The 70,562-nt window shown below is 46.4% G+C and overlaps 3 protein-coding genes across 6 annotated transcripts in view; all 3 read left to right on the forward strand.

The window, feature by feature from the left end:
* Window positions 1–6,399, forward strand: part of ZNF703 (zinc finger protein 703) — a 9,581-nt gene extending 3,182 nt beyond the window's left edge. Inside the window, exons 2-4 of one of the 2 annotated variants that reach the window (XM_030552144.1) lie at window positions 1–884; window positions 4,630–4,867; window positions 6,133–6,399. The exon at window positions 1–884 is cut by the window's left edge and continues 1,730 nt beyond it. The gene's annotated coding sequence lies outside the window, so the exon portion shown is untranslated. The remainder of the gene's footprint in view (window positions 885–4,629; window positions 4,868–6,132) is intronic. The other variant, XM_030552143.1, reaches the window with a different exon arrangement.
* A 26,681-nt stretch (window positions 6,400–33,080) lies between these two features.
* On the forward strand, window positions 33,081–54,045 carry ERLIN2 (ER lipid raft associated 2). Of its 3 annotated transcripts, none has more exons than XM_030552147.1 (12): window positions 33,081–33,127; window positions 34,745–34,866; window positions 36,310–36,391; window positions 38,135–38,181; window positions 39,735–39,796; window positions 41,059–41,184; window positions 43,880–43,953; window positions 44,239–44,297; window positions 45,854–45,945; window positions 46,940–47,029; window positions 49,613–49,692; window positions 50,933–54,045. In XM_030552147.1, exons 2-12 carry the CDS (start codon window positions 34,760–34,762, stop codon window positions 51,113–51,115), a joined length of 1,002 nt encoding a protein of 333 aa, XP_030408007.1. In that variant the 5' UTR covers window positions 33,081–33,127; window positions 34,745–34,759; the 3' UTR covers window positions 51,116–54,045. The 3 variants fall into 3 exon arrangements, with proteins under 3 accessions (XP_030408007.1, XP_030408006.1, XP_030408005.1); XM_030552146.1 differs by lacking the exon at window positions 33,081–33,127 and adding an exon at window positions 33,497–33,664 and having other exon boundaries at window positions 52,719–54,045; XM_030552145.1 differs by lacking the exon at window positions 33,081–33,127 and adding an exon at window positions 33,506–33,664.
* Window positions 54,046–61,133: 7,088 nt separating this feature from the next.
* PLPBP (pyridoxal phosphate binding protein) overlaps window positions 61,134–70,562 on the forward strand; it is a 12,936-nt gene continuing 3,507 nt past the window's right edge. Inside the window, exons 1-6 of the mRNA XM_030552148.1 lie at window positions 61,134–61,283; window positions 63,134–63,241; window positions 64,284–64,319; window positions 65,086–65,161; window positions 67,654–67,788; window positions 68,945–69,087. Coding sequence (XP_030408008.1) covers window positions 61,185–61,283; window positions 63,134–63,241; window positions 64,284–64,319; window positions 65,086–65,161; window positions 67,654–67,788; window positions 68,945–69,087 — 597 coding nt within the window. The 5' untranslated portion in view covers window positions 61,134–61,184. The remainder of the gene's footprint in view (window positions 61,284–63,133; window positions 63,242–64,283; window positions 64,320–65,085; window positions 65,162–67,653; window positions 67,789–68,944; window positions 69,088–70,562) is intronic.

Consider the following 70,562-nt stretch of genomic DNA (forward strand, 5'->3'; position numbering starts at 1 on the left):
CCCTCCCTCGTTTTATCATTTTGAAATTCCGTTTCTCTTTGTTTGTACAGTTAACAGAGATGTAATTTTTTTTTTGTAATGTATTTTGGGGAAGGGGCAATGGTGGTGGGGCGAGAGGGAGGAAGGGCAGCTGGGAGAACGTCTATGGCAGTGCTGCCCCAGAGCTCTCTTCATCCCAAAATGTGGCGCTGTCTGCAAAAGCCAAGGAGACCTACTGATCAGGACAGTGGGTGGACGATACCTGCTTCTTTCTATAGTTTGGAAAAGGACATAGGAAGTGCCATACTGCTTCAGACCAGTGGTCCTCCATCTAGTCCGGTATCCTGTCTCCTGCTCTCCCGTGCTCTCCCGTGCTTGGAAAATCTGCCTTGCCTTCCAGCACCAGTGGGCTCCTGTACAGACCTAGAACTAGTCTACCAGTCAGCGTGGTCTCTGGACTCCTCTGAAAATACTGAAGGAGTCCAATGATGTCCTGGGATGAGCTGTAATGGCTGTGCCACTGCAGATGACTTGCTTTCGCTCACTGATCCACCACAGGGCACCTGATCAAAATTAAAAGATGTGGATTATGAATTTGCTGTCTGTGACTCGCTGATGGGGGCAGGGGAGAAGAGACCCTTCACAGCCACAGAAATAGCTAGGAGAGAGCCGCCCAGCCTGGTACAAACTGGGTCATTTAATCCAGCGCCCAGGGCCAAATCCATCTTGATCTGATTTCTACAGGCCCAGTCTACATACCAAAAACCCCCATCCCCAAGCCCCAGCTTTTCTTGACCTACAGGAATGAACCATGAATGGGGTGCAGAGCCTGCCCTCCTCCCATCCCCAATCTAACGCAGCAGGGAAGGCTGCGGATCATTTTGGGTGAATAGAGCTCCATCTTGGTAAGTCTTATTTTGTTAATAAATGAATACTTGGTTATATTCACCCTGTGGTGTGTTCTCTCTTGCATTTTCTCGCCCATTTCCCCCACCCTTTTGTCTTTATACAAATCGCCTCCATTAGCCAGGCACTATCTTTGCAGCAGCCGGAAGGTTTTCCATGAAAAGTGAGCCCACTAACTGTGGCCACAAATGGTTTGGGGAAAGAAGGGAAAAGCCTATAATGTTGTGAATGTCACTCCTGAGTGCTGCGGCTTTTGTTCCCTGTAACAAATGGAATGGTGCTGGGTGCAGTTTTTATACAGGCAATACGAAAAATGAAGGGCAAGAGGTTGTAACTGAAGAGGAATAAGAGAGCTGCAGAAGCAGCTGGTGGAGGGTTTTTTGAGAATGGGGTGGGGAAGAGTTGGTGGAGGTGGAGGCTTGAAGGGTTACAGCACCACCTAGTGGCAGAGAGAAGCCCAGTAGCAAATTTATTTCTCTACCCCTTGTCCGACTTACATCTATTCTACCTGCACCGCAGTGATGCACCTGGAAAAGAGCAAGTGCAGCAGATGAATCCCTGCTGGCACTGCCTGTGTGCTCGTCTGAGTAATGCCAATTATAACGGAGCCTAGCAGCTCCCGAATACAATTTATAGGACCCTATACAGCATTTTACAAATTTTTTTTTTTGATCATCTCAGCAGCATGCCGAGTTAGAAAATTATCCCCACTTTGCAGATGTTGGGCTGGGGAAGGTCAGGGGTGAGAGTGCTTAGTCCTAAATTGAGTAGACCAGTCCCTCCTGGGACTAGATAACTGAGTCAAATTAGAGTCATGGAGTATCAGGCCAGAAGGGATCATTGTGATCTAACCAGGCCATTGAACTATTCCAGAACAATTCCTAGAGCATTAGGGTGTTAAGGATACCATTATCACCATTCCTGGCCCGATTATAATGGCCATCACTGGACAGTATGGAGCTAACCGTGCAGAAAGGGATGTCTGGTACCTTGGTTCATTATTAATATATATGCTCGATTGGAGGTTTTGCTCATGGCATACCAGGCATGGTTATAGAGAAAAGGGTGGGAATGCTTTTAAGAACCAGGAGCAACTGTACGAAGATCCAAAGCCCCTCAGAGTTTCTCTAGCTATTCAATTCCAGATCATCTCTGTAACTGCAGCCATGCGAAGGAATTTATATATGGCTGGAAAAGCAACATAAATGGGTTCCCATATCTGTTCCTATACCTAGCTCAGTGTCTCCCCTAAGGTAAATGTAGGTGCTGCAGAGAGCGATTTTTCAGTGTGCAGGCAGAGCGAATGAGAACAGGTTTGATAAATGAGTCTGAAATCCGTATCCTTCCCATCCCCATCCCGCTTGGCAGAAAAGATTACAAGCCACCCAACAGCATCTGTCTCCACAGTGCACTGAGCTTGCCGCCGCACGGAGCAGTTTGCAAAATGGAAACCTGGGTTGTTTTGGAAGGTAAGGGACAACGTGAACCACCTCGCCCTGGCTGGTTGGCTGGGACGGGAAGGCAGCACCTGCTGCTGCCTCCTCTTCCCGTGATGGGGAGATGTTCTGCCCTTCCAGGGAGAGAGGCCTGTTTCTTAGCCGATCTCTTCAGGTTTTAGCAGTAGTGGGATCTCCATAGAAATATCTATCTTGCTGCACCTAATGTGTGTCTCTCACCTGCAATGCACTCCTTCTGAGGGCTTTTATCCTGTTGCATAGGGGTGAATCATGGAATTAATTTTAGTTAATTACTCCCTGTAATATGTGTCTTGTGCCCTGTATTTAAATTTCTGGGTGTTCCTCCAGCTGAAGAAAACATGCTTAAACAGGCTGCTCGCTAAACACAATCTTTTAATTCCACTATTCATCCAAATTGTGCTGCGGGCAGGTAGCATGTGAGCAAGAGAGCACACAGAAGCACTTGAGATACGCTGGGGTGTGGCCAACCTGTCATTCCCCGTGCTCCCCAATTGCTGGCCATAAGAGACTCCAGGCAGTTTCCCATGTCCTCATTCTAGGGAACAGCACCACCCTTAGGCCTTTCAGAGACATCATGGTAACTTTGGGGCTTGGAAGACCCCAGACACACCCTGCCCTTCCTTACTGCAGGAAGTTTTAAATGTGCTTACGAGATTTCAGGGGCAAGAGATAGCTGAATAACTACAATCCCAGGGGCTTCCCATCTGTAAAACTGGCCCAGTTCCCCCACGTCCCCTTTGAGCTACATTGTCTTGCTAAGGCTTTGCCTAAGGAGCTGGGGAACTGCCCAGGTGAGAAGAGGTTGTAACTTGCCAACCACCAGGGCTGCAGGTAGAACTGATCAAGGAACAATGACCCCAAGTCGGCACTTGGTTCTGCAGTCCCGTGCAATGTGTATGCTGTTACTATCAATGGAGATTAGGTGCAGGACAGAGTGGCTCTTTCCAGCCTGCCCCATTCACCACAGTCCTTCCCCCAAAGGATTTCCTGCTGCAGCTGCTTTTCACAGAGCCAGGATGGTAACAATTTAATGGGAGGGTGGCTTCTCTTCCCTTTCCTTCTGCTCACATTTTCCCTTATACCCACCTTCCCTTAACTTGAGCTTTGACTACAGGTGAATAAACTGCCTGCTGGTTCTGTTTCCTTGCCTTCCCCAGCTGATGGCACAGAGGAGGCCACAAGTCACTGGAAATAAAGGGGACCCTTAAAGAGGAGACTGTCATTTCCCGGAGGGCTGGGCAGAGAGAAGGTGCATCATGAGGATGGGTGGTATTCCAGCCTGGGTCAGTTTTCAGTGATGTGGCCCAGGTGCTGAGAATTACAGCATGGCCACTTTTCCTGATTGTTTTTTGTCATCTCTTGCTGCAGTCGGGGAAGTGGATGGGAGCTATGGGGAAGGGTGAGTGGTTTATCCGAGTTTTGATTTCAGATTAGTAAATTCCATGGTGTGCCTCTAAGGCACTGGAGAGAGACTACACTGATGGCTAGAAGGAGATCAGTGCTTTGCGCTAGGCATGGCCTGCAGCTAGACGTGCCTTCTTGAGAGTGGTGCAGCAGTGTGTGTGTGTGTGTGTGTGTGTGTGTGTGTGTGTGTGTGTGTGTGTGTGTAAGAGCCTACAGTCCCAGTCTTGCATATGCTGACCTTTACACACCAGAGCTGCTCCTTTGGGGGTAAGGCCTTTTCAGGATCAAGGCCTCTGTTTGCAGACCATGATGCCGGGCTCATCTTTTCAGCAGAGCGGTCGCCTGAGCTTGGTCTGACTGTGGAGGTTTTGCCTGGATCCGGTGGGAGGTGAGAGGTGCTGCTGAGGCTGTGCAGGATAAGCCATGTTGCTAATGATTTGTCAATGCCGTCTAATCATCATGCCCTGATGCCACAGCAATGGGTATGTGATATATGTTAAATAATAAATAAGGAAGCTGTAATATCTGCAAGAGGTGGGAGGAGTGGGGCTGAGTGGGAAAGGGTGTAAAGGAGGAACAAACTGCTTTATCTGAGCGTTTGCACTATCATCTCGGGCACAGCACATGGTGGTGGTGTCTGACGACGGGCCTCTCCCTCCTGCCCCAGATTCTCCTCTGCCAGGAGCCTGCAAAAGCTGAAGAGCCCATGATCTTGCTACACCCTTTCTGTATCGAGTTGCTGGGGTACCCCACGAATGGGGGCTTGCACAAAACCCCAAGAGAGAAGGGGCTTCATAATTCAGGGCTTCTGCCATCACAGGCTGTTCCTACAGGCATTTTATTCAATTGACTCTCCCCACAGTAACAAGGTGCTTTAATTATCGCCAGAGCCTGCAAGTGAAGGCCCCATCCCATTTGCAGCAGCATCTCATCATGGCAGGAGGAAGTGGAGCAATGAGAGGACCTAGAAGGAGCAAAATCCAAATGATCTCCATGATTAGCACAACTGGCAGGAGAGTTCCCAGTAGGACAAGGAAAGGCTGACCTGACCGGGGCCCTGATTCAGAAAGGGATGCCAGCACCTAACTAACACTAAACAGGTGAGTTGTCTTACTGAGATCAATGGGGGTACATCAGGGCTGGCAGCTGGGAGGTCTCAAAGATCCATCCTGTAGGAAGAACAAGCAGAGCAGCTTTAGCTCCCTGCCAGAGCAGTACATTCCTTTAGGAATAATTTCCCAGGTTAATGGGACGGAGAGAGTGGGGCCAGATGGATTAGCCCTCTACAATGAAGTTGCCATTTTTCCTGGTTGCCTTGCAGATCTGCCCTTTGGGGGACATTAAGCCCCCATTTGAAAATGTAGCCGACTTAAAGAGATCCTTCCTGAGTTTGGACTCTCCATGCAATTCAACCACTGGGACACAGTTCTGATACGTCCATACACCAGGGTTGCAACTCTCTAAATTCATTGGTCTTCATGCAGGAAAATTCCCCATGGCAGTTGTTTCCTAAAGACTGCATTACTGGCCCAGACTATGTAAACACTGCAAAGTCTCCTCTGATGCCAGTCAACACTCTGTGACTTTCTCTGCTAGGAAATGATTGCGTTGCCAACTCCCCATCTAATGTATGCCCTGGTTACTGCAGAATTCATCTTCTAATAAGAGCTCTGGGATGCACTTTATTAATTATTCTAACAATCTGCACTCCACAGTTTCAGTTTGATTTGATTTCATCCTGTCTTTCTGCAAAATATATGGCTCAGTGCATTGGATAACGTATGGCTTAATTTAGAGTTATATGGGTTTGAATTACCATTTTCATAATGTGCTGTGCATTAATGTGTGACATCATTTACACAGAAAAATGTGCCTGGTTTCAAACTTACTCTGAAAGCAAAAACCACCTAAAGGCAACACAGTGAACCAAAAATGAGCCTTTCAACCCCAGATGGCAGTGGATTTTGTTGGAGGGGAAAGGGGGGAGAATGTTGCTCAGATAAGACAGGTGGGTGTTAGGACATTGGTAAATGTATGTTTGGATCTGTATTGGCAGCAAGCAGCTCGCCTCATTATTGCATAACAACAACTTTTCCAGCTCGCCCTGAATTGCAGGAGACCTCCAGTGGTTGACTCTCAGTTGACCCTGCTCCCAGCTCTCTCCCATGAATGGCTATAATAACACCAGCTGTCCGTTACTCAAACTCTGACTGAGGAGGAAAAAGCACTGATTATCCAAATACAGTCATTAAAGGGGAAATGTGTTTTTAGGACTGTCAGAGTGATTAATGAGGGTTAGCAATCCTTGCAAATGCACTTGTTTAGTCTAACTGGCAGCCTCTATTTTCCCATTGATTTATTGCAGCAGTTGCTGAGGGCACAGCATGTGTGTGGAAAGAGCCAGGACACTTCACAACTGTGTGCTATTTAAACAGAAAACATGCAAGATTTTGTTGCCGGGGCTGGGGGGAGGAGGATCAAATGAAAGGCATGGTGCGCTTTTGCTTTGACTCTGCCTCCGACCCAAAGCGAACAAAGGCAACATTATACCTTGTGCTGGAAAAGGAGCGACTTGGATGCACATGCAGAGCAGTTCCTGCATGCTGTGCTCCTTATAAATATCCCCATTGGTAAAGGCTGAAGTCAAGCTGACCGCAGAATGATCTGCCCACCTAATAAATATGTGAATGAAAGCGGAAGGCGTATTTTTTTTCCTCTCACTTCTGTACACGGATCTCTGGTGATTTTCAGGTGAGGCAGCAATGTCTGCCCACAAATGCACACAGCATTTCAAAGGACAGAGCAAGGCACAAAGTTATGTGCCCCTCAAGAGCGTCTGACACACACATGCCAAGTGAAGGTCACACGGTCATGCTGGGCAGAGGCGAACAGGGGAAGTCTAGGCATTCTCTTAGCCACAGAAAGAAGCTTTTCTTTTCTTTTTTTCCCCCCATATTAGTCCTGGTGGAAGCAGCAGCCCTGGAGACTAAAGTCCTGCATTTATCCCCAGAAGTGGGACAGGGTGGACAATGCCAGTCCCATGCCAGGGTACCCCTAGTGCTGACCTAAAAGGGCTATTTCTAGGGGGCAAAGGGGAGATCAGTCTCCAGGGCCCATTCAGCTCTCTACTGATGCTGCCAGCAGAGAGGACACTAGTGCTAGGCATTGTGGTGTCTTTATAGGCCAGAAAACATCTGCCCATTGTGCTGACTTTTTGGTTGCTAAACTCACGGGCCCATATTCAACTTGGTGGCCTGGAGCTGATCCGAAGAAGCTCCATATGTAACAAAACAAAGCATCCTGCAGATAACGCGGACAGGAGGGACGTACTGTAGGTGGCCCAAGAGGGGAAATAAGACCCCTTGGCTGCAGTGGTGCAAAACAGCAGTGTTCTGTGCAAGTACCCGGAAGGTCAGCACAGCACAATGCCACAGCTGCTGCAGTGAGTGTGTGTCCTTTGCCGAGCTGCACTGGAGCAGTTGATGAAAAGCCGGGAGGTACCAGAAGGAGTGAGTTGGGCTCCCAGGACCCCTGGTTACAGGGAGCGAAGCAGGTAAAGTGGCAACACTCAAGGGAATCCTGGCTGCAACAGGCAAGTAGGGAGAGGGGGGTGTAACAGCCAATGTGTAAATTGGGACTTACTTAAAGGACAGAGAATTCCGTTCCTCCGTCAAGCAGGTGTGTAACTCTCGTTACCCTTAATGGGAGCTGTGCGTGCCATGGGGAGATGGGACTAGACCCTGTGGTTTGATGAGTACAGGAGCATATTCCTGACAGAGCCACACCCAGAGTGGATGTTATAAAGAGTTAGCACATGTATTATTGGCCACAGAATGATCTAAGATCAAGACAATCGCATTTCATGCTTCAGGGCTGCAGGAGACTAGAGGAAATCCCACAGCATTGCTGATATGGCTAGTTGGGCTCATCTTCAACCAAAGCACCACCCACTGTCAGAGACAGGATTCTGGACTAAACAGACCATTCACCTGGTCTGGTGAAGGCTTTGCTATGTTCCTAAGTGTTTAGGAGTTCAAAGATCTGGGGGTGAGGGTGGGATACATGCCTGTGTCCTACTTGGGTCTGTAATTTGGAGTAAAATAGGGTTCAAATATGCACAAACCCCTGCAGGACTGGATCTGAGCATAGCAAATCTGGGGAGACTGTAGGCAGGGCTGGGGCTGAGTGGAGCTGCGTGCACCGAGTGCGGGCACAGAGGAGGACTGGAAAGCAGTCAGTGACTTATTCAATGCCCAAGGGTTTGGGCGCAGCCCATTCCAGCTGCAAACACAGCATGTGGATGGAGAAGGAGCTGCAAAGAGTAAGCCATGGAAGAGCAACAAAAAGAATCAGAAGGGACAAAGTCCAGAAGGCGGCAGTGAAGGAGCCATGAAGACAAGGAAAACACGGAGCATGTTAGAAAGATTTCACCACGGCTTACTGGGGAATAGCTACTGTCATTTCCTTGATTAAAATAGATTTATTAAATGGATTCTTGGCATGTGTAAATCAGCATAGCTGCACTGAAGTCAATTGAATTGTGCCAGTTTACACCAGCTGGGGATTAGGCCCATTGACTTGATAAAGATATTAATAACACTTAGCATCAGGTGATTTCACAGTGCTTTTCAAAGGAAGTCAGCATCATTATCCACAGTGCGCAGAAAGGGAAACTGAGGCCAGTGATATGGCCAGTGTCACCGATTGGGCCAGTAGCAGAGAGGAGAACATAACTCAGTCCAGTGCTGTACCACTAGGCCACACTGCCTTGTAGATTTACACCAACTGTGGATCTAGCCCACTGACTTCAGTGGAGCGATCCTATTTACACCAATGGGGACTCTAGCCCATTGTTCCTTCAGAGGTTGCAGATAGAGTCACATTACATGTGGAAAAAACAGCATTGTTATAAACATGCGTCTGTTAGGATATAAATCAATCTCAGGGTTACTGAGACACAGCCCACGCATTAATCCATAATTGTCCTCTCTGCGGTTACTTGCACTTTCCTTTAAAACATCAGGGACTGGCCCCACCTGGAGACAGGAGACTGCACTAGACAGGCCACTGGTCTGACCTGGTATGGCTGTCCCTACAACAGATATCTGTCCTTTGATGCAGTCATTCAGCTGGTGGCAGTCTGGAAAATGCCATTGTCTGAAGGGTTAAGCCAGTGGTTCTCAAACTTTTGTAGTGGTGACCCCTTTCACACAGCAAACCTTTGAGTGACTGTGAGATACCCCCCGCCCCCTCATAAATTAAAAAAAAAACTTTTTAAATTTAACACCATTATAAATGCTGGAGGTGAAGCAGGGTTTGGGGTGGAGACTGACAGCTCACAATCCCCCCAAGTATTAACCTCATGACTCCCTGAGAGGTCACAACCCCCATTTTGAGAACCCTGGGGTTAAGCTAAGAGGACATGGAGATAGCATTACTACCCTGTTTCTCTGCAGAATGTAGCCTTGTTAGTTTTCATTCAGCTTTACACGGCAACGTTTGTAAGTGATATTGTTCATTATTGTGATGCATGGTTAATAGTTATTCCTCTGTTTACTATCATGACAAATAACTGAAGAGACGTAATTCCATATATACAAATGTCTCAGCTAAATGCTCACTGGAGATCTCTGGGGGAGACATTCAGCTGACAGCTTGGTTTACAAAGTACTGTATAGTTCTTTAGCTTAATTCACAATAACAAACAGATTTCCACAGACCATAATATTTTCTAACATGGCAATTATGAAAACTACCTAGAGAAGCTTCGCCATGACTTCATACCACCTTAGAGCATGGGATCTGAGAAGCTAAACCAGGGCTTGCACGCTACATAAACCTGGCAGATCTGGCCTCTGCAAAGATGCACTAACCTCAAAGACACCATTGTATCACAGGCTGTTAGAGGCTCTGGTGGTGGGGCCCAAGACAGAACTCTACTGACGTTGCACCCACTGACAGCCAGATTGAGCATTGTCAGCCAATCAAAGCAAGGTCCTACACTCAATTTGATGGCATGTCTCTGTTTGGATATTGGGATGTAATGTAATAACATTTGAATGCTGCAGCCAATTGAATCCAAAACTGTAGAGAATGTTGTAGGCATCAGTGGTTTTGATTTTGGTGAACATCGGAGAACTGGAAGGAGGAAATGGTGGACACACAGAGCCCCCCCGGCATCTGGTTAGCAGTCAGCAGCTTCAAGCAGGTCTATAATTGTGTATAGGTCAAAGGCCCAGCTGCTGGTGCCATTAACACCCAACGAGTAAACAACAGCCCCATCTCAGTAATGCCCATTCTCCCAATAGAGTTTAACATGCTGACACCCTGAATGACTTACCGCCAAGAAAGAATAATGGAAGTGGGGGAGGAAAATGGGGAACCCCAGAATAGGAGGAGGGGGAAATGGGGGCATGCAGACCCCTTGGTGGGGGTAGGGAGAATGGGGGACCCTGGTATGGAGGGAAGGGGGATATGGGGGACACACAGAGCCCCGGCATATGCTGGAGGAGTGGATGGGGGTTGCAGAGCCCCTGCCATGTGGCATAGATGGAAATGGGAGGGGGCACAGAGAGCCCCTGATTGAGGAATGAGGTTCACATGTGGGCACAGAGAGCTGGGGGGGTAGCAGGACAGGTGGTGCACAGGCATCCTGGGGGATGGAGAGTTGCCAGGAGCCCCTGGTGGGCACAAAGAGCCTGGCTGACAAAGCTACAAAGCACACACCATCTAATCATTATTATTTATCTTACCACGGCACCCTGCAGCCCCAACAGAGACTGGAGCCACGGGACGTCAGACCACAGCGAGTAAGCCCCTGCCCAAAAGGAGCCTGGTGTCTCAGTGGAGGTAATGAACAACGGCAGGGAGGGGAAATGGGCCTAAAGAGGGGAAGGGACTTTCCCGAGGACACAGAGCCAGGCAGCAGGAGAGTCAGGAATGGAAGCTAGGTGTCCTGGTTCTTAGGCCAGAGGCTCACCCGCTGCACAAGCTGCCTGCAAGGGTCAGGCTAGATGGTCCCTGCTGGCCTTATCAGCTATGAATCACTAAGGAGATTTCACCCCTGCTCCTTCAAAAGCCAGGGATTCCCAGTGAGAATGCAAGGCTATAGCTTTAAAGAAGCAAAGCCTGATGGGAGCCCGGTGGTAGATATAAGGCCTGCTTTCTGCCAGCATCTCTCTACTGCTGAGGGACTAGGGGAGGGAACCTGGGAAGACAGTGCTGAGTGTGGACTGGAGGGACTGGAGCCTTCATAGCTTTTATTTGCTTTTCTTTGTTTTTTGTTTTTGTTTTCTAAGAGCAAAACTCTTGGCTTCTTTTGTGTGCTACAGCTGCTGACTCTGCTCTTCCTGTTTACTCTATCTCTTTCCCTAAAGCACCGTCAGCCTATGGTTTTAATCTGGGGGTGGGAGAAGGGAACAAACTTTCTTATAGTAACTGGTAGTTTGCTGAGAGAGAGTCCAGCTACACCTCCACTCCAATATAACACTGTCCTCGGGAGCAAAAAAATCTTACCGCATTATAGGCAAAACCGCGTTATATCAAACTTGCTTTGATCCACCAGAGTGCGCAGCCCTCCCCTCCCCCTCCCCCCCGGAGCGCTGCTTTACCGCGTTATATCCAAATTTGTGTTATATCGGGTAGCATTATATCGGGGTAGCGGTGCATTTATTTACTGCCAGAGCCTTCCTGCTATCTGACTGCACCTGTTTTATGAGTAGTGGCTGTAATGCATGCATGGAAAGGCCAGCATGGGTAATAATTAATGGGTCAGTGGTAGGTAAAGGGCTAATAGACTGTCCACCATTCCTACAAATGTCAGATTGCTAGGTGCAGAGCCAGCCATGCTGATGGGAGCAATGTCTTTACTAGTGCTCAGATAAGTGACTAATTGTTGCTGAGGTGATTGTTACCTTTGTAGCTTCTCGTTCCAATTATCTGCACAGTTTCAGTGACATCTGTTGGTCTGGAAAATAAGAGTCCAGGTTTCCTCCCGCCCCCAGGTGGAAAAAGTCATGAGTAAACTGCTGATTTGTCCCAGACACAAGCTGATCTAATGCTGCAAGAGTGTTCTGGCCCACCCCAGAGAGTGAAGCCCTGGCCTTTCAGGGGTGGGAATGGAAAGTTTTTATCACAGCAGCCCTTTGGGAAAGTGACTTGAAAAGAACTTCAACCCCCTTTGGACTGCAGATCCTTTTTTTAGGTGATGACTGAATTGTATATTGGAAATGTTTTCTTGATGTCTGTCTCACTAACTCTTCCAGCTGTACTAACGTATTGTGTGCTCACACCATAGCATCAGATTGCTACTAGTCTTCATCTGCGTTGATGATGCCTGAAGGTTAGTGGCACAGAGAGACAAAAGGGTCCTCCTGTCCTTTCGAATTCATTCTGGGGGCAATCAGTTGTGGCTCAGTAATTCAGGCTGCATCCACATTTCTGTTTATAAGCCCTATTTTCACCTCCCTCTCTAACCCTCTATTGGAGTAATATGAAAGAGAAGATAGGTGAGGTAATATCTTGTACTGGACCATCTTCTGTTGGTAGAAGGGAAAAGCAGTAATACATATATATGTTTTTAGTTTTGCAGAAGGTAATACTTAAAATAGGAGATGTACCATGTTGCCAATTTGTGTGATGTTTGGTGTTTTTCTTAAAGCTCTGGCTTGGAGAGCTATGTTATTTCCCAAGAATCTTAGCTCCTTTTTTGGTAAAGGACAGCTCTAGCCCTTGTGGTTGCAGAGACAAGCTTGAAAACCTGCATTATTCTTTTAAATCTCTTGATTGAGGGGTGGGGGGGAAGGGGCAGACTCATGATTTTTGAATGCTTGGGATGGGCAATACTTCAACAAGAAAAATTGTTTTCATGAAGATTTGATAAGTGCTCATCCACTCCCTCTTCAAGCAGCTCATCCCTCGTGTTCTCTCCCCTTCCGTATCCCTCCTTGCCCTGCTCACCCCTGCATTGGCCAGGTTTTATTTACCATTGTACATGTCAGATGAATGGCGCAGGGCATGGACCCGGGTGAAGATGTGAATGGTGGCAGCAGGGAGAGGCGGGGATGAGCTAATGAAATGCAGTCAGATTGCTGGAGGGTCATGCCACCCTGTAACCAGCAAATGGAAAGATTCTGTGGGGTGGGTAGGGGCTGGATATGGAGAAGCAACTCAAGGGGAGCTTGGACAGCAGGAGTAGAAACACCTGGCCCCCTTGCATGTTGTTTGTTCCCAAGTCAGCCTCTTATGGAAGGCTTTAGCCCGGTTACCAAACACTGGTCTGGTCTGAGCAATGAATTGGAGCCGAAGCCTTACTTTCTGCTGACACCAGTTTAAATTATGCACGCTGAAGTCAGTGGAGCGAGTCTGCAAGTCTCTAAGCCCAGGGGCCATCTCTTTGTTATACACGTGAACAGTGCCTCGCACACTGTGGCTGGGGCCTCCAATGGCCCCCAGTATGAACAAGCCCTAAGAGACTTATTACTGGTGCAAAACCAGCATGAGGAGAATCAGGCCCCATGATGGGGTCAGTTGTATCACCACCAGGTTCCCCAGATTTCCTGTGCAGCTCAGGCTAGCACGGCCGTGTTGTAATGGTGACCCAGCCAGTGCCTGTTCACGCACATCCGTGCAAGATGATGTGCCAGCCGCTATCTCCCTGGCCCCTTGATTTTTGTCATTAGTATCTAAAATAGGAGTCACTCCTGCTGTTGAAAACGGAGGAGGAACCCATCTCGCTCCATTATCCCTTTACAAAGACCATTCCTCATGTCCTGCATTGGTCAGCTCAGCTGGACTCCCTGTCAATCACTCTCCACCCAAGCCCCTCTCCCTGCACTGCCCCTGAGCTCGAGAGGTGTATCCTGTTCCCCCCACCTTCCCCGACTCTCCCTTTGTTTCAATGAACAGCCCTTTTATCTATTTTGTAGGTACAAATGAAGCTGTCAAATGTGATCAGGCCCTTGATATGACAGGTTGTGGGAGTCAGGGCCCCTTGAACAGAGCGGGCTTGTCTGTCAGAGCTGCCTGACATGCCGCATAATGGCCAGATTGATGAGACTCTGAAAGTAAGGCCCGGTGCGTTTTCAACTCTATTTTGGGTGAAAACACTTCTTGAAAGATCTTGAAAGGAGCTGGCAGTTTAGTAGTTCGAATGATTAATGAGCACTGGCTCTGCTGGGTGGATTTCTCTCTCTGTGCCAGCAGCAGGCCCTCTTCCAACAGGCCAAAACATGGTGCAGCCCCCCTCCCTGCACACAACGCCCCCCTTGTTTTCACGGAAATGACACTAAAGCGACAGGCCCCGCATATGGAAAAAGTTAAATATAAATTACTGCTGAAAGAGGCCTCGCTGAACCGCGTTAGTTAAAGATGTTTATGGATTCAGAAACATGGGCCTGCATATGTATTTAGAGATGATAAATGTGATTCAATAAGTAAAGAATTTCTCTGTGGGCTCAGGCAGAACCTGGGGCGGCTCAGGCGCTGGTTAGGTCTCTCTGGCTGACTCTGCAGCTCCATAAATCTGGGAGACAGGCTGGGTTTATTTTTTCCTTCCCCTTTTAGGTAGGGCTGGGTTTATTTATTTATTTACTTCAGCGCCAAACAAAATAACTTCATCGAGAGAAGGGTTCCGGCTCCCCGTCCTCAGCCCGCAGGAGCTCAGCCTCGCTCTGCGCCTGTCTCTTTCTTTCTCCTTGTGCGCCTGTGTTGTCATCCATCTGATTTGTTGTCTGCCTTTCTCTCTCTCCTTCTGCTTCTGTTTCTGACACTTTCAGTGGGAGTGCATCTCTGTGCATGTATGAGTCTTTATTTCTCGCTGTTTCTTAACTCCGACTCATTTAATTGTACTTCGCTTTTAAATATTAAAGTAGCAAGGCCAGATCCTGTCTAGGTGCTGAGCACCCTCAATTCTCAGCGATGTGGGTGAGGATAGAAGGTTCTCAGCAGCTTGCAGGATCATGCCTTAATGAGATGGGTGCTAATCCTGGGGGCAAACCTGCTGCATGCACCATAATCAGGACATTAGCAGAGCATATGGCATAAACCAGTACCAGTGCCGCCAGCTCTTGCCATGCAGAGTGAACCTCACAATACGTGGTATTTCTCGTAGTGCTCCAGCCCCTGGCGACATGAGATTACATGGAATCTCCGCTTTCATTACCAAAAAAAGTTTCTAGCCCTCAGAGTTGCCTAGTAAAGCTTGAAAATGTGACTCCAGGGTAATCTTAAAGCTCAAAATCCAGAAAGCAAACAGGAAGAGCCCAAAACATATTTGTTTGACTTAAAAATCATGAGGGTTTTTTTTTAATCTCCTGACTCTTTTTAGGTCTGAAGCATAGTTTTGGTATGTCAGGGCACTGCAGTATTGCTGACCCCAAACTTCCATTCAGCTTAGGGGCTGCCAGTGCTGGCACTAGGGAGTGGCTGCCTGGTCCCCTTCTCCCTTCAGAAGCTTTGCTGATGTGACTTGGGTAGCAAGACTGATCTCTAGCGTAGTTTGCTGCCTCTGCATCACCTGCCAAGCTGGCTCTGAAGCAGCCTGAGCTCTCGGAGCTGCCGTGCCTGTGGAAGAGACCTGCCACGGCCCCTTCCCAGTGGAAAAGTTCACAGAAATGTTTCCGCTGTTCAGATACCTGTATAGATGCAGAATGCTGGTCCTTGTTTGTCTCTGATCTGAGTCCAGGATCTATTCGTCATCCTCAGGACATCTTCAGCCCAGAGCTTCAAAGCTGTGGTGGGGGAAACCAAGCCTCCCTCCCTCCTTCTTGTGATTCCACTGCAGATCCCAGTGGAACACTGCTCATGCATCCACATCGGTGTTTCTCCTTGAGCCTCCCCAACCAGATGGAGCAGTGTCTGCTGCTTGCTGCAGGATGGGGAGGAGCATCAAAGATTTGGGGATGGGGGTTTGTGTTCGAAACCATTTTTAAAATGGCTTGGTGCCCGTAAGCAGTGCAAGTTCAACAGCTCTGCAGACTGAAGGCCTTGTTTACTCACAGGACAAAGACAGCCCGAACGTCAACGGGACACCACCCCAAAAGAGGATTGGGCTGAGGGCACCGCTGCAAAGGGGGAGTGGGGCCAAGCCCTGGTGAGCATTTGATCCATGAGGCTTCCTATCACCTGAGTTTCCAGGGCAGAGCTTTCTGGTAGCAGCCCTGGCGTGTCAGAGAGAGCAGGAGCAGCCCCACACACTGCGAGATGGTAATGCCTCCTGTGCCAGGGTGCAGGGATACCCCTGCAGGGAGACAGGCTGTCCTCTGCTACCACATTGCTGGTAACTCTTATGACGGGAGCATCTCAAGGTGCTCACAGAAGGTCCAAAGTCAAAGCAGATGCATTTGTACTGTCCTTGGGGTGAAAACCTCCTTTCCCAAGTCCGCTGAGTGAGGAGAACAAGTAAGAGATGAGCCCAAATTGCTGTGTGGATCCTGACCCAAACTCTCCCAGAGCTGCTTTGATCCAGGGTTGTGGTTTGGCCCATTACAGATGGAGATTTGGATCTGGCTCCAAACTCCACCAGGGCAGAGTTCCCATCTCTAGTAAAAACCCATTAGCCCTGCAACTTCCCATTTAGCTTACCCCTCCCAGGTGGCCTCACTCCCCTCAGGCCACCAGCGTGCGTGTCGAGCCGTGTGTGTTCTGCGCAGTAATCCCTTCTCAAAGGCCACTGCCTGATGCGATTCCCCTTCACTGGGCTCTCCGGTTACTTTCCCCAGACAGCTCATTGTAGTGACCGGACCCTTCAGAATTGTCACAGAGTGATTAATGATCAACAACCTTGAAATTGCCCTGATTGCCAGTTTGGGTATTGTTGGCCTGAAGCTTAATGAGTTCAGACAGACTTTTGCAAACCACTTTATTCGGGCAGCTGTTTAGTCTCATAGCTTCAGATTCTGGCGGAGAGAGGTGGGAAAGGGCGGGGGGGGGGGGAACACACACACCCGACCCCATCCCATGCACTCTATCCACCTGAGCGTGCCCCAAGAAGGACTTGGAAGATTGATCACACATGGACTCTGGAGTGTGGACACCGGCTCTTGCTAAGCAGTGGTCAGTTCCACCATAAACTCCAGTCAGTGGCAGGCTACTTGCAGGGGAGCGAGGATGGTAGAATCTTCCCCTATATTTATATGTATGTGCTGAAACAGAGGTAATCAAACCCTAGGCTTCAGAGCATAAGTAAACCGATTATTGCAGGGACAGGAAGACATTCCCACCCCTCCCCTTCGCCCTGCATAGAGCATTGAATAGCCAGCCAGGTGCATTGTAGGGCAGTTTTGCCTTCCACTGAAGCAGAAGTTGTTGGCTGCTGCTGGAGGCAGGACACAAGACTCAAAGGAGCAATGATGTGTCCTGGTGCATCCATTCCTGTGTTCCTCAGTGCAAGTGGTGATGCAGGATTTCACTGATTTGAAACTTTTACTCCTCTTGCTGCAGCTGCCACTTCCCTGGCAGCAGCAAGGGAGCCGAAAGAAGATAACTTTGAATTCCTGAAGCCCAGTTCTCAGTTATGTGACAGCCTCTGTGCTCATGCTGGCAGCATAGAGGGGCCTTTAAGTGGGTGGACGTGGCTCCCCTAGAGACTAGTGCTTGTGCTGGGACCTTTCTGGCTGGCATATAGCTAGTGTAAGGGCTCTGCAGTGGCTTTGTTCCCAGCCCCTCAGTGTACAAGACATGTTGGGACCATGTCATGGATAAGGAAAGGGTGTGGCCAGAGTGCATTGCATTATGGCTATTCCTGCTTTCCAAGGTCATGAGAAGAAGCAGGGTGTAAGTTCGAGCTGCCCTGAGGCTGCTCTCACTTACACCAAGTGGCAGGCGGGCCCTGAAAGGCCATGGACTACAGGGGGCGCCAAGCTGGTTTAAAGCCACCTTACTGCCAAGTGCAGGGACAGAGTAACTGCAGATGAGGCTCCTTGCCTTGTCAGCCAGGCTTTTCTGTGCAGAACTCAACAGCAAACAGCATTTCCACTGGGTCAGATTCTCACTGGGCATTTTACTTCCAGCAACATTCCTCTGTCCTAGACTGATTCATTAGCAACGTTTTGGATCGTCACAGGGGCATCTAATGAGGGCCAAGTTTATTGCTGTTTGATTTTTCTGTTAAAACAATACAATAAAATAAATGCGTTTGGAAATCTGGTATGTGTTTGTACATGGTAGATTTATTGCTCTGGAGTCTTCCAGAGGGACATGGCCTTTCATTCCCTTCCTTATGGAACAGATCATATTGCAGAGTTTAAAGGACTCTGGAGCTATGATTTATTTGCAGGGAAAAAACTAGGGAAATCCAACTATCCACTGCCTGGGTCAGATCATCCAATAACTCCCCAGCCAACAGAATGTAGCTGTGTGTGCATCCTCCATGTATTTTCTTCTGTAGCTTGTATTATCATATTCCAAGTGTAGCACACAGCTGCTGCTGATCTCTGACCTCGGCTTCAGCACCTCTGTGAGGCTTCCCTGGCCCTTCTTGGAATTCCAGAAATAAACCTGCATCCTGGAAAGTTTTTCTTAGCATCGAAAAGCAACTCACCACGATGGGAGAACTGCACGTGCCCTTGGCTGTGGTCTTCATCTCCACATCAGTTACCAGCACTATTTCCTTTCCCAACCGCGCTGCACAGAGTTGTATTAAGTCGCTTTGTGTCACTCGGGAGCTTGATTAAGAGCAGAGACCCAAGTTTCTGTCTCTAGGCTTGGCTTTTAAATCCATGCCACCAGCCGACCTTTCCTTTCCAGGAAGCTCCCTCCCAGCCCTGCATTTCACAGCCGCACAGGAGAGAGAGTACAATTGCTTGGATTAAAGTCAGGGTTCATGCTCAAAACCCTTTTTCCATGCATTTCCAAACTAATCAGTCCATCACCTGTTCCAGTTCCCCAGCCTAACCCTCTGACAAGAGAGGATCATGTGATTGAGCTCATCAAATGGAATGATGGCAACATGAATGCAAGCGTCATGTAACAAAGCACTGGTCAGGCAGGGTGGCTCTTCTTGCAACTGGTGCTGAATCATTCCTTTATTCGCATCTGATCAGAAGTGAAATTATTTTTGTCACTGATATGGCCAGCTTCTCTAATCCTCCAAGCTCTGCTAGGCTGAAATGACCGAAGCAGGGCAGCCTCCCTTTGCTCGGAAAGGCCGTTTCCCTGGTAAAGCAACTGCCAACACACATTAAACTGAAATAGCAGCATGGATGAGAGCTCATAAATGACGGTGCTTCTGCATCACGGCAAGTGCTTCCTGGACAACAGGAACCATGGACTTTCAGTTCCAGCGGAGTAACATAGTGTCACAGTTCCAAAGCCTGCTCAGCAACTTCACAGTTTTCACTATGCTGCCTGCCATGGAGGTCTGGAACTTTCCAGCAATGTTATGTTTAGAACTCAGATCCGCCTGCTCCAAAAGCCACCTAAGCTACAGAAAACTCTCCATTAGTTGTTAGCAATATCAGGCAAATGAGACACAGTTGAGCAGTTCGGATTCTGCCTGCGAGGGCAGTGGTATGCTGATGCTGTAGACTGTTCTTTAACTAACTGGGGTAGAAGCAAACAAGTTTTTTAAACTAACGTAAATGGTGAATTTTCTGTAACTTGAAGTCCTTAAACCATGATTCGAGGACTTTGTAACTCAGCAGAGGTTAGGGGTCTATTTCAGGAGTGGGTGGGTGAGGTTCTGTGGCCTGAAATGGGCCGGATGTCAGACTAAGTGATCACAATGGTCCCTTCTGACCTTAAGGTCTATGAATCTAAGTTGGAGTTGATCAATGTTACCCAAGCTAGGACTGGAGGGAGCTTATGTTAAAGCATTCACAGTTTGGATAAAGAAACTGTCTTGGAACCTCTCCAGATAACAAATCTCTCAAGAAAAAGCTTTCAGGTGGGATCCCTAGGATTTTCTGTTCCCAGCCCGGGGGGACATCCCATGGCATTCTGGAGATTCCCCTTTGTAGTCCTAGAAGTGCAGAGGCAGCAGCAAAAATGAAAAATAATTTTGCACCAAGCACTTTCTCCAAAAAGGGTTGATTCAAGTTTCTGGCGCAGGTTTGGACCGGTTCTTACTCTGTCCAAATTACATTGTCCCATTACTTGCAAAACCATGTCTCGCCTCAGAGCTTGTTAAAGCTCTTTCCACGTCTTAATTTTCCATACAGTGCATTGAAATGAAGAGTCTTCAAACGTGCTGACAGCTGCACTTTGTATACAGCTGTGTCGGTGAGGTTTGCTGAGCACAGCAAGGCTTTGGAGGAAGGCAAGCAGATTAATTGTTAGTTTTTCATCCTGCCATTATGGTGGAAGGTGAGATATTTTCACCACTATAAATAAACTGTAGGCCACTGTGCCTTTCCCCTGAAAGGAACTGGTTTGACTCCATCCCTCTGCTTGATAGTGAGGGGCCCCAACTGAGATGAGGACCCTGTTGTGTCAGGCACTCTACAGACACACAACGAGACATTCCCTGCAACAGAGAGCTCACAGTCTACATAGACAAGATAGACAGAGGAAGGATTGATATCCCCATTTTACAGATGGGGAACTGAGGCACAGAGAAATGAAGTGAATTGCCAGAGATGACACATGGAGTCTGTGGCAATGCTGGGAACTAAACATAAAAATCTTGAGTCCTAAACCAGTGCCTTAAACTATCCTTCTTGTCTCATGACAGCCATCTTAACAGTCTAGATAGCTAGCATGATTGATGACTGGAATCTCACTAGTCAGCCTGTTGCCAGGAGACTTTTGCCCAAAGCGGCTCCAGATTTTTGGAAGTTTCCCCCATGCCTGTTTTATCTGAACTTCTCTAGCAAGTATTTTTAGCAAGGGCATTTCTCTCTCTCGCTTTTTGCACAGATGGGTTCTGTTTGCCATTAGCTTCCCCTGGCCCGCCCCTAGGAGCTGATCTGAGCACTAATTCTCACGCATGTTCTGGGCAAATCTGCTTTCTTCCCCTGGATGAATTGTGGTTTCTAGGAGCCATTAATCATTTTCTCTTAAAAACGGGAGCGGGGGCTGGGAACATTGCTCCTTTATTTACTGAGAAGATGACCTGACATCCTGGCAGTTGGCTCTGGGTTGGCGTCTGGAAGATTAAGTGAAGGAAAAGCCTCTGGGCAAGTTCTCCATAGTGTTGAGCTCTCTGTGTTTCCTCTCCCTCTCTAACTACTGGGATGAGCCGTCATGGCTTCCACCAGGACAGGGAGTGGTCAGCAAGCTCCCCAAATGCTGCAGTTCCAGGGCTGGGACAATTCCATAGGCCTGCCAGTGCTCACCTCCAGTGCTGCTCCAGCCTCCAGGTGTCCCCTGGTGTTTCTCAAGGTGGGAGGTGAGGTTAAGAAATAGATCTCTGTCCCATCCCAAAGGAGCCTCTGACTTGAGGTCGGGATCTACGACATACCAGCCCCAGTAGTGATGGTATGTCTCACTGCATTGAAATGGCTTCCCTCCCCATTCTGGCAACTGCGAACTGGCTGTCAGAGGTGAGGGGAATGCAAATAGTGCAAAATGAGATCAGGCTGCAAGGGGGAAAAACAAATAGGAAGTCAGGGGTATCTGACAATGAGCAGACATCAATTAAATCACACGCTACATCCACATTCCCATTCCCAGGGACCATGCTCTTTTAGCCTGTTCCTTGACACCTAGCTCTCACTCTCACAGGCTGCCTCTGAGGGGCTTTGGCACATCTCTCGGTGAGGACTGCCTTCTGGTCTGGAACAGCCCAAGGTCTGCACTCAGAGGCTTGCTCACTTTGCGAGATGGCCTGTGGCAAGAAGGCTGAGGTCACAAGGCTGACAGCAGAGGCCACTAGCCGTGCTGGATAGCCAGCAATGCTGTTGTAACTGCAAACACGCCATGACAGACTGGGTGCAGGGAGAGAGCTTTTTGCTTATGGAAAACAGGAATGTTTGATGTGCAAATTCATCAGATCCAATCAGGTTACGGATCCCTTTGCATCCTTTTGCAATGAGCAAGGGATGTTTTTCTATGGTAATTCAGCATTTATTAACATGCTCTCTCCTTGTCCACTAGGTATAAGCCTATGGGGGACTATTGTGTTATAAAACTATTTACAAAGGCAACTTGTCTTTGTAGATAGGCCCATGCGACCACTGCCTTCAATCGCAGTGGAGTCAACACAGTCTTTCATACCCCTAGCTATCTTGCTGTTCAGGTTCTTATATTGATGCACACCATAATATCTGAGTGAACTTTCCAGGAAGATAAACGCTGTTCCACACAGTTCACAGCGACCTTTCAGGGTGACTTGTCGTTCTGTGCCAGACAAAATATCCTTTACCCTATTGTTCCAGACCATCTTTGTCAGTATCCTCCCATCTCAGAGATGGCTGCATTTCAGCAGTATTGGATGTGATATCATAGACTAGTAGGACTGGAAGAGACCTCTAGAGATCATCTAGTCCAGTCCCCTGCACTCAGAGCAGGAGTAAGTATTATCTAGACCATCCCTGACAGATGCTCTTAAAAATCTCCAATGATGGAGATTCCATAATCTCCCTAGGAAATTTATTTCAGTGCTTAACCACCTTGACAGGAAGTTTTTCGTAATGTCCAACCTAAACCTCCCTTGCTGCAATTTACGTCCATTGCTTCTTGTCCTATCCTCAGAGGTTAAGAAGAACAATTTTTCTCCCTCCTCTTTGTAACAACCTTTTATGTACTTGAAAACTGCTGTCATGTCCCCTCTCAGTCTTCTGTCTTCCAGACTAAACAAACCCTTTTTTTTTTCAATCTTCTTTCAGTCTTTCTCTAGTAGTAGGATGGATGGCCTGGTGTTTTGGGTGCTAACTTAGTTCTTTTCTACCAATTTTCTATATGACCTGTGTCTCAGCTCTCATATGTAAAGTGCTGATAATCCCACTGCCACAGGAGACTGTAAGGATAAATACACTTAAAAACAAATGCTTGCAAGGGTTCATATACCACCTAATGAGGGCAGCGATAGACAGATATAAAAGGTGCTCTTGAAATGTAAAATATTTTAATTCTTTTTTAAATCCTTTTGTGAAGAAAACATATACACAGTTGTCATGCCCCCTTGAAAGTTTTCTTGGGTTTGTAAAATTTGTCTGTATCGTAAAATATTTTATAATGATGGCTAGAAAAGTTTACATATAAACTCTGTTCTTTACATGCCCTAAGCTCCCAATAAATACCTATTAAATGAAATAAGGACCCTTTCTCCTTATCACCATGACTGAGGCTCTGGTAGGCAGAAAGTCAAAGAAAACTTTTCATGTCGTGATTGCAGGGAAGGAAACTAGGTATATCAAACACATGAGAACAGTTTCCAATTCAGGAGTGTCAGAGAGTGATTAATGACTAACAGCCAGAGAACTGCCTTGATTGCCAAGTGCTGTATTGTTAATGTTGACATTTAATGAGCTCAGACATACTTTAACACAATTCTGCACCACAATCTGCAAATAATGTTCAATAGACTCAATTTGTTTTGTATTTTTTTCTCCCCCTCCCTCCCACCTTGTTTTTCAAATTGTGTCACAAAATTGCCAGGGGCCAATCTAAGAGGCACTGTATTGTAATTCAGGATACTGATCCTTCACTGGCCCTTTAACAGTCTGTTGGAGGGGACAGCAGAAGAAAGTTTGCCTCCTCCAGGGGCCAGTCAACAAAATTGCCTAGCCAGCTTTGGCCAAGATGATGGTCTATAGGTTGAGGCACTGGCCTGCAACCAGGAGACCAGCAATCAGTTCCTTGATCTGCTACTGATTCCCTGTGTGATCCTGGCCAAGTCACTTAATCTCTCTATACCTTGACTCCCATCTGTACAATTGGGATAATAGCACTGTTTCATAGGACTGCTGTGAAGATGAATAATGACTGCAAGGCACTCAGATACCATGGTGATGGGGAACATATATAAACCAATAGCAAACCAGTTAATGCTCTTATGCAGAACTGATTTAAAGTGCTGTGAAGCAAGACCCATTGACTGCTGTATTCATGCCTGTCCTGTTTTGCATGGTTGTCACGAAGTCACCGGGCGATGCTCTGGAACTGCTCCCCACCAAGCCAGTCAGGACTTTGGGGAGCCTCCTCTCCCTTGGAGCAGACTTGTTCAGGGCAAGAAGCTCACACGTCTTCACCTCCTGGGTCTCTCCTTGGAGCATTCAGCATCCTCTGCCCCTCCATCCGCTTCCCACAGCGAGCCTGCCCCAGCGGGGTCCTGGGGAAGCCACAGGGTCCTGCACCCCCACCTTCACAGTCAGATGTGACTCTCAGCCAGCCAGTAAAACAGAGGTTTATTCGATGACAGGAACAGGGTCTAAAACAGAGCTTGTAGATACAGCGAACCGGACCCCTCAGCCAGGTCCATTCTGGGGGGCAGTGAGCCAGACCCCCCACATCTACACTTCACTCCTCAACCCCAGCCAGCTCCAGACTAACAACCCCCTCCAGCCCCTCCTCTCTGCTCAGCTCCTTTCCCAGGCCAGGAGGTCACCTGATCTCTTTGTCTCCAACATCTTCAGCTGGCACCTTTGCAGAGAAGGGGCCCAGGCCATCAGTTGCTAGGAGACAGAGTGTCAGGCATTTAGGTGCACTGGCCCCTTGCTCTGCAGCAATCACACACCCTTATTCCACCACCTAGATCCTTAAGAACTGCATAGGGGACACTGAGGCACCAACACAGTATTCAGAGCAAACATTAAGAACATTCCCAGTTCGTCACAATGGTGTTCTGTTGTTTCAGTGGTACCAGCTGCCCAAAAACTTAATATTTGTGTTGCAAAGTCCTTGGCGTCTGATGAGGAAGCAGGTTGGTGCAAAATGCAGCAGCCTCAGCCAGCTTTCATGTAGCAGTGGACTCTGTGTATACTGCTCCCATTGACTTCAATGGGCATTTTGGCTGTGCTAGGAATGCAGGGTGAGGCTCAGAATCTATCACATAATCTGGGAAATGAAAGTATTTTACTTACTCTACAACTGTCTAGGACTATTTTTTCATAGCTGTTTGCAAGCACCACCTGTATGCAATTCTTCATTGCAAAACTTTGCTTTTTAAACCAGGTGTTTTTTATCTCTGCCAGCTCCTGAAGCTACAGGCAGGCCGCAAAATCATGCAAGCCTCCTGGATCCAGTTTATGAAACAAGCCCTTCAATGAATGGGGACTTTGTTGGTTAGTTACTTGCTTTAAATAGCAGCAGACGTACACATACATATAACCTAAGTGTGATAAGATGGTCTTACACTTATATATGCGAGCTAAGAACATTTGGTGGAATTGTCATGCCAAATCAGTATCTATAAAATTACATTCTGTGTGTGCTGGTTTATATTTCTGGTCAGAGTTAAGGGTGTACGTGATTACAGGCAATTTAGAACCCAGTAATGGGACTGAGTAGTTCAAACTGTTCCTTCCAATGTGAATTACCTTGCTCTTGTCAGCTCTGAATTTCATCTGTCATCACCCTGCCCAGCTAAGCTTTCTCAGGTCTCTCATGAATTGCTCAGTCTTAGCCAGTCTCAACTCAGCTAAGCGATTTCTCAACATCTGGAAACGTTTCCAATTCACTTCACTCCTTCCCAAAATCATGAATAGGCATATGACCATGGCATAATGGTCATAAACATACGCATGTGAACTCCATGTGACAGACACTTTACACCCACATGAATACAATCAAAATAACACAATAGATGGCCATGGACACATTCATCTGACCCAAACACAATTACATGGTCATTTTTTGTTTCCAATGGCAGGTCTACTCACAACTCTGTGTCTCGGGGGCTGTAACATGTTACAGAGCTGTTTTGTAATTACTTCCAAGCCCTGAAATACCATGCTGTCCTGCTTACCAAGTTTAGCCTTTTGCAGCTGTGCGGGTGACAGCTCTGGGAAGGAATAATGAAGGGGTGCATTTCCTTTTTGCATTTCTGGACATGTAATGCTGTCGCTGAGTGTTCATACATTCCTTGCAGAAAGCTCCTTTTCCTGCCATCTCCTTCCACCAGGGGTGCGGGAGCAGTTTGTATAGTGAGGGTGCTGAGAGACATTGAACCAAACTGTAAACCTTGTATGTGATGGGAAGCACTTCAAGCCAGGGAGTGTGGCAGCACTGCCCACACCCGTAGTTCCAGCACCCCTTACTTCCATTGACTTTGTTTCCCTTGGCCTGGTACCACAGGAACAGCCTCCTGGATAGAAGGGACTGCTTTCTCTAGCCTCATTTTAACAATGAACCATTTATCTTCTCATGAATCCTCTCCCCCATTGAAAATCTGGCTCAGTGTAGCCAGTGGTACCTCATCCTTCTAAGTGTTAATTTGCCTTTTCTTGCATCTATGGCACTGCATGGTTGTTATTGGATTTAGCCTTTGTGTGTAATGCCATAAGGGTGCTCAGTACTGAAATTCACCCTAAGGCCAGTGCACCCGTTAAATTCTAGGATTTAGCTGATGCGTAGCCCTGTGCTAGCCCTCTGCATACGAGTGTATTTCACCCAGAATGAATAAAGACATGGTCTTTGCTCCAAATTGCTTGCAGTCTGGTGCTCTGATCCTGCATCCCTAACATATGTGAAGTAAGTAGTTCCATTGCAAGACTACTCTGTGTTGCAGGATTGAGCCCTAGGGAAGCCATGACAATAATAATAGCAATAATAATAGTAATTATTATTACAGTAAAAGATGTTCAGATCTAAGCAAACTACTTATGTGAAAAGAGCCACCTTTCAACTCCGGTTGATCACGTCTCCAGGGTAAAAGTACTAGCGGAGCCGTCTGTAAATAATAATAGTGCTTACATGGTGCTTTTCATCTTCAAGGCGCCTTACAAACAACTTATTAAATAATTATTAGGCATCATTATTAGTGAAATGACTCGTTTCTTTTTCCCGGTAATTTTGCCCAAACAAGTTGGAACTGAAGAGCAGCCTGGCAAGAAAGCGGGAGCTGGAGCTGTCATTGTGGGGGCTGTTAATACCCAGCCATACTGGCAGTGTCAGCAGAAGGGCCAAGGAATGGCTGGACCAGGGAGACTGAACTCCCTTCTTACACTCGGAGGTTGGTTCAGACTGGCCCACACAGTGGCAGGTGGAGAAGTATGGGAGAAAGGGGCACTGCCTTTGCCTTTGCTGTACTTATTCTATGGGTAAAGGACATTAGTTACCAGGGTTCTTAAGATGTTCTTGTTCCCCAGAACTAAGCAATGCACTTTCCTTGGTTGTCTGGCTGTTTTCTGGCCCCATCTCCTCCTCCAGAACAATAGAGGAGAGGGTATGTTAATCAGTCACACCTCCAGCGGACAGTTCGGTTTTACATCCAGGCCCCAGCAAGTGTGTTGCTGCAGGGAGCTGAGTGCACCGACTCAGTACCACTCAGAAAATAACCAATGTCTTTTGTAGGGAATTTGGCAATCATTTTAATGGTACTGGCAACACTTCCTAACAGCTAAGCATAAGACATGGGGAAAGGTCCTGCAGGCAAGAGTAGTTGCAGTGGGCAGTGCATGGGCAGAGAGAAATAGAGGGGTATAGAATTTAAGGAAACAGAACTCATGTGAAATTTGGCCAGGACAGCGAGGTTAGCCCTAAATGGCTATTGAGGCAGGGTCTCTCGATAGGGGTGTACAGTGTCTAGTTCATTTCAGGTGCTGCCACAGTACAAATAATAAAAATGTCAGGGGTCATTAAAGATCATGAACAATTAAGGCCTGAGTTTTATGGCCTGTCTTAAGGATGACTCCTCCATCAGCCCAGCACCAACTTCACATCATGGTGGGGTATGGGTTGAGTCCAGACCGTGGGTATTCACCCACGAAAGCTCATGCTCCAAAACGTCTGTTAGTCTATAAGGTGCCACAGGATTCTTTGCTGCTTTTACAGATCCAGACTAACACGGCTACCCTCTGATACTTCAGACCAGTGGAGAGCACCATCTACCCAGACATTAACAGCTCTTTCTGAAGCTTCTCTGAGATCTCTCATGCAAATCCTGACCAGTGCCAGCCCTGTTCTGTTGATGATGAGATCACAGTCTGAGGGGGGGTAGGGCTGCAAACAAGCCTCCTAACTCTTCTAAGGCGACCTGAGGCAATGCAGCAAGCAGTGATAAGGTAAGTTGTGGAATCATCATTACTGGAGACAGTCAAGGATTCAGACATGGGGCTAGATGGCCATGTATCAGTAGTGCCTTGCTCTGTGTCACTGTGTGCAGCAAATAACACAGCAGTAGTTCCATATAAAGGGACCAGGGGCTTCTGGAGTCTGAAGTCTCCTCTGCACAGAAGAGGTACAACCCAAGCTTCCCTCAGGCTCCCTTTCCAGTTCAGTGAAGACCACCTGTAGATGTGAGAGGGCAGCTCAGTCTTCATGCTCCTTGCAATCCCAGCCTTCCCTCCTGGGACTATCAGCAAGGGAGTCAGGACCAGCTTTGGAGGTGGTGTCCTCTTTGCTTTTTAACAGGGACCCTTCTCCACCGGGAACTTGGCTGAGACCTTTACACCAGCCACGGAACTGCTGGTGTCAGATCCTAAGAACTCTCAGTGAGTACTCATCATTGGATTTAAACAGGTGAGATGGAGCTAAAGCCTTCCTCATCGCATTAACAGTCCCTGACGTCATCCAGTCCCTGGGATCCTGCACTTCTATTGGATCTAGCTAGTCGGCACCTGCAGTCATGCAACAGCTACATCACCTGTCCCAAATTCCCTTCATCAAGAGACAGAAAACTCTCCAGCCAGTTATACAGCTTATGTATTGTGATACTCTTACACTGAAGTCAATGGGAGTTGTGCCACTCACCTCCGATCCCCAAAAGAGGGTCCTCCAGCTCCCCCTTGTTACCAGGTATGCTATGTCCCCTGGAACGCCCATTGGCTGCAGCCCTTCCTTGCAGAGGCAGAGTGTATTCCGTGGGACAGGACGCAGTGATGGGCACCATGTCAGTCATATCTAGGTTACATCCTTGCAGCACAAACATGACAACTGAGAGGTAATATATAAACCCCATTAAGGGCCCACTTGATAGTGCGAGATTCCTGCCCCATGACTCTGGTGTCATTAACCCAAAGCCCCACATCTCCCAGTAATGCACTATACACTGGGCTAACCTTAAACTCCAAAGCAGGAGCCATGGGGACATAGTTTTTCCACCTCTATTCACAACTGTCAAGTAGTGATTAATGACCAACAAGCCCGAAATTGCCTTTATTGCCAGCTCAGTATTGTTACTTGTGACAGTTAATGAGGTTAGACAGACTTTTACACAGCACTTTATAGGGGCCACAGATTTGTCTCCTGCAGAGCTTAACAACACCACAAGCTTTTGTACACAAAGAGCAAAGAATGTTTGGTTTCCTCGAAGACAATGGACAAAGAGCCAGCTCACTTTTAACACAGTGTTTGTCCACCTGTTCTAAACCATTATCAGTCATTCCCTTTTATGCTTTTGTAGCCAGGGCTTGTAAAGGGCCAGGAGGAAGGTAATGAAATAAAATATTGCACCTTTATTAAAAGGGAAGAGACTTTCCTGGTCTTCCTACTGCAGACAGGCTGGAGACAAGGGCATTAACAAGAATATTTCAACGACTTTCAAACATGTCTCAATTAACTTTGCAGTAAAACCTGCAAAATAGTTGTATATGGGCTCCACTTCAACAGGCCAGGGAAGATGGGTGGAGGAGGAAAGAAAAAAAGGGTTTCAAGCACTAGAGAGAAGTGGATGTAGTAAACCATTTGTTAATATACAAAAGTCTCTGCTGCTAAAAACCAGAGAGAGCGGCAGCACGGACAAGCACCTCATGTTCCTGGCCCTGGGTCTAAAAATAATGATTTCTTGGCTTTTTTCTCCCCCAGGATTATTACAAGTAATATTTACCTTTGTGCTAGTTCACATCTTGATACTGTTAAATACGTGGCCACAGCTGGTTTCCCATTTAGAGTAACCATATAGCTTGAGCGTTATGAAGCAAAACTCCATTGGTGAGCCAAAAATACCTTGCGTTTAAAAATCTATTACTTCTAAATAGCATATGTATTTTGTTTCAGCTCAGAGCAATTTCCTAGTTTACTCTTATTAAACCAAGAGGTGACTGGACAGCAGTTCTTGATTTATGAAACACATACTAGATTCATTAAAACCTTTAAAGATTTAATACATTTTATCAAGGCCTTAAATCTGGGCAAGCATTTAAAAAATCTAATCCAGGGCATATTTCATCCCAGGTGCCCCTTTGCACGTATTTAAGAGCTGTAAAATGTGAATTGACAAATATTGCAGATATTTCATTCCTTATTTCTAAATGGTGCTGAATTCTTCTGACAGGTTTGTTATACATACCCTGGGAGACCTATCAAGTGTAAAGATCAACTTATTCTCTTTTATTGACATTTTATATGTCTTTTCAATATTTCTTAAGTCCCCTTCAACAAATATGGATGCTGAAGATTTAATATATTTTTGCATGGTCTGTCACTTTTCTTATTATTACGCCTCAGTCTGGCCAAACGTGCATCTGAATAGGGAACAGATTTTTTAAATCACCTACAGATTTGTCAGGAATAAGAGAGGCAAAGAATTTGTGACATGATCTAACAGCCACTTCACAGCTTGAGATTGACATTGGATTAGTGTCAGTCAGGTAGAGTTCAGGAGTTTTTGATTTCCAAAGAAACTTGCTGAAATCTTTCCCATGCAGAGGGAAAATTAAGGCAGGTAGAATAGAAATGTATCCATCTCAGCCTCACTGTGGGATAAAGGCTTCTCCGGCCCTGCCCCCGTCCAACTATCTAACTCCCCCCCATTGCTGCTAGCCCCTTTGCAGGGCAAAGATCTCTTTAGCCTGCTCCTGCTCATCCCTCCCTCCCTGACATTTTGAACCCCCTGTAGCCAAAGACCTGTCTAATGCCACTTCTCAGCATTGTGGGTGGGTTTCCGTCACTTTCACCCACACCTGAACAGAACAACAAACATTTTATCCAAAAGATGGCACCTCCAAGCTGCACAGCACCCGCAATAGCACCATCATGGGGTCCAATCCCAACTAACTCTTCAACATCTGGCTTTCCTTGGCCCCAGCCAGTCGGCCCTCAGTGTGTTGAGGTCACAGCCATGAGCCTTGACAGCAGGGCAACTCCCAAAGTGGAGCAATGGCCCCAGGCCATGGTGTGCTAAAGAAACTCTTTTGCACACTTGCATTTGTAGAAAACTATTCCTGTGTGTGAGTGTAATTTACTAATTTGATGGAGGCAAGTAGCTCCTTCTAGTTCTCCGACAGAAGTCCATGCCGTTGGGTGTCACATGGTGTGGGTAATAGATAAAGAAGGGAAGCGGCAAAGCCCTGGTTCCTTTCAGAAAGCTGAAAACTGTGTATTTCAAGACTTGTTTGCAGTGTTGTTGTGGCTGTGTTGTGAGGGAAAAGCTCCTATTGGACCATCTTGTGCTGGTGAAAGAGAGAAGCTTTCAGGCTAACTGAAGAACAGCTCTGTGTAAGCTCCAAAGCTTGTCTCTCTCACCAACAGAAGTTGGTCCAATAAAGGATATTACCTCACCCATCCTGTCTCTGTATTTCAAGAGTGACTGAGTTCATCCTTTTGCAGACGCCTGGGCTGCTAGCTGCTTCTGCAATGCCAACTATCAGCGCTACTGCATGCATTGAATTTCCCAGCATGGAATTGTGCTTGCTGCCAGTCAGCTGAGCTTGCCTTTACCCAAGCTGGCTCCATATTGAGTTTTCATCCAAAGCACTTACAAATGTTAATTCACAGACTTTCGCTACAACCTCCATTTTGCAGATGCAGAAACTGAGGTGCAAAAAGGGTGATCATGGCCTATCATGCCCAGTAGCCTGTCTACAATAGTGGTCCATACCAGAGCTTCAGGGATTGTACAGAACACGGCAATTATGGAGTGATCCAGCCCTGTCTTCCATACCTGGCTTCTGGCAGTCAGAGGTTTAGGGTCACCCCGAACATGGGATTGAATCCCTGACCATCTTTGCTAATAGCGATTGATAGAGCTATCCCCTCATCTTCAATAGAGACTTAGGAGCCTATTGAAAGTCAATGCTTTCAAGTCAAGACAAAATCACTTGTGCACATTCCTCTGGTAAGTCAGTGGCAGAGCTGGGACTATAAACCCTGTCCATACATATAGACTATATGCTATAAGAAGTGTTGGTGTCAGAGCTGAGAGCAGAACTCAGGACTCATGGACCACAGAGGTGAGATGGTTTTGGAAAGAGGCATAGGACCATGTCAAACTGATGACAACACAGCAAGTGAGCATCGGAGCCAGGGATAGGACCCAGAAGTCCAGGGCTGAGTGGAAGGTCGGTGTGGGAGCCAGGCCCAGGAACAGGACCCAGGAGTCCGGGGCTGCACGGTGGGTCGGAGTGGGAGCCAAGAATAACACTCAGGAGTCCGGAGCTGCATGGTGGGTCGGTGCGGGAGCCAGGCCCAGGAAAAGGACCCAGGAGTCCAGGGCTGCATGGTGGGTCAGTGTGGGAGCCTGAAATAGGACCCAGGAGTCTGTGGCTGCATGGTGGGTCGGTGTGGGAGCCAGGAATAGCACTCAGGAGTCCGGGACTGCATGGTGGGTCGGTGTGGGAGCCAGGAATAGCACTCAGGAGTCCGGGACTGCATGGTGGGTCGGTGTGGGAGCCAGGAATAGCACTCAGGAGTCCGGGACTGCATGGTGGGTCAGTGTGGGAGCCAGAAATAGCACCCAGGAGTCCGGGGCTGCATGGTGGGTCAGTGTGGGAGCCAGAAATAGGACCCAGGAGCCCGGCACTGCACAGTGGGTCGGTGTGGGAGCCATAAATAGCACCCAGGATTCCGGGGCTGCATGGTGGGTCAGTGTGGGAACCAGGAATAGCACTCAGGAGTCCAGGGTTGCACGGTAGGTCGGTGTGGGAGCCAGAAATAGGACCCAAGAGTCCAGGGCTGCATGGTGCGTCGGTGTGGGAGCCAGAAATAGGACCCAGGAGCCCGGGGCTGCATGCTGGGTCGGTGTGGGAGCCAAAAATAGGACGCAGGAGCCCGGGACTGCACGGTGGGTCGGTGAGGGAGCCAGGAATAGGAGCCCGGGGGCTGCACGCTTGGTCGGTGCGGGAGCCCAGTCCAGAAATAGGACCCAGGAGCCCGGGGCTGCATGCTGGGTCGGTGTGGGAGCCAGGCCCAGGAATATGACCCAGGCGCCCTCCCCCGCATTCGCAGGCAAGCGCGGACCTCAAGGCGACGGCAGGGAGTGAGTCTCTGGCTCCCCCTGGCGAAGCCGCCGCTGGAACTGCAGGGTTTGCGGGGCCGGGGGCGGCGCGCAGTGATGATGGTATCAGCGTCACCGCGGCGACACCCGGAAGTTGCTGCAGCAGGCGGTGAGTGTGGGAACCGTCCCTCTGCCCCCACCCCCCCATCTCCGGGCCAGGTTCCGGCCCCTGCCCCGCCGGGCCAGCCCCCCTTGCTCCGAGGGCTGTCCCTCCCCCCTCCCGCCCCCAGACCCACCCTGGGGATCCCGTCGCCCTGCCCCACAGCGCCACCCCCCATCCCAGCCCGGCTCCCACTCATTCCTGGGGAGACCCCTCCCGCCCCACGGACCCCCTTCTATGGGTCCCTCCACACTGGGCTGGACTCTCTCTCCAGCCTCTCCTCCTGCTGCTCCCAGGGCTGGGACCGGCGTCCCGCCCCCCCCCCCCCCCCAGGTTTCACTCCCCCCGGGGTCTCAGCCCTCACAGGCTGAAGGCTCATGTGAGCACAGCTTCTCCTGGAGTTCGCTGTCTCAAGTTTCCCTTATAGCTGCTCCATCCCCAGGGGCAGGCAGTGGTGTGTGGTCCCAGATTGGTAACAGAAGACCCTCAGGCAGTCTTAGAAATTGTACAGCCCCCCGGTCAGACAGGCACCACATAGGTGAAAAGGCAAATACAAGGTCCCTTCCCCATCATAATTTATAATCTAGCCGAAGACCAGAGATTGAGTAAAGCACCAGCAATGGGTAGGGAATGGTGTGGCTGGGTGGGGAGGGAAGGAGGTGACAGCAGCTTGGATTGGGTATTAGGGTTCCTTTTAATGCCTGAGGGTATGAGCTACTTAATAGGCCAATACCTTTGGCCTTGTGTTTGTGGTTACAAATTATGTCCCATGTCTATAGCATAGCTCAAACCCTTCCTCGGAAAGGAAAGAGACTTGGTACTTTTTGTATAACATCTAAGGATTTACGGTATGGTACATGTGTACTCTTTCTGACATTTACAAATAGTAAAAAAATGGTTTGTTGGGAAATAAAATGCAATTACCATTCTGTGGATGCAGGTCACAATTATAGTGGCAGATCTGCACTCACTCCTTCATTTAGCAGCCTGTGTAATTTGGTCAGGACTGCAAGAGGCCTCCTCTCCTGTTGAGGGGCATGTGTAACTCCTGGAGTTAATGTGCCCATATCAAACAAACTGTCTGTGCCAAGAGTCTTTTAGTCCACTTGTGCATGTTACTACTATAGAAAAACAGCTTTAAACTCCATGGAGACTGAACCTGGAGAATAGGATACCTACACTAATAATGTGAGGTGGAAGTTGCACTAGACTCTTGGCTTTCTGGTTCCTTTAACTATACCCCAAATGCACTGGTAGGGATGTCTTAAAACTAATATTTTACTAAATCTAAACAAAAAGAAAGAGCTGAGATGTTGTCCAGTGGCTAGAGCAGGAGAGTTGGAGTCAGGACTTCTGAGTTCAGTTCCCAGCTCTACTACAGATTCACTCTGTGACAACAGGCATGTGAGTTTGCTGCCTCAGTTTCCGTATTTATTAAATGGGAGTAAAACCTGCCTCCTGCGAATACGTGAGGGGCTTAATTTTTGTGAAGCACTTTGAGATCCTCTGCTGGAAGGATAGTTGTTGTTAGATCCTGTGTTAGTATTAGGCTAAGTACATTTAGTTAAATATTTCTCAAATTGCCTCAGTCTCTGATCTCATGTATTCTACGTTCCCTTTCCCCAGGCGGAGCTCTCAGGGATGGCCCAACTAGGTGCGATAGCGGCGCTATCTGTTAGTTTTTTGGCTGCAACTCTCTTCTCTGCAGTACACAAAATTGAAGAAGGACATATTGGTGTTTATTATAGGTAAGACATGCAGCTGGAATATTATTTGGGTTCATGGTATTTTGAAACCACTATCCAATAGCTTTCCCATCAGATGCCAATATTCTGTCAAAGGGGGGTGGAGTTGGGGAAAGACATAGTTTGTGATCCCAGATTGATAACAGAAGACACTCAGGCAGTCTTAGAAATTATCAGTAATTCCACTTTAGTACGAAATATCTTGTGACTCATCCTCCTTCACCTGGATGTAAAGTCTGAGTTCGAGCTTCTGTGTTTTCCCCAGAAGAGCTGATGATACCACATAACCCAGATATTGAAATAAGGATTGCAGCTCTCTGCTCTGCTTCAGGTGCTTGTGATATCAGCTGTGTCAGGAGAGAAGCAGAAGTTCAAGTTGTGGTCTTGGCTGACTGGCAGGTGAAGGAGGGACTGATTGTGGACTGAGTGATCTTGGTGAAAGGTGCAGACCTGACAACCATGAGGATTTAAGTCCTCTGTTCATCCTCAGATAGGATACAGCATTGGCAGCGCCAGCTTCCCTGCTAATAGATGTCCCCTGATCTAAAGGGACCATCTCTGTGTGTGAGAGAGTAATTCAGTCTCCATGGCTTATTCAACCCTTTGCACCTCTGCTGAACCTGCCAACAAGGGGGCCGATTAGTGACAAGTGTAATGGCATATTTTTATGATGTGGACACCTGTCCATTGGGGGCTGGATTGAGGGACCTCTCACCAACCCATTACACACAGGCTACTGAACAGCTGTTGGGTGGTAACAACTTTTGATTACTATCAGCCTGGGCTGGATTTGAACCGGTGACCTGGAGGTGAAAGGTCCAAGTCCCATGGCACTGATTTTCAGCTATTTAGTTTTAAGGTATATTTAGTCTGTCTCCATTTGTTTTCTGACACTAGCAGGCTCTCCAGCTGCTTTAGGTTATTTGTGTCATTAGGGTTCGTTAATTGCTATGGCACTTTACTTATGTATTGATCATAACTTTGAAAAGGTTTTGAAATCCACAATCATAATGCTGTGTGTCTGACTCTTCGCTAGCTGGTAACTTTTCGTATCCTAACTGGCAATTGAATGTGGCTTGTGACAGAGCAAAACCAACCCGACACAACCGCAGAGAACACTTTTTCCTTTCTTATCAAAGACAAGAAGAGCTTGTATGGTTTTAGTATTTGCTCATTATTTAAAGTGTCTTCAGTATGCTGTGAATTCAGGGTACACAAACTGTATCAAGAACTTAAATTAAAGGAGAAAAGTGTCCAAGCACAGATGACAAATACATTTATATTTGCAGATATCTGTCTGTGTTTGAAAGTAACAAGATTATGTCAATTTATTTACCTTTTCAGTGCATCTAATCTTTAATGCTTCTGTGCCTTCCTATAGTCAAAGTATCTGCGGATACTTGGGAATAAACTGTGTACCATTCTTCTTTGTTTTTTCTCCTGCAGAGGTGGCGCATTGCTGACTTCCACCAGTGGACCTGGCTTCCACCTTATGCTCCCCTTTATAACCTCCTACAAATCTGTGCAGGTATTTTTGCATTTGTCTGCTTACATTAGTATTTTCCCACCAAATTGGTCAGAAAATGCTGCATTTGGGACATCACAATCTTTTCCAGGGAAACAGCCTGTGATGTTGCTGGCTCAAGACTGATGATGACACTTTCAGGAATCTCCCAGAGGAGAATCTAGGCAGGAGAGGGAAATGCCTTTGGGCTTGTCTACATCAGAAAGTTGCAGCGCTGGTGAGGGAGTTACAGCGCTGCAACTTTGAAGGTGTACACATCTGCAGGGCACCACCAGCGCTGCAACTCCCTGTTTGCAGCGCTGGCCGTACTCCCGTTTTGTCTCGGGTGTAGAGGATCCAGCGCTGGTGATCCAGCGCTGGTAATCCAATGTAGACACTTAACCAGCGCTTTTCTTGACCTCCGTGGAAGGAGGAAGCCTCTGGTAATCAAGCTGGTCTCCTTTCCCGGTTTGCTCTCTCGTTCCCGGAACCCCGAGCAAGCAGGTCTCCTTCCCTGCGGTTTGCTGGGTGGCTCCGGGACGCGAGAGCAAACCGCGGCGAAGCTGGTCTCCTTTCCCGGTTTGCTCTCTCGTTCCCGGAACCCCGAGCAAGCAGGTCTCCTTCCCTGGGGTTTGCTGGGTGGCTCCGGGAACGCGAGAGCAAACCGCGGCGAAGCTGGTCTCCTTTCCCGGTTTGCTCTCGCGTTCCCGGAACCCCGAGCAAGCAGGTCTCCTTCCCTGCGGTTTGCTGGGTGGCTCCGGGAACGCGAGAGCAAACCGCGGCGAAGCTGGTCTCCTTTCCCGGTTTGCTCTCGCGTTCCCGGAACCCCCCTTGAAGCCGCCCAACAGCGCTGCAGTGTGGCCACATCTAACACCACTTGCAGCGCTGGTTGCTGTAAGTGTGGCCACTCTGCAGCGCTGGCCCTATACAGCTGTACTAATACAGCTGTAACAACCAGCGCTGCAGAATTTTAGATGTAGACATGGCCTTTATGATCAGTATGAGCCTGAAGTCAGTGGGAGGAGTTCAGACTCTGCCTGCACGAAGGGTGAAAATGGCCTATGTGCAGAGGACCAGTGCAAGGGTTCTGTACCACTTAAAGCCCCGTGGGTACATCAGGCTTGGGTTGGACCTCTGTATGGGGCCATTTTTCCCCAGAGAAGAAGGGCAAGTCCCATAGAGACCCTGCACTATAAATGGTCTTTTGCATTACATTCTCCTTTTTTATAGTTCCTCCTGCTCCAACCTCGAGTAGATACAACAGACGACTGCAAGGTTTGCATCACTGGAGTTGCCCCAGGCCTGCTCTGAACTTTCTGGGCTTTTTCCCCATTATCTTTCTCTTGGGGTGGTACATCTTTCTTTTACCCAGTTTTTCTTTCAAGCAGGGGAATAGACATTCTGAAGTGGGGACTTGGAACCTGTCCAGTAAACTTGCAGGCTAGATCACTGGCAAACGATCTCAAAGAATTATGCAGTGATGCACTCTTTCTGTTGAGCAACCTTTGGACAAGTGGCTTTCAGGTTTATCCCTAGAGCTGACAAGCGCTGGATAGCAAATGGAGGAAGAATCAATAGAAGCAGATTTAGTTCTAGCTTTTGCAGTTCCCTAGGCTACTCCAGGACAAAGGGGTGATATAATGAGGAACCTGAGAGCTGATACTCAGTAAGATGGCAGGAAAGCTGCTGAAAAACAAAGGAACTACGTAACTCTGGTTCTGTAAGCAGGCTGGCTCTTAAATGAATCTTTGTTCTCTCTCTCTCCAGACTACATTGCAGACAGATGAGGTGAAAAATGTTCCTTGTGGTACCAGGTGAGATATCAGACCATCATCTGGCACAGCAGTCAAGTTACACCAGTTTTTCTTCTTGGTTTCTCCCCATGCTGAATCATAGGTTGCAGTACTTCAGTGTACTTTGCCCTTTGTTCCTGTTAGCAGGCTGGTCAGATGCCTTCCTGCCCTGACCCTGAATTCAATCCTATGTTTTCAGGAAGGTCCAACATACCTTAACATATGTTGTCTTATTGTAGCTGCATGTTTGGTGTGTTTTAGTGCTCTTAGTGTTACACCACTTCAGAATAACATACAGTAAATAATGCGACTGTTTAATAGTAACAACGAGAGAGAACTTCCTATAACTTTACAGTTCTCTTAAAGTCTACTGATTTGATTCATCTCTGGCAAAAAAAAAAAAAAGACTTCTGCTAGCATAAACCAGGATGTAAGGCTCCCAGCAGCAGAAAGTCCATCGGGTATAGGTTGTGGTGACTACAGCTTCCCTCTACTGAGAGCCTACATTAGCTCATCACAGCCTGAAAATTGTGTTGTGTTGACTAGGGCAGGGCCATGGACAAGGCAGGTAGGGAACAGGCTGTTTCAGAGCCTCCACTCTGCAGTCTCAACTGGTGGGGCTTCTGCAGAGTGTCTGGTAGAAGCTGATTCTGGTTTCCCACAGTGCTGCCCTGGGGAATGTGGCGGTGCAAATACCCTACCCTCTCCAGGGCATGAATGTCCTTATGGGTGTGACTGCTCTTGTCTCTAGGCTTGAGAGGGGACCTCAGTCTCCATGGCCTGATTCTTGGCCTACTTAAATTTCAAGTGAGGATAAACTGCATTACGGTTGGCTTCAGAGCCCTTTCCATGTCTGATCCTTTACTTAGCACCCTCTCTCCATGGATCTAAAATCCTGAGCCTCACGTGCTCTCTGTGAAGCAAGTTTTATCCCCATTTTACCAGTGAGAAAATAGAGGCACAGAGAGTTTTAAGTGACTGGTGTGAGGTCTCAAGAGAGTCAGAGAACTAAGGAAAGGAATCAGGAGTCCAGAGACCCCCCCACACACTCTAACCACTAGACCTGCTCCTCCCAAACTAGAACCCATTATTCCTAGCTTACACGTAGCTAAATCCAGAGTAAACTGGGCAATTATTCTTGGGGTTCCCCCAAAATCTTCCACTTGGATTTGCTGTAAGTGCAGGCCCACCACTGTGAACTACTGTTATAAGGATTGTGAAGTGTCCCTTTCAGTCCGCCAGAGAGTGTTGTCTCCATGACTGGTCCCTCCTGATGTTGTCTATGTGGCAGTTGCATGACCAGCCTCTAGCAAATTGTGAAATAAGAATTTGCTTTTACGAACGGGTTCAATGCAGGGCTGTGTTGCTGGGAGCTCTGTTCTCTGCCCCCCATCCTAGTCTCCTTTAAGTGCTTAATAATTATGGCTAAGAAGTGGCTTATTCTAGAAGAGCCAGTACTCCATACATTTTACACCCACCCCGGACCCTGGCTGTATCCCTGAACAGCTTTATTTGGTGCCAGATGTTACACCGCAATGTTACACCCTCCTTTTCTTTTTCTCTTCCTTTCACAGTGGGGGAGTGATGATTTATTTTGACAGGATTGAGGTGGTGAATTTCCTGATCCAAGGTGCTGGTGAGTTATCTCTTCCAATGAGTCTGCACGGCTACAGTATGAAGGACTGTCAGTCACATCTGAGTGTTAGCACGACTTTTGCCTTCTGAAAGCTCCTTATGTTCCTGCTAATGCAGCATGGGGTTGGGAAATCATATCTGCTTGTGCAGTGGTGGATTTGGAGGCCAGAAGAGCCATAGAAATTCAGCAGTGTCCCCTTTAAAGCCCTCTGCTCTTTGGGCAGAAACACTTAAAATTTAAAATTAAGTTTAAACTTAAAAGACACAGAACCAGTTTTACTATTTTTTTAATATATTTCTCTGTTTTTTATTGTCACTGACATATTCTTATTACTTACTACCACTGATACACTAATGTTTCTAGTACCTTTCATTGTAATATCTATAATGCCTCAGATGATTATTATTTATATCATAGTAGCCCCTATGAATCCCAGTGGTGGTGTGCTAGGCACTGTCATGAAGCGCCAACAATCTAAATAGGCAAAGGGGGGAGAAAGGGGTATGAATATGATTAGAGGGTTGGCATGTGAGACACAGATTAAGTGATTTGAGCACCTTTCACTCGAAAATGTCACAAACTGATGTATAGAGTCCCACTGAAATGCAGCCACCTCTGGGGTGGCATGCCACAGCCATCTAGCATGTTCGAAAAGAGTGGAATGAGGGGATATATTGGCCAAGAACATCAGGGCAACCCCTCCTGCTTGTGAATACACTGGTGGGAGCACAGAAATTCCTGGTGAGTGGGACAGAACCAGACCGTTTTAAGTCCCATTGATTAAAAGTAAATCCATGTACAGCTTTGGGCCTGGGGCTTCTTCCTGCTCTGAGAGTCTCACAAATTGCTATGTACATGCCCAAATTCACTAATCCACATATTGTATTGTTCAGACACATAATCCTTGTCTCACCACTTCTCAGCAAAGATTTAATAGCAAATGCTGTAGAAAGGTCTGGTGTTACTAAGACTTCATTATGTTTACAAAGCATATGACAGAACATTGGTTAGTATATTATAAAGTATTAGCATCGATAATTAAACCTTCTCTGTCAAAATAAATGAACAAAGTGCGCTTCTGCAGTGCAGAGATCTTCTTTCCATTTTGTTCACGTGCTAGTGGCAAGGCTCCAGGCACTGGCAGTGAGTGCCCCCCAGTGACTAGTACAGATGTCAGGCTCCCATTGCATGTATCCCAAGCGGAGCCCGACTCGAGACCAGCACCACCTATTCTCCTCATGCAAACCTCTCTTTCTCACCAGTGTATGACATAGTGAAGAACTACACAGCAGACTATGACAAAGCACTCATCTTCAACAAGATTCACCATGAGCTGAACCAGTTCTGCAGCGTTCACACTCTTCAGGAGGTCTACATTGAGCTGTTTGGTGAGCCCCATCTCTGCTCTTGGTCACTGTAACCTTACAGATGAATTGTCACATTCACCTGAACATAACATCTCCTGTTGCTACAGCAAGGTTTTCTGCTGCCCATAAAATCTAGTAGTATACAATCAGAGCCTCCTTTAGGCCCCTCTCCATAACCGATGAGATTCTGATGAGATCACACCAGTAGCTGTTCTGTTCATGACCAGGGTTGGTTCAGTTTAATTAGTTAAACCTACACATACACATACTTACACTACCTCCCGAAGTATAAGGAATATGTAACTATAATTAAACTGAACTAACCCTGGTCACAAACAGAACAGCTGATTGTCCTGTCGAAGGTATAGAAGCTTCATCAGGTAGATGGCTCTGTTTAGCTAACCCTTGCAAAATAGTCATGGGAAATTTACCAGTCCAATCACAAAAAATATAAACAAGAACTTAGTCGCCTGTCAAGAAATGTTACGCATTCAGGGCAAGCAAAATGCTGTATGGTGAGCTTATATCTCAGTTCTACTAAAGCAACTATTACTATACTACCTAGGCATGCCATGTGGGTGTTCGAGAATAGGGATATCTCTCAGGATGGGACAGATGATCCTCCATTCTAGACTGCAGGTCATCTTAAAACTAGACTGTGCAGAGACTAGGAGAACCTGTTACAGGAGGGTGTCCTGACAGGAGAGGGACAAACAAAATGTCTGAATTGACCTTTACTCTTTCTAAATTCTTTAGTTATTCTCTGGATTAATTTTTCTTCTGAAATTGTGAGAATGTCTTTGCAATACTTATCTCAAGCTAGAGCCCAATCTCACTGTGTGACATTTGCACAGACACGCTGCATGTTCGTCCTTGAGGTTCCATGATCTGTTCTTCCTATGGCTGTGTGATAGTTGCTAATCATTAACTATTGTATCTGAACTGCACTTCTTAAGGGACTAAGAGATCCCTGTTTTGACCGTGCACTGCTACAAAATATAACACTGGGACTTGGTTCTATAGAGAAACAGGAGGGGAATTTTCAGAAAGTGTATTCATTGTTCACCCGTAGATGTCTCCAGATGACATCAGCAGCTGCTGACGACAGTAGCTAAAAAGAGACTATAGTAAACTGATTTGCACTGAAGGAAGGGTCTGTATAAATTTATATGCACTCCTTCATGATTGCTTCTGTCTGAGCAGGATGCTTTTTGGCTGAGGAGTTAGAAATGGGGTGCAGCCCATTGAATACAGACCTATGTCATGATTCCCTGCCTGTGGAGGCAGGTGCAGGAAACTGATAACAGCTGTTTCCTAAACTCCTGGCTGAACTGTGTTTTGAATGTGAATTCCAGACATCCGAACAGGGACAAAGCTAATAACTGAGGGAGTGAGCCTGGATCACTTCAGGGCTGTTAATTTTTTATTTTCCTGTTGCATTTCTCAGCAGGCCCCAGTGGAACATGCAACCTTCCTTGGAGCTTTCATTGCAGCAGGGCTTTGAATTCTTTATTTCCTTTTGAAATTCCCCAGCTACACTGAAGTTAATTCCTACCCACTGAGCCAAGTGGATTTGCTGATGAAAATGCGTCCAGCCTATTAAACTAACGAATGTGACCTTTCACCTTTCTCCCTTTTCCTCGTTCCGTCTCTTGCTGGCACACATTCAGCCCGGGTAGATCAAGGCCTGGCTAGGCCAGGTTTTAAATTACTGCAACTGCTCCAGGACCTGTTTGGAATGATAGCGTTGGGGGACATTGGTTAGAATAGCTCAGAATTTACTTACGCACACACACCATGCTTGTGGGCATTTCTTTGAGTACTCACTGGAGGCTTGTGGCATCCCTGAGTTCCTCTAACAGAGAGACTCTTAGAAACCCAGAATTAGAAGTCAGGAAGGATCCAGATCCCCTGTTGACCAAGAACCCCAGACACTGCAGGAAACTTGCCAAGCAGTGTACACCTACCTGATCTCGTAACATGACACCTGTTCAGTGCTCAGAGAAAGATGCAAGTCCCATGAGGTCCCTGCTGATATGATGTCTTGGGGTAATATTCCTTCTCTGGTTCTGAATTTGGCAGTCAGCTGTGCCATGTACATCTGAGTGGTAGACACAGTGGATAAGGAGCCAGTCCCAGTTATCCCTTGAGATACTGCCAGTTGCCTGAGTAATTGTCCATTTATTCCCAGTAATGTGGATTCTGAGAGTACCTCCCAGGTTCATAAATCCCAAAGGTATATTACTGGAGCTGTGGAAGATTGCAAAAAGATTGTAAATCCCCTTCTTTTTTAGATATTGTTGGTGCAAGTTCACCATCATGACAGACCACCCGCCCGCTATGTGTCCTACCCACCCCGCACCAATTACGGTATTTTGGTTTCACTGCCAGTTTTGTCTGGCCTTGCATCTTGCTTATGTGATACCATCTTGTTTTTCATGTGTTCAGCCTGAAATTTTAAATCAAACCTTATTTACTGAAAGGCTTCAGGGCCTGGCTCAAGATTGAGGTTTTGTTAGGGAAAAAAAGTGTGCGCTCACACACAGGTGTCTCTTGATTTCCCCTGTGGGATGTGTAGCCTGTGTATATCTAACCTCAACTTGTGTTTCATTTCCAAGAGTGCTAAATCAAAGCCTATCCTGAATAACTCCACAAGTGATCTGAGAGGCAAATACTTTGTGTGTTCTTTAACCATGTCTCACTTTTTTGATATCAGATCAGATTGATGAAAACCTTAAACTGGCTTTGCAGCAAGACCTGACCACCATGGCTCCTGGACTCATTATACAGGTAATCAGGGTCCCACCTGGGCTGTACAAGGTGCTGGTCATGGGGAGGACATCACATCTGGTACAGAAATGCTTACGAGATTGGGTGTGCAGTGCTGGGCAGGGATGGAGAGCTGTACGTCATTTCTGGAAAACTGCTCTACCAACTAGACTCTGTGTTGAGTTCCTTGAGGCAACTAATGACCTTTGGCCCAATTTTAAGTCCCACACTTTTGTTGCCAGTGTTTTGGTTGCTCATGGTGTGTTGGCTGTTTGTCTACCTTCCTCCTATTCACTGTCTTTCCAGGCAGTCCGCGTCACGAAGCCAAACATTCCAGAAACGATTCGGAAGAATTATGAACTCATGTAAGTGCCTGGGACTCTCACCTTTGTGTTACCAAAGTGAATTTGTCATCCAGACTAATATGTTTTCATAGTATGCTGTGATCTCAGTGCCTTCTACCAGGCATGCTCTTTTAGCCTCCTGCTGCTTCATTGCCATGTGCGGGAGGCCCAAGTAACGGGAATGACATCATGCAAGCATGCCTCTGCCATTGGGAAGGTTTTCTGTATTTTGTGTGTGTGCAGGCATTTGGATGGTAAAAGTGATTCATTTGGGGATCTGTTGACCTTAACAGTGTACCTTCAAGGCTTTTTAAAAGGGCCTCTTGGTGAGTGTGCACAAATGGCAGGGTGGATAGATTCTACCCGTAATCCTGCCGTTTGAATGGCGATGAAGAAATTGTTGATACAACAGGCTGAAGACTTCACAAAGCTTTGAAATAACTTGTTTTAATAACACTTGGCAACATGATCCTGTTGTTTCAACACTTCCTAAGCCAGCAGCCTGCCTTGCACTGACCATTCAGAAACACACAGGTTCTCTGAACACTGTGCCACCAAAAGGGGTGTAATCAAAAAAGGTCTTCCTTTCTTCCCAAATCCTCTCCCAAGCCTGTGTCCCTAGCCCCAGAAGTCTTGTGTGTGATGAAAGCCTGTGTCCCTAGCCCCAGGTAGCTTGTGTGTGATGGGACCCAATATGGAGATTCCTTATTTCTACAATCAGCCCATTTTTATCTCTGTCACTGTAAATACAGCACGGTGTGTGGTGTACTTTGGAGAGTGGCTAGTTCTTCAGGCCTAACTGCTGCTCCCTGAGCTGTTTTTGAAATGGATGAAATTTTAGGAGAAAACACGATCGTGGTGTTTTCAAAAGAGAATGTTCTTTAATTTCACTTCATTCTTAGAAGGCAGTAGGACCATGGGGGTGAGAGAGATACGGAGCCATTTTACTAAATAAAAAAAAATAGCATTTGATCCTGCACGTATACCTCCCAAAGCTATTTACTTACAAATGGAAAAGCAATTTCCAAATTAGAAAGGGAAAACTTACAGCTATGGCTATGTTGAAGGCTAAGGTTTTTTATATAGCTTCACTTCTGCTTTATGTTCCTAATTTAATAATTTGATACCTCCACTAACAGTAACTTCATATGCATGTATCCTAGTAATTAGTGCTTATACTGCCCTCCACTGGAGGGTGATATGCTCACTGGAGTAGCTCTGATTCACCCAGCAGAGGGCAGCAGTACACATTACATACTGTGTGGTCATGCAAAAGTAGTATCTTTACTTGTTGTGGGAGAGGAGAGGGCTTTTCATTTATCAGGTCAGAAAAATGGAGTGGGGAGTTTGTCTATGAAATTAGCAAGGTAGAGTGTGAGTGTATGCATTGTTCTGTCCACTACCTGCCTCTGCAAATGCACTCTGGAGAGAGAATCTCCCCGGTGTCATGCGTGTGAGTAGCAGTGGGACAAGCATGGAAGGCGCGGCTGTCACCTAAGGAGGATGGCTGCACTTCTGAGAACTCGTATCCTGTGTGATCGCTGCAGTTCTACATCTGTCTTGTTCTGGCTCACTAGGGAGAGCGAGAAGACAAAGCTGCTGATCGCTGCTCAGAAGCAGAAGGTCGTGGAGAAGGAAGCAGAGACGGAGAGGAAGAAGGCCCTGATTGGTCTGTATATGCATCTCCCATAGTTGTGGCTGGTTGGGAAACTTTCCAGGTGTGGGTGGGTGTCTAATCCAAACACCTCTCTGGAAGTACATGCAGCGTATGTGCCATTGCTGCGTCTCATGCGAGCAGAAGTATAGTGGCTCTAAGAGATTTTAAATAAGGCGACCGTAAACAAGATGAACACTGGCAGTTTATATGAAGTGGGACGGGGCAGAGAGTGAAGTTTGGGGAGGATGAGAGAAGCTCTAGCACATCTCTAGTCAAGCTGGTTCTGTTCAGAGTCTGTCAACAGCAAGCACAGTGACAGCGATAACTGCACCGCCGAATGTGTGAACCAAGGGATTCGCTTTGAATTTCTCTACTGTAAAATTCTGTATTTGGATTAAATGTGCAGTCACAGGTTCCTGTGATTAAGTCTGTTTTAAAATGAGTTCCTCCTAATTTGGGCTGCTGCCAGGAGTTCTTTGAACAGCTCCGTATCTTGTAGATAAGGACACTGAAAATGCAGAGTGTTCTCTTTCTGCTTGATACCCATTTCTTGCTCATGTAAAGCCTCCAGCACAGCTCTGGACCTCTCAGATGGTTTTCCTGTGCTTGCTTTGCCTACAAACATCCCTTGATGTGATGCTGAACCTCTTGAGGGCTGAAAGTGATGTATGGGTATGTCCACACTGCAGTCTGAGGTGTATGTGCAGCATGTGTAAACATACCTAAGGTAGCTTTATCTAGTTACCTGGGGTATCAGTAGTAGTGAAGCCATGGCAGCATAGGCTAGCCGCCCAAGTACATACCCCAGCTCCCTGGTGGTATTGGGACCTGAGCTAGCTAGCTCCCATGGGGCTACACCTACTGCAGCTGTACCTCCAGTTGCAGGGTAGATCTGCCCTATAAGGACTGGGTTTGCCAGAGGAGTATAAGGGCTGAGATTGCTTCTGTGGGAAGGAGCTCGGGTCATAACTCTTTGGGCATCGAGATGTTTCCTTTACTGCTGCAGAGGCAGAAAAAATTGCCCAAGTGGCCGAAATAACGTACGGACAGAAGGTGATGGAAAAGGAAACGGAGAAGAAAATTTCAGAGATTGAAGGTGAGCAATAATCTTTCCAGTAACAAATTCCTTTGTGCTTCTTCTCAGAAGATTTCAAAGCACATCACAGATATTTTAGTTGGTCCTCACGGTGCTGCTATGAGGTAGGGCAGTATTATCTCTATTTCTCTTATGGTTAAACTGAGGCACAGAACGTGCATGTGAGTTGGCCAAAGTCTACCCAAAATATGATTGAGCCCCCATGTGAAAGTACAGAGGCCTTTCATATTGAACCCCGGTGTATGATTGATGCAATAACCTTTCATGTGACCCTCAAAATGCATTGCAACTTTCAAAACTTATTTGTCTGCATGCTCAGATTCTTCCCTTCATTTCCACCCCCATTTCAGACTGGAGTGCTTGGAGGGACTAGGCCTATTGGGAGAGGAGGACCTGTTTGCTCTGGCAAATGTACTAAAGTTGGAGAGCCCCAAACAAACTCCGAGACATTTGTCACCGCAGCACAGGAGGCATGCAGTGTGATTGTCAACAGTATTGCAGGAGCCAGCACTGCAGACTCCCACTCTTCCCACGGAGATTTGTTACCACCACTACAGTGTGTGGGACACACCTAGGAACCAGGCAGAGCATCTTCCAGAAGCAGGAATATGCTAGAACTTCGTTAGGAAATCCTTTCAGGGTGGGGTGCTGCCATGCCATTCCATTCAGGACCCACAGTGTTCCATGGAAGTTTACATCTGCCTCTCTTTCTTCAGAGTTTTTCTAAAATGTGGACACTTGTCAGGAGTTTTCAGTAAACATAGCTCTAGATTTTGGTCTAGTCAAAAGGGAAAAAAAATGTAGCCAAACTCATCTCACCCGTTTGTCCAGTTCTGAGATAAGCAGAGACCTGCCTTGCAACTTTCAAGATCCAAAGATCAAGGTGAGTGTGTCTTAGAGAGACGATGGTGTGTGTATAATAGGGGGAGGAAATCTCCCTAGGCTAAACAAGTGAGTGTTTCTCTTTAAGCATTATCAGCAGTAAACAAACCCTATATTCTGTCTTTTTCTGTCATGGATTCCTGCATTCACACCTATCTGGAATTGCTGTTTGCTTCTTTTAGGAGCGAATATTGACATGGGGCAGGAATGGAATATTTCCTTGCAAATTATCTCTCTAATCATTTTTCTTTTCCAAGACGGTGGTTCTGAGTGCTTTATAGGAGCTTGAGCTCTTAACTGAGAGGGCTTTTTCCCCATGCAGTGCCTTGTGTCAGGCAAATTCCAGGACAAGAAAAGGGCTCTGCCTCTCTGGCTCAGAGCTGCAAGGCCCTATTTCCAATTATGTTCATTATAGGCCCTGTCAAGCTTTGCAGAAGCCCACTGAGGAGCCAATTAGAGTTTTACAGATCAGCAGCTTCTCATTAAGAAGTTCCCAGCAGAACTACAATAGTTTTTATTTCTTATGAATACATGTCACCAGGTGCCAGGCCTTCACTCCAGCTCCATACCAGACAGCGGCCCATGCGTCCTGCAGCCAGGGACTTTCTGCCCTGCGTCAACCCTTCCAGCTGCTCTGACTGAGTCGGCAGAGCTGTTCTCATTAGTTGGCCAAATGGAGCAGAGCCTCAATTCCCAGCCTTCCAGCTGCTGGTATTGTTTTTAAATGTGGATGTTCTCCCTATTGGTGGAGATAAAGGAATGGTTTATCCAGTTGTTTGCTTTGAAACAACTTGAATAGGATCCCAGTGCACTCTGACAAGCCTGTATTGAGGAGTGTTATTGCTCTCTGAATTGGGTGCCCTAAAACAGGCTGTGAATATCCAGGGACCATAGTGGACCATACAGATAAGCCTAGCTTTACAGACTGTGCCAATGTAACATTAAGGTTAATTAAATATGGTTAACCACAAAACGTCGGGGAAAAGGAAGAATGCAATAGGCAGTGGGGAAGTGTTGGTTTCTTTAGATGACTTTTATAAAATGTTTCCTCTTGTATCCCTGCCTGATACTTATGGGAGGTGCTTCTCTAAGACTTGAGCACTCAGCATCTTACAGGATCAAACCCTTTGTTTGCCGAGCTCTTGAAATCCTGGAAAAAGCCACATCTAAGAGCCCATCCAGGAGCCTGAGTTTAAGGGTTAAAGATCACCTGGCCCTTTACACAAGAATTGGGGATGTTAGCTCCAGTGTCCTGGCCAAATTCCAGTTTGGGTAATTACATTCGCCACCTAAAATTCCCCCTGTGGTTTCAGTTTGATGGTGTGTTCTTTATGTCCTGTGCAGATGTGGTATGTAGGATTGCTGCCTGCTGTTCTATAGTGAGATAGCTGCCATGCTTTTTCCCAAGAGATGGCTGTGTTTTTGGAGGAGAGTGAAGAGATTAGCCATTTGCCTCTCTTGCAGGGGAAGCGTTGGTGTATAATCATTCCATTGCATTTCAGAGAGACTGTCGCTTCTGATCCTATTTCTTCCCCCAAGACTCAGGTGTGCCACCCATAGTTCAGAAGTGGTGTTGATACACTGCAGCATGTGTATGCTACTATAAATACAAAGACGGGTCCAAATGTGGAGCACATTTAACAAGTTACAGCAGCTGCATGCTCTCTTGTATTTAAATGGCTGCTGTGGTTTTCGTTACAGATGGTGCATTCCTTGCTAGGGAGAAGGCAAAAGCTGATGCCGAATGCTACACTGCCATGAAGATAGCAGAGGCTAACAAGGTATTTATCTGTACTTTGTCAGGGACCAGGTCCCATTGTGCTAGGCATGGTACAAACAGAACAAGAAGATGGTCCATGTGCTGAAGAGCTTATAGTTTGTTTAAAAAAAAAAGACAGCTGTGATAATGACTCCCTGCTACGTGTACAAAATGAATGTAGTTACTGACAATCAGGCCAGACTGATAGGGCACTCTTTGAACAGTGTTCACATTAGTATTTTGGTGGCCTTCGCTCTGGAGGAGAGTATCAGAGGTTAACCGTGTTAGTCTGGATCTGTAAAAAGTGTCAGAGTCCTGTGGCACCTTATAGACTAACTGACGTATTGGAGCCTAAGCTTTTGTGGTGCCTCTGACGAAGTGGGTATTCACTCACGAAAGCTTAGGCTCCAATACGTCTGTTAGTCTATAAGGTGCCACAGGACTCTGTCACTTTCTGGAGGAGAGTTAATTATGAGACCAGAATGACAGTTTATCCTGGATGGGCAGGGATGGTGTCCCTAGCCCTGTTTGTGAGAGCTGGGAATGGATGACAGGGGATGGATCACTTGATGATTCCCTGGTCTGTTCATTCCCTCCGGGGCACCTGGCATTGGCCACTGTCGGAAGACAGGATACTGGGCTAGATGGATCTTTGGTCTGACCCAGTACGGCCGTTCTTATGTTCTGTAAATATGAATCTGTCCAGAGGAAACCTAAATGCGCTGGCTTGTGCTCTATGGAGGCTGCTCTTTTAAATGCTTCTGAGACCAAGGCTCCCTCTCTAGAGGAAGCTGGAGCTGCAGCACTTCAGTGTAATGCTAGCTCTGTTACAGCCAGAAAGTTTTAACTAATGCTTTTTGTGCCACCTGGCAAACTTCTTGCACAAATGGAGCAGGTCTCTAGAGGATGCTTGTTATGAGATGTGATTACAGGCCACATCAGAATCATGCTGCTATTTTCCATGGAATTCATCAGTCTAGCGGAGCCATGAACTTGCTGGGGAGCAGCAAGCAGGAGGAGAAAAAATCAAATGGACAAAACTCTTGGGTGTAGAGTTAGAGGGATCACTGCCAGCAGCAAATACCGGAAGGGAACGTTGTTTTTCCTGGTGTTTCTTTAAATAGGAAAAAGATGGGTATTTATGTCTTTGGGCGTCTGCCAGGTACACTAGTGCTGTGCAAAAATGGTACCCTATATGATCACAACAAAAGCTTGTTAGTAAATCTGGATGGCTGCTGATGTTCTGTTTTCTCTTCATGCAGCTGAAACTAACCCCTGAGTACTTGCAGCTGATGAAATACAAAGCTATTGCATCAAACAGCAAAATCTATTTTGGCAAAGATATTCCCAACATGTTTATGGACCACACGGGGAGCAAGCCTGCAGAGGGACTAGTGGAAGAGATGAAAGGAGAGAATTGGGCCGCTGCCACTGAGGATTTGTGAAACCATTTTATAACACCTAATGACCTTGCAAAATTTTTGTTTATTTTTTAACAGATGAAACAAACTGAGAAGTTGGTTTCCCCTTTTGATTTTTTCACTGTTCTGTGCTGAAGCAGATGAGCCAGACTTAACCCTCTCAACCTTTTTGTCTAGAAATCAGTTTAGACACAAATGTTTTGATATTCACAGACCATTTTTTGGTTACTTCTCAAGCCAGGTTCAGCTCTGCACTGTATTTTGACCCCTCCCTTTTGGAGGCCTGGTTATTCTGTAGCAGGGGGGAGAATCCTGCAAATTTCCAGCAGGATGATTTGTTGTGTGGTTAGGTTGATTAAATGAAACTTTGAGTTCTGCATGAGCAGTTATAGCAATTGGGATACGGGAGGCAATGCCCTTCTTTGCTGCTGGAAGCTGTCGTTTCTTTTGTTGGAGATTCCCAGTACATTTTTTGAGCCCTTTGAAAGAGACAGATGTTCTAGGATTTCTGTACACTACATATCCCAGCTTAAGCAAGGCAGCACAGATATGGTGGCAGAGATTGTTAGTTTCCCATGTCCTGAGATCAGTGTTTTTACATTGTCCACATTTTGTAGAGGGATAAGGAGGTTCTAAATTCTGTAATTCTCTTTCTAGAAAATCATCTGTAGAAGTGGTGCTACCAGGTCAGGGTTGAGGTGCTCTGGTGCGGGCAGCGTGAGCATTCCCTGTTCCTGTTCTCTGGCTAAATGGGACATCAGTCTCCCAAGATGCCAATATATGGTACCTTTCACCAACATCTAATTGATTTTTAGGAAAAGTAGCTTACAAAACAATGAATCGTTCAGACCCCCCATCTTGCAAATACTTTTGCAGGTGAGTAGCTGTGCTCAGGTGAATGGTCTCATTGACTTATCTCCATATGTGTTTGTAGGATTGGGGCCTACATTTGAAATAGCCCAGTATGGTTCAGTGGCTGCCATACATTATCAGGAAGAGAATGTTCAGACAAGTTGAAGTGAATGGCTAATTTAGACCTCGTGTAGGCATTTTGATTCATGTTTAGCAGGGGCATACGAAACGCAGTATTGTATAGTCACAGGGAGAAACAGGTGCCCCTGTTGTCTTTAGACAATTCAGAAAGAACAATTTATCCTTCTCCCCCTCCAGAATGATGCTGTAATACATGTGGTCCATTAAGGTGCAATAGATTTTTGGGGTGTGTGTGTGTGTATGTGTGTGTGTATATATATGCAAATTCAACTGGGGGAAAATAAAGGGCTTAGCATAATTCAGGGCAGGAGAGAACATCTGTTCCCCTCAGGCCATCTCCTCCCACTTGGCAGGAAAGCCTGTTTATTAATCACTGTTTTATTTTGCAACCTACACACAGATACATGGTGGCTCCAGCCAGAGTGCAAACACCGTTGTCAGTGGCCAGCTTATTTCATTTATAATCTGTTGTTCCATATCCTGCCACCTGCTGCGTTGGTATTAGCTAAACTCATCAGAGTGCTCAGCCTGTCTGGGTGTTTTTGTAACAACACAGCCCCAGTCAGATAGAAACGTGATGAATTTCTGCTGCTTCCAATATTTTTCACATTCGTTTTCTTTAATATTTTCACAGCTTGAATGACTACTACTTTGCCTGTACTTGAAAATGTAAAATGAAAGCTGCCATCAGTTACTGCATGAGAGAACTGATAACTCTATTTGCGGTATATCTCTTCCTATATATTTTTTTACTTACTGGAAAACCTGAGGTTTATACCTTAAATTCAGATTCCAGACTGATATACTACATTAGACAACACTGCAATAGAAAAATCAAATCACTACCCCAACTCTCACATAACTAGCATTTGCAAATAGGATTCTGCGCCGAGAACAGGAAGAGCGTGGGAAGAGCAGAACTTTTCTTTTTTTGCGGGTCGGGGTTGCGGTTTATACTGAGGGTGGTCTCACTCGTTCAGGATTGCTCACACTGATGGTAAATATTTGCATCTAGTAACTAATGCGTAGTTTTTAATCAAACATTTTTTACTAGCTAAAAAAAAAGCCAAAGTGTATTGAACCATTTTATATGACTTTCATGTAAAACTATGTGGAATAAATAGGACTTTTTTTACCATACAATTTCACTATAAAAGAATGAGGAAAAACAGAGAAAAAGAAGTAGCCAATATTAGTACAATGTTAATTTAAAACACAATCGTACAGCCTAATTGTTCCGCCTGGTTAACAGCTTAGGGTGTGTCTACACTGCAGCAGCAAGCATGCCGCCCCGCCCATCTAGGCAGAGTGGTGCTAGCTCGGCTTGAGTTAGTGCACTAAAAATAGCAGTGTGGACACTGTAGCTCATTCACGCTATTTTTAGCTGCGCTGGCGTGAGTTTGTCTGCCCGGGCTGGGAGGTTTGCTTCCTGCTGCAGTGTAGCCATTCCCTTAGTTACTGCAGCTTGTGAGATGATAAAGTGAAATCTTAGCATAATTGGGGGGTTTTATCATAATTTAGCTAGAGCAAAGCTGATGCCATGCCTTTCTCTACCAGACTGAATTCAGTGTTGGCATCTGATACAGTTTCTTCATTATTTTATATCTTTAACTTCTTTTGCCTTCCAGAGTAAATTTGCTACTATATTTGACTCTATTCCATCTCTTCCTTGTGAGCATAGTGACAAGATGTCAGCTAGGCCTTTGTTTTTCTTTTTCTTTCTTTCCTGCATGCAAATTTGCAATGAGCATTTGAATGTGTAAAATCACTTGTTTAATGAAGGGACTACAAGGGGTATGTGAATAGTCATGTTTGGGAATCCCTGACTGAGGCATGAAAATAACTGCATTGGCAGAGGAAGTTCTGACCTGGGCAAGCATTGGAAGTGATTCATTGGAATAAAAAAGCCGTTTTATTTTGCTATTTGTTATAATGACTGAATAAAAGTTTTTTCACTTGTAGCTTGACTATTTTTTCAAGCATGAATGAGCTTGAAACATGTTAGCGTGTTCCTGGACAAGGAGTGAGAGGGAAAAGAGATCCAGGGCCGCCCAGAGGATTCAGGGGACCTGGGGCAAAGCAATTTCAGGGGCCCCTTCCATAAAAAAGTTGCAATACTAGAGAATACTGTATTCTCGCAGGGGCCCCTGTGGGGCCCAGGGCTTGGGGCAAATTGCCCCACTTGCCCCCACCCCCCGGGCAGCCCTGAAGAGATCTGTTCTGGTCCCTCAACTTCTGTGTGACAGTTCAGGCAGCTGTGTGCAGGGCAGAAATGTACATGCTGTGAGCATGTTACCTTTACCAACGTGCAGAGTGAATTGACTTGGAGTATAATTATTGGACGCCAGCGACAAATTTCTAGGGTATGGAAGATTTGAGGGGAATAATTTTGTTCGTTCACATGGTTGTTTTACCTTTAACCTGACAGGGGGCAGCATGGTGTGTTTTTAGAGCAGCTGTGTAAAACGCTGTCATTGTTCTGAATATCAGAAGAGAGGGAAAGGCAGCTGATTGCATCAGAAGACAAATATTTTGGTGCAAGGTACCATGTGACTATCTTCCCATTAGATTTGAGGTAATAAAGATTGGGATTGTCACAGGACCTCAGGCAGTGGGGTATCCAGTTCCTGGATAGAAACTCCTTTAGGCTCCCTTAACAATTCCAACTAGAACAGTGGTTCTCAAACTTTTGTACTGGTGACCCCTTTCACATAGCAAGCCTCTGAGTGTGACCCCCCACTTATAAATTAAAAACACTTTTTTATATATTTAACACCATTATAAATGATGGAGGTGAACTGGGGTTTGGGCTGGAGGCTGGCAGCTCGTGACCCCCCATGTAATGACCTCGTGACCCCCTGGGGGGTCCTGACCCCCGGTTTGAGAACCCCTCAACTAGAATGTGCAATTGGTATTGTTTCAGCAGTGCTGCGAATGACCCAAGCCCTAAGTCCCTGTGCCGCAAAGCTTCATCACTTGCTCAGATCTGATACATAGAACAGTAAGTGGGGCCTGGAAAGCTTTGGAGACAGGGAGGCTTAGTGAACTAAGTGTGTGTTTAATAACTTTTTTTTCAGTACCTTTGGGTGTGCCCTAGAGAGCAGGCATTCCTCATCAAGGTGGGGGCTCAGGCTCTGTGGATCATGCAGTCCTGCCCTTCCTTGCTGGGACTGCCCATAAAGAGGCCAAAAGAAATTTTGTGATGTGGATATCAAGAGGCTAGATGGAGTTCCGCGGCTCCTTCCAAAAAAGCCTCTGATGGCAATGGCTGGACACAGCTGGGTGTAGTTGAAAGGGCTGTGTCCCATTGTGAATACCTCTAAGCCATCCAGTCCTCAATGTTTTAACAGTAAGAAATAACATTCTCAGTTTCCCATCTGTAAAAAAGGCTAGTGATACCATCCCCTGTAAAGCACTGGTGGGCGCACATGTAAAGCGCTGTGTAGGAGCCAGGTATTATTACCCAAGAACCCCAGAGTGTACAATAGGATGAGTCAGGCTCCCTGAATTAATTAAAGTTAAGGTACCTTTTCTCTCCTCAGCTTCCTGTCAGAACAAAGGAGTAACCAAGCAACCAAATAGCTCAATTTGCTGTAATTTTTGTGAGTCACAAATGCAAAACATGAGCTAGGCAATTTAAAACAGTTAAACACTTATGTGCCTGAGCTGGATGAAAGAAAAGGCCATCATGCAGTGGTTAGTGGCTGTGAGTGATTTAGGCAAGACCTTGTCTTGCATAATGTGCTGCTTGCTTTCTAAATTGGTCTGCATTAAGGAACAACAAATCATCGTGTGACACACACGCACGCACACACGCAAAAAAAAGGCTTATACGCTGAGGTGTCAGAACAGGAGTATTGTACACCTCTACCTCGATATAATGTGACCTGATACAACACAAATTCGGATATAACATGTAAAGCAGAGTTCTGGCAGGGGCGGAGCTGCGCACTTTCATGGATCAAAGCGAGTTCGATATAACGTGGTTTCACCTATAATGCAGTAAGATTTTTTGGCTCCTGAGGACAGCGTTATATTGAGGTAGAGGTGTATATCAGACACAGGGGGTAATTGTCCTGTTCTGCTTGGCACCGGCTGGAGTACTGTGTCCAGGTCTGGGCAGCCCACTGTAGGGAAGATGTGGACAAATTGGAAAGAGTCCTGAGAAAAGCAATAAAAATGATAAAAGTTTAGAAAACCTGACCTAGGAGGAAAGGTTAAAAAAAACATATTTAGTCTTAAGAAAAGAAGGCTGTGGAGGACCTGAAAGGTCTTCAGATACATTAAGGGTTGTTATTAAGAGGACGGTGACCAATTGTTTTCCATGTCCACTGCAGGTAGGACAAGTAGTAATCAGCAGCACTCACCTGGGATGTAGGAGACCCAGGTTCAATTCTTCTTTCTGGATTTGAACAGGGGTTTCCTACCTCTGAGCCTGGAGTTGGGCTGGTTCCTGTTCATGGATTGTTAAAGTGAGGGAGGGGTGTGCTGGCTGGCTTGTGTGGATCTCATTCTTCGATCTCTCTCCCCATTCATTATAGAGGGAGCCTAGCTGCCTAACTTGGTCCTGTGATTTTCTACATTCCTAAGTTAGGTGCTGTGATGCTCAATGCTGCAATGCCTAAGTTTCTTTGTGGATCCTATGCGTGGAGAGGAGGCGTCAGGAGAGCTGAGATCAATGCCAAACTTGAACATGACTCTGACTCTTAGAGAATTAGGTAAGGAGGGAGAGAAAAGGGCAAACAAAATGAGTTAAAAGAATAAATTAAAGCAAAATAAAAAGAAATTAACCATAAGCACTGGAGCCAACAAAAATTTCTGGGTCCTAGCCAGGGCTTACTGCCCAGGCCATAGCTTTCCTTCACAATAAAAACATCTGTCTGAGCTCTCCAATATTTACAGTTTTCATTTAATGCAGCAGGGACTGAAGGGAGGGACCTGGCAAAGGAAGATTTAGCTTCCTGTTTACCCCATTCCTCATTTTCAAAAATGCATATTAATTGGCTGTTAAATGGGTGCACTCAAGAAAGTGGGCCCAAATGGGTGTCCTTGTCTCATTTGCCACAGAACCTCAACATGCCCAGCTGTCTCTCCTATGATTCTGCTGTCTCCATTCCTGGCCAGCCCTCAGAAGTTTGCAAAAAAACTATGCTCTTTGGATCCTTTCTGACCGGAGTTACCATTTTTCAGCCACTAAGAGTGTGTTTGCTGGGGAATAAAGATGAAATCAGCCTCTAAGGATTTATTCTGAGTTTAGCGGCACTAACTCTTGTTGTGTGTGGTTCCCTATGAAGTCCATGGATAAATATTCTCTGTTACACAATGCTGCCATGCTTTTGAGAGAAGGATTATATTAGATATATATCTGTGAAGATAAAAGGAGTGGGAAACCAAAACTTTTTTTCCAGAGAAGAGCAGGCCTTTTCCCAGTACCCTGTCAAATTCCTGTCTTGTGTATAGAAAAAGGCAAGAGCTCACTTTGTTGACATCATTCAGTAATTCCCAGGTGGTTCTGTGGTGCAGAGCCTATAGGACAGTGAAGTGACTTCATTCAACAAATGTATTTCACTCAAGTGGTGTGTGATGACAGTTGGAAAAGCAACTATAACAATGCTGTCATGGAGTTTCATGATTCAGTTATTCCAGATCAAATTTGCTCAGATGGCAGATTCTCTTATTGACCGCATTGCAAGCTCTACCTAGACCTGAAAATCCAGCTGTGCTTTCTGCCCATGGCATCAGCCCCAGCAATAAAGATTCTGTGGTAGGAAATGAGCTAACTCTGGTTATGATGTACAAGGCAGAAGATAATCCTTCTTTTCATATTCTTCTGCAGCCCTGCAGTTGCTAACAGGTCTTTTGATGAAATTCACCCTTATGTACCACTTAAACCCTTAAATGATGCATAGGTCTTGAACTGCACAGGAGTGAATTTCATCTACATTGAGGTACTCACTGCTTTCAAATATGACAACATTCATGTGGAAAATGTCTTGTTACTGTAGAACTATCAAGATGTTAACAAATGGGAATTTGTCTAAACAACATTCCTTTTGAAATAAAGGAGAAGGTCATGGTTTAAAGGTTCACATGTGGAAAATGTAGGGTGTTTCCTCTCTTGGAGTCATGGATAAACCCTGTATTTCTCATGCAGCCTCAGGTGTTGTTTTTTGTTTTTGATTTTTTCCTATGCTATTATGTGTGGTGCTTTTTAAAAATCTGTTCTTATTATTACCCAGATTGAAACTCCAAACCTTTGGAGTTAAAGAGTTCTTTGCCTCTGGATTACTGCATGAGTTAAAAAAGAAATGTACTCCCCGGATCATTGGAGGGCAAGAACATCTTTCAAACAAGAATCTTAGTCTGTGTAGCTCAACCCTACTTTAGTTGGAAGTCCACATCTTTAAATGTGATTTTCCATGAAAAATAAATGGGTTTTAACTAAGAGAATAAAATATTTCATGAAAGCTCATGCTCCATGGGTTTTCCCATCCCTTGTTCGAACTTGCTCTGTATCGTAATATGATCATGTTGCATCATAAAGTTATTACAAAAACAAATTGTCTCTGAAAAGATGAATTTTCAAAGGTTGCAGCCCTATTTGGGGTTAGAGAGTGTCATATAAAAAACATTAGAGAATCAAGCCCTGCTTAAATAAACCAGAGCCTACAGTGTGGTTTCTAATTCATTTCCAACTGCACCTCAAAGTATTGGTTTTGATTTTTCAGTGTTGTATTGTTGGGCCCTATCTAGGTATTGGTATGGCTTCTGGGTGAGTGCATCACAGACATTAATAAATGTACCTTGTCAACATCCCTGTGAAATCCCCAGTTTATCAATGGGGAATTGAGGCACAGAGCATTTAAGAGTCAGATTTTCAAGTACTCAGCACCCAGGTCTGAGATCAAACTCAACAGCTCGGCTCCCATTTAGGCATCTCAGTAAGGGCTAGATTTTCAAAACCATTCAGCACCCCAAAGCTCCCCTTTGGCCAAATTTTCATCAGAGTTTAGTACCCAATGTGCACAACATAACATGCTGATCCCTTTGGAAAATCTGGTCCTAAGTGACTTCCCCAGGGTTGTCATAGTGAGTCCGTGGCAAACCTGGGACTTGAACCCATACCACTGCCTTAAATAGAGCATCATTCTGTTTCACCATGAAATGCAAAAGTGGCCGGGAAGCTGTACTCCCTAGAAGTGTACGTATATAGGTGGGGCCTGGGTGTTTTCAACAAGCAGCCCCTATCTCTGTAACTCATTTCTTCCTTTGAGTCAACATAGTCCATCTTTGTTGCCCTTCAGGTCAGACTGTGTGTGAATTCTGATTACCCAGCTTTTCTCTGAGGCTTTGTCTTGACAAGGAAAAGTGGTTGAGTTTAGTCCAGGCTTAGCTAATGTGCTGGTTAAGCCCACCCTAAACTCAACCAGTTTTCCTAGTCAACACAAAGCCTCGGGGAGTTGTGGTTGATGGGAGTGTTGTTTCATTTGTATTGGTTAAAAGGATGCTGTGAACTTTAACTTGCCCCTGATATATATGTTGGAAAGAGATGCTTTTGTAACCCCTAAGGCTGATGGAAACATTTGTATAATGAAAAAACAAACACCAAAACCAGTCATTTTTGAACAAACATTCTTCTGCAGTGTGTGAGCTCCAAGCAGGGTGCCTCTGAGCACCTGGAAGTGAAATTGATTTTAAACAAAAGTGAAATTGACTTCATTGATGAAGCACCTAAGCTGAGCGAAAGGCAAAGAGTAAACACCGTACATCAGTTACAAAAGTAAGGGATGATTAGGTTGTTTTCACTTCTAACATTCTAAAGTGTCTTCAGTAACATAGGTAAAAAATATGTTTCTTTACAACATATCAATATTAAGATAGCAGCAGTTTCCCCTTTATATGGACTTGGCTGACATTTAGGTCCAGAACTACAAAAAAGACTTAGGCACCTAACTCCTATGCTAGGTGGGTGAACAAGGTCTCCTTTATAACTTGTGGCCAGCCAGTTAGAATGCTTTTTTAGGACATGGGAAAACCTAGTTCAATTCCCTGCTTTTGACTGATAAGAAGAAAGGATTTGAATCTGGGTTTCACTCTATCAGGTGCATGCCCCTTAGTCACTGGACTGAAGGATAGTTTAATGAGGGGCTTTCATAGACGCTAACGCCAGAAGGTACTAGTGTGGTCTAGTCTGTCCTGCCAACACAGGCCATGGGACTTCACCAAAATAATTCATAGAGCATATCTTTTAGAAAAACTGCCTCTCTCAAGCTCTCCTGTTGTCATTGTTCCACTGCCTATAAATAGTTAAGTATACTTTGGGCTAGACAGAATGAGTAAGAATGCTCCTTCAGTTCAGTGGTTAGGGCATTCACTAGAGAGGTGGAAAACCCTCACCGCTCATCTTTGCCCTTGCTTTTTTGCAGACATGAACACAAAGCACAGTGTTGATGTAATATATTAAATGATACAAGAATTCACTCCCTAAGGGGAAGTCAGACAGACAGAACCACAAGTAACAGAGCCAGCTGAGCATTACTGGCAGGTGCTCAGGTGGGCCATGTAACAGACCAGAATATATGTATTGTTAATTAGTATTGTCAATGTACTTAAAGGTGAATTGAAGATGTCTCTCTACAAATACTGGCTTTCTTGTTATTGTTAATGGCATCACACAGATAATTAATGGAAATTAGATATCCAATACTTGTATTACACCTATTGCATCATTCTCATTAACGGTTGGCATTTGATGTGGCTGCTTGTAAGCTTTTGGCCCTGCCCGCAGCTGACTGTAGTCCAAGCAATGCACCCGCTGCACGACACGCACACAGCACCCCAGCGCTGGGCCAGCCCCGCTTTGCAGTGTGCATGGGCACTAGCAGGCTGCCTCTCCTGGGAGGTGCTTAGCCTTCAGCATGGTCGACCTTCCCAAAATGGCCGTTGCGCGCGGCCACTCTCAGGGCGCAGCCTCGCTTCCGCGGCCCCACCTCCTTCAGCCATTGGCGAGATGGGTTGGAGAGCGCGCGCCGATTGGCTGAGTTAAGGGGGGCTAGCGGGTGTGGCGGAAGTCGGGTTGGGGGCGGCTGCCCGGCGGGGGATGTGGTGGAGAGCAGGGATGGCAGCCGGCGAAGGGCTGGGTCGGGCGCTCAGGGCGGTAACGGAGCGGATGCAGCAGGCGGTGGCCAGGCGGCCCCAGGTAAGAGGGGGTGGGGCCTCGCTCGATGCACATCCCTACTCGCTGGGGCCCCCGCCCTATGAGCCCCCCAGCACCAGGAGCAGGGCCTCTTCCCCCCACCCCAGCACCCGCATCTGCTGGGCCCCCAATACTGGGGAATAAGCCCCCCCCACCCCAGGAGGGCACCCCCCATCCGCTGGGTCCCCAACACTGAGGAATAAGCTCACCCCTGCCCCACCCCAGGGGGACCCTAGCACTGGGGAGCAGGGCCTCTCCCCCAACACTGGGGAACAAGCCCCCTACCCCATCCCAGGGGTCCCCCAGCACTGGGAAGCAGGTCCTCTCCCTCCCCACCAGCACCCTCACCCGCTGGCTGCGTGTGGTAGGGTGAATTTCTGGGTGAAGGCTGGTGGGAGGCGGGTGCTAAGGCATGACTGGGTTGTCCTAGCCTAGGAGGGGTTTGGGACTGGCTGGTTGCTGGGGAGTTATTGCAGAAGGAGTGTTTACAGTGGGGAGGACAAAAGGGGGTAGGTTAGGTGGCTGCAGAGGATCTCTCCCCTCCCTCAGCTGGCTGGGTTTTTTTCTTCCCTTCCCCTCAGTTGAAACGATTGGTCTGGCTTTTATCATTCCCCCCAAATCCTATGAGTCTCACGTATGGGGGTCTCGTGCACTCAACCAGAGCACCCCAGCTGCTTTAGGGGCTGCTGTCCTCCTTCCATCCCCAAGACGTGCTCCTCATTACCTTCTGAAAATCTCCCACCCCCGCCAGCACTGGGCTACTAATCGTCTCTCTCTCCTGCTTCTAAAAGCATGGGCGACAGGAGGGATTATCTCAGCCCATGTATTTTTGTGTTGTATCTAATGGAAGGAAAAATCAGGGTGTTTTTTGCCTTCCCTGAGGGATTCTGGTAGCATAATTTATCTAAGCATCCAGATATATTTCTCCCAGCTGTCAAATTAAGTCTGGCTCTGGCTGCTTGAGTGGCATAACATAGAGCTTGAGAGAAGGCCCTGCTTTTTCTACACTGAGGATTTCTCACTCTCCTGAAGTACATGCCCCACTGGGCAAGAAGTCAAGAAATGTTTGTAGGGAATTAGCTGTAAAAAGTATGTCAAAAGTTTCTGTAGGGTCACACCACTGGGGAAACAACATATTAACTGACATGTTGAACATGATTTTGTACTTAATATGGACAAGGACAGATGTGGTTAATGACTAGCTGGTTGTAGCTAAACCTTATGAGCCGCCTAGGGTTAACCATTTAACCCTAGGCTGGTTTTTGGAAAAACATTGTCCTTGTCTACATAAGGTGCAAAGTCACGTTAAACAAGTTAATACATCTTCTAACATGATGCTTTTTCTCAGTGTAGTTGTGGCCAAATTGTCAGTTAAGATTGCTGGACCTCATCTACATGGGGAGCTGTTTCTGACTGAGTCCATCTGTGGATGCTCTTATTCCAGATTAGTTTATTCCACGTTGGAATAAGAGCAGTTGGAATAAGAGCAGCCCCATGTTGTTAGTCAAGAATAATTACTCTGCTTTAAATTCATACTCTACCTTATTTGGTATGTCTTGCATGTGTAGAAGAGCCCTTAGAGCATCTTGCCAGCATGGCCCTTATGACCCCAAGTGGAAGAAATCCTCATCAAGACAGTTAAACTCTTCTCCTTAGTGGCATATTGTGGCACCTCCTGCACTACAGAGCACGCTGGTCTAGAATACAGGCTTTTGGAGAGAGAAGGGGCTGTTATTTTAAGTAGCTTGCCATGAGGATAACTCTTATTCCATTAGATGCTGAATAGCCCTCTCAGCTGAGGTTTGGTCCTGGTATTCATGCCACTGACTTCTCACAACTGCTTCCTTTGACAGAGTCTCCCTGCTGTACAGCCTCGACTCGTGGCTGTCAGTAAAACCAAACCTGTAGACATGGTTATAGAAGCCTACAATCAAGGGCAACGCAGTTTTGGAGAAAACTACGTAAGTGCCTCCCCACCTTTCTCCCATTATTTCGTAGGCTTTAAGGCCAGAAGAGACTGTTGGGATATAGTCAAGCATACTGTATGGTACGGGCCATAGAATTTCACCCACTGAAATCCAGCATCTGGCCCAGGAAGCTGATCCTGAATTATAGCATGCCTTTCAGAAACTGTCTGACAAGCATTCGCTCTCTTGTGGTGAACCCTTAAGCTTTAGCCACTGGGTGACTAGTAAAAGCGGACTCCGCTTCAAATCCGTAATTAGGTTTTCTTTTGTGGACTGAAGCATTTTTCTTTATTTTAAGGTTGTTTAACCAGCACTGTATGAATTCTTGTCTTCTAATTTCTTGACAAATGCTATAGTTTCATTCTAGACAGCAGGACGTAACGGAAAGGGGAGTAACTGGGTATTTTATCCAGCAAGCCATAATTCTGGGCTGCGGTATTTCGTGGCTGGCTCCTTTGCTTACATCCTGTTCTGTTTTTGCAATTAAACCCCAGCCAGCAGGGTAAAGAAGGAAGAGTTATAAGCAGTGCCTGAAACTTTAATATTTCTGTACCAGATAACAGCACTTTTAGCTGACCTCTGGCTGAGCAAGGATGCTAGCTTGTGGCCAGGTAGAGAAGGGGGAAAAAATCCAGATGTGCATTCTTGGTAAAGTAGTGAGAAAAAGTACTCTGTATTTGAATGCTGTTCAAAGTGGCAGTACAAGTAAAAGCGCACTACCTAATTTCAGTCGTCTTCTACCAAATGCCAGACTCTCAGCCGAGTGGTGCTTGTCTGTGTTATACTCCATGTAGTATGTTCTGCTCGTGATGCCAATCCATTAGCATTACTGGGTGCTACAGAGGAGAGAGCTGTCCCCATCTCACCATCATCCCCATAGACACTCCATGGAAAGTCCATAGTCGTGTATTTGCTGGTATAGTTGTATGGTGTGTCCCAGGAACGCTGGTTCCGGCACAGTACCTCTGCTCTTCCAGCAGAAAATGGAGAAGTGCCTGATGTAGTTTTAATGAAAGGATGTCTTTAATTCACTCAGGTTCAAGAGTTACTAGAAAAGGCATCAGACTCCAAAGTAAGTATACTGTTTTTTATATAGTCTTTCTGTCACCCCCAAAGTATCTTTACCACTTGGCAGACGTTCCATCTATGTTTCATTTAAGGAATCAAGGTGGAGGCTGAAGGAGAGTGGGGTGTCCTTAGCTTCAGGTCTGTTTGTTGGAATTCTTGAAGCTCCTGTCAATGAGCAGAGTTAGTCGTGAGGCTTGCGTGTGGCCCCTATATTGCCAATAGTGCTGTGGCTCTCAAACTTTTTTACTGGTGACCCCTTTCACATAGCAAGACTCTGAGTGTGATCCCCCTTTATAAATTAAAAACACTTTTTAATGTATTTAACACTATTATAAATGCTGGAGGCAAAGCGGGGTTTGGAGTGGAGATTGACAGCTCATGACCCCCCATATAATAACCTCATGACCCCCGGGGGTCCCGACCCCCAGTTTGAGAACCCCTGCAATAGCGGTCTCTGCCATAGGAGATACAGGCTGTTCTCAGGTTTTAAAGACCAGTGATAATGACTTGCTTTTAAAAAACCACATTGTTTTATGGTTATTTTTTTGCCCACACTTTGCATAACATTCTATTCCCTTAGTCCTCCCCACAGGAACCAACCTCACTTGCACCAGAAGCACTATCTGAGCCAAACTTCCCTCAGTAAATTACAGAAAGAGGTGCCTGAAGATTTTTCTTTTTTCCCTAAGCACAAACAGGCCCACATGCTTTTTGGTTGGTGAAAAAATTGCAGTTCAAACTTGATTAACTCTCTTCCTCTCTGTTCTCAGATTCTGTCTTTGTGTCCAGAAATTAAATGGCATTTTATAGGCCATCTGCAGAGGAATAATGTCAACAAACTGATTGGTAAACTTAATTTAACTTCTTTATGCTCAGTGTCCCGGGGCACAAATTGTTCCTACGTCATAACTTGCTTGATTAACCCATTAGTGCAGTTGATTACAGGCCAAGAAAGCATGGTCCTGGCTTCATGTTTTACTTTTACTTCTGTCTGCTGTTATCCCTTGCCATAGTCCACTGCTGGCTGGAGGCAATTCAAAACAGCTCTGTGATACTTTTGCTTCACAGGAGGTTGGGAGCCCTTAGTTGGGGGAATATGACTTTGGTATCTCTGATATTCGCCTCTGACTACAAGAGAGAATTCCTTTGTGTTCATGAATTTTGACATACGCTAAAATAAAACGCAGCCTGTGGAACTCATATCCGCAAGCCATCAAAGACCAAGAGCCTAGCAAGACTAAAAAAGACTAGACAGGTGCATGGATAATGGGACTGTTCTGAGATTTTAAAGGTAAAACTTTCAAAAGTGCGTAAATGAAGCCTTGGCTACACTAGAAACTTTTGGGTGGTACAGCTATACAGCAAACCCTTCTAGTATAGATGCAGTTCATACATACCAATGGCTGGTTCTTCTGATATATCTATTACCCAAGAAAATAAGCTGTGGCTACATCCATACTACAAAGATAAGTTGACCTATGTTAGGTCAACCTTACAGCCACTGGAGTAATTACTGTAGTGGCTGCTGTCCACACTACCCTCCTGACTGAAGAGGGGCAGTGTGTGGGGGCAGAGAGCTCCAGGGCTCTCAGCTCCACACCAGGAACCCAGCTGCCTCTGGGGCTTCTTGCCTTCCAGCTCCCAGCCAGCAGTGGGGGTGAGGAGCCAGCCAGCCACCCAGGGCTTCTCGCCTCTAGTGGGGAGATCCACATGCGGAGTTCGGCTGGCCGCCGTGCTCCTGGAGGACAGGAGGAGTGGGGAGCCCAGCCGGCAGCCCAAGCCAGGAGCCTGGGTAGCAATCTGGCTTGGAGTGAAGACGGGGCAGCAGCCCAGCTTTGAGCTGGCTTTTTTGTCAATTTCATGGCTCCAAATTGACAAGGATAACAGCCAGCAGCCCTGCATTGCCCTAACTACACCGACATAAGCCCTACCCCTCTTATTGAGGTGGTTTTATTATGTCCGCATAGCAGGGGAGTTACATCGGTGGGAGGAGCATATACACCTCCACTATTTTGTTGACAAAACTCTGTAGTGTAGACAAGGCCTAGATCAGAAAAACACTCCTCGTCTGGTATTACTGCATCTACACTAGGGCTTTTGCGGACCCAACTCTGAGTTTTGGAAGGGCTGTAAAACCTCTTGGGTGTGCACCAACTTCTGTTGGGGGTGAGGAGTAAGCTTCCTGGGGAGTAGACTCTCATACCTACTCACTGCAGGCTTGTTGCAGCTGACACTGGCTATTGTGGAAGACAGGATCCTGAACTGGGATGGGGCTGTGGTCCAATCCCATCTGGCAATTCTTGAATCCAGTACGGAATAGTATATCATGAATTTTTGTTGTTTACTTAGCTCTTCTACAGCCCAAGCTCTCTCTGTGCTGGGTCACTGTGACCCCTTCTAAGAATGGGGGAGATGATGTCACACAACGGAGGGATATTTTGGTATGTGCCATTTGTAGCAAGTAGTCAAGCTGAACTGCCACATCTGCTAAATTGGCCTAACATAGTCTGTGTGTTTCACGGCGAAGGCACAGTGTAGCGCACTGAACGTGCTGTGCAAAGTCTAAAGTCTGTCTTTGGTGTATGGCGCTAAAGAATGATTGAAGCCTCATGGAAACCTGGTGACAAGATCATTCTGTTTCTGTATCTCTGTTACTGATGCCTGTGTGCATGTTTGTTCCTCTGCCCCTGCTGCTTCCCAGAGGGAGGCTTATGACTTCAAGCAGGGAGTAAACAGCAGGAGCAGATGATCCAAAGAACAACTACCATGTTCCTCGTACAAATGGCCTTGGTAACAAAGAGCAAGGCAAGAAAAATACAGTAAGCTCCGGGAGTGTAAATAGAACTTTAAGCTAAATGCTTCCTGCACTGCATGAGACACCTGCAGCTTTAAGGTTTTACAAAGCACTGTGGCAGGTTAAATTTTCTTTCGATCCGTTTCTTTCCTTAACAGAGATTTTCAACTATTTCATTTGGTTTGCAACCAAAATTTCTCTCTATCTCTGCCCCTTACATTTGTACCATCAAGTTGGGTGCCATTTTGCATTTAGCTCCTAGAGGGCTGTACGTTCTCAATGTGCTGTGCAAACACAGACTGATCCTCGCAGCCCGTGTGAGGGAGGGCGGTACTGTTCAGTTCATTTTATGGATAGGGAAACTGAGATCCAGAGGTGAAAAGACTTTTCCCAAGGCATGTATTGAATCCGGGATTGGGACTTGGGAGGTCCTGGCGACAGTTAACAAGAGGCTATTGCCAGTGGAGGCAGACGGTGTTCCAGCTACAGTTGTTTGTGCTTTTGCCAACAGAAATGCCTTCAAATCTGCCTTATTTCTCCCTAGCTGTCCCCAATCTGTTTATGGTGGAAACGGTGGATTCTGTGAAACTGGCAGACAAAGTGAACAGCTCGTGGCAGAAAAAAGGGTCATCGCAGAGGTTAAAAATCATGGTGCAAGTTAAGACAAGTGGAGAAGATAGTAAGTTATTGGACACTTGAGCTAATGACATTCATGTTCTGTTAGCACTGTTAATGGGTACAATATAGCTGGGTTAGACTAACCTGTGTATTTAAAGAGCTACTCTAGGTCTGAAATTCAACCTGCCTTCAGTGTTTTAAAATGGAGTATTTCTTTCCAGTCTGAATAGCTCAGTTAAAAAACCTCCATTATTACTGAGAAATTGGGGAGGTGGTAAATCCTGCAGGGAAACAAGAAAAGCAAGGCTTGGGTGTCGTTTGCCGGCATCACCAGAGCAGTTAATGCTATTCCTCACGTTGGCCTGGCCTCAGTTGTGCAGCAACCAAAATGTATGTTTCAAATGTCATCGGAAACGTGGGGGCACAGGACGGCAGCCTAGCTTGCCTAACAGAAATCAAGGAGCTATGTCACAGGACATATACATGCATTTTTAGGCCAGGTCTCCACTTAAGTTTTTACCAGCATAGCTACAGTCCGCTGGGGTGTGATTTTTAACAAATCATCTACGCAGGCAAAAGCCCTGTCATAGAGGATTTTATAGCAGCAAAAAGTGCTTTTGCCAGTTCGCCTTATTTCATTCACTGACCCAGAATAAGCTATAATGAAAGGCACTCTTTTCGTGGTATAACTGCATGTCTGCACCAGTAGGGTTTGCCAGTGTAGTTATACCAGCAAAACTTAAGTGTAGACAAGGGCTCATATTCAAAAGCACAGCGGAGGTGTTGCAGAGAACAGAGTAAACAAGGCACTGTCACCATCTCTTTCAAGGTTGATTTTCTTTTAACATCGATAGTTTTTTTGTATTGCAGACTTTCTGAGTGCTGCTCCTACATCAGGTGAAGTAAGTGGTCAAAGTGCCCAAGGTGGCAGTGCTAAGGAGAATGCATAGGAGACTTTTCAATGCTCTAAAACCACTAGACCATCCCAGATGCTCCACAGCTCTTGAGGGCTGCAAGTGGCTGTACCACTCTGTGCTCCATTTGTGAGAGCCCCAGTGTCTGGTTTGATACTGCTGTAAGCCATAGATTTTTGGTGGGCTAAATTACGACAAAGTGGAAACCATACCTAGGCAGCCTCTGACTCTGAGCAGGGAACTCGATCTGGAGTTTGGCGTGTGTGGCTGTTTCACCATTGCGGTATATGCCTTCTTTTTCAGGTAAGCATGGTCTCCCACCTGGAGAAATAGTGGGAACAGTGGAGCATATAATCAAGGAGTGTCCAAGCCTGGAGTTTGTGGGCCTGATGACAATTGGCAGCTTTGGACATGACCTCAGTAAGGGACCAAATCCTGACTTCCAGGTAAGACTTAACTGGGGCCAAGTCTTTGGACTCACTGGAAATCAGTGGCAAGATTCCCATTGCCTGGGACCACAGTTTAGCCCGTCTGACAGTAATCCTGGCTAGGGCTTGTGGAGAACAGAGCTAAATGTGTGCAGAGCTAAACAGACCACCCCCGTACTATTCATAAGGGGAAGTACAGCTCCCATGAACCCAACTGACGGAGATTGTGACATCTCTTCTGCAGTGAGGCAAGGAAGCGGGTACATAGCAGCAGGTTGAGAGAGGTGCAGCATCGAGTTACAAAACGGCCAGTTAAGGGCTGCTGTTGCTTAGCTCTTCCAGTTGAGAAGGCTGACTGCAGAACGGCCTGCTGGGAGATGCATTCTTACAGTAGCGTGACTGTAAGCCAGTGTGACCAGCTCCCCAGCTGTAGTGTCAGAACTCCCACCGGTGGCAGAATTTCAGTCCCTTTCTTCAGGAATGGGTTTAATTTTCAAAATCAGAACAGATCCCCAGGTTTGGCTGCATGGCATCTCCTTGAGCCTCTTCCTCAGAGGGATTCTGCCTCTGTCCTGTGTAGACAGGAGATGTCTCCAGCAGAGTCTTCCACTTACCTGGTGGGGAAAGGACCTGAAAGGGGGCTTTCCCCAAGTCCCTGCATCTCCTGCAGGGGCCTCTTCTAACTGAGCTGCTTGCTGGCCTTTCATTTTAGGACCAGGTGATCTGCAGGCTATGCCTGATTCCTGGCCTAGGACCTATTGCCTGGGTGATGCATGATTAGACATAGCTGCAGCTAAACCCAGTTCCCTTAAAAGGCCGCTCCACCATGTGTGATCACAACCTTATGCTGCAAAGATTTCTAGTACGTCTATACTACAAGTGCTACAGTGGCACAGCGGCAGTTACGCAGCTGTAGCGCAAACGCTGCAGCGACGGAGGTGGGTTTTCCATCACTGAAGTAAATCCACCCCTTCCAGAAGTGTCAATTTTTTCAAGCCCCTGAGTGACTTTGCAAAGTCGATCTAAGTTTTAGGTGTAGACCAGGCCTTGTTAGGATCAGGAAGAGGCTTTTGGGTTGCATAGGTCACACCTTGTATCAGAACAAATAGTTTCCCTTTTCTGAGGCAGATACCTCTCTAACAAACTCTCATTTAATTACGATATAGAAAACATCCGTAACTGTCAGTAGCTACACTTACTGAGTGTCACTTCCATTTGGTAACTAATGAAGTGTTCTACAAACCTTTCCTGGGTATTGGAAGGAGGTGAATTGTTGGTTGGTGTTTGTATTGTGGTAGTGTCTAAAGACTTCTGTCAGGGATCAGCACCTATCTGTGAGGCAATGTATTAGCCTGACACAGACAGTCCCTGCTCCAAAGAGCTTATGTTCAAAATATGACAGTAAAGCTCCAAATGAAAATAGTCTTCAACTTGCTCCAGTGTTCACTCCTTAATACTTGGCATTTCTAGACCATTCTTGGTTTGCAGAGCAC

Source organism: Gopherus evgoodei, chromosome 2 (genome assembly GCF_007399415.2).
Source record: "Gopherus evgoodei ecotype Sinaloan lineage chromosome 2, rGopEvg1_v1.p, whole genome shotgun sequence".
In the NCBI taxonomy this organism is placed as follows: Eukaryota; Metazoa; Chordata; order Testudines; family Testudinidae; genus Gopherus; species Gopherus evgoodei.

Coding starts and splice junctions, on each gene's coding strand:
- ERLIN2 (XM_030552147.1), top strand. CDS start 34,760: ATGGCCCAACTAGGTGCGATAGCGGCGCTATCTGTTAGTTTTTTGGCT. Junction 36,392..38,134: donor CCTCCTACAAATCTGTGCAG/GTATTTTTGCAT, acceptor CTCTCTCTCCAG/ACTACATTGCAGACAGATGA. Junction 41,185..43,879: donor GGTCTACATTGAGCTGTTTG/GTGAGCCCCATC, acceptor TTTTGATATCAG/ATCAGATTGATGAAAACCTT.